General features: G+C 44.6%; 1 protein-coding gene and 2 pseudogenes across 1 annotated transcript; 2 read left to right on the forward strand and 1 right to left on the reverse strand.

Annotated features, from left to right (window-relative positions):
* Positions 1–8,926: 8,926 nt before the first annotated feature.
* Positions 8,927–32,636, reverse strand: LOC123485251 (annotated as a pseudogene).
* LOC121540829 (tripartite motif-containing protein 16-like) lies at positions 14,069–24,551 on the forward strand. The gene is made up of 6 exons (XM_045216186.1): positions 14,069–14,724; positions 15,137–15,232; positions 23,059–23,292; positions 23,459–23,618; positions 23,744–23,803; positions 24,040–24,551. The coding sequence occupies exons 1-6, from the start codon at positions 14,143–14,145 to the stop codon at positions 24,549–24,551; spliced, it is 1,644 nt and encodes a 547-aa protein (XP_045072121.1). The 5' UTR covers positions 14,069–14,142.
* A 6,020-nt stretch (positions 32,637–38,656) lies between the features above and the next one.
* On the forward strand, positions 38,657–57,137 carry LOC121547131 (annotated as a pseudogene).
* The last annotated feature ends 5,131 nt before the right edge of the window (positions 57,138–62,268 follow it).

Here is a 62,268-nt window from a genome sequence, read left to right on the forward strand (position 1 = left end):
AGAACAGCCTTACCGTCCTCTGTAGACTCCCCTGTTCAGTCTCAGAGGAACGTGCATAATAGGGTTTTAACAAATTTACATGGCACAGTTGGTGTGCTTTCCTCCGTTCTGGAGTGGCAACTAGATAATTTTGCTCAGTGTACTGGCGCACCACTGTATATGAACCTTGAAACTTGGCTTGAAAAGGAGAACCAACAATTGGCAGCAGAGCCAGAACCTGATCACCTGGACTAAAGTGATGAGGCTCAGCTCGGCGATCATATATGCTCTTCATCCTGTCCTGTGAAGATGATAGCTCCTCTTTAGCCATTTCACCAGCGGCATACAAGCGTCGCCGAAAATCACCCACATATGATAACAGGGACTGAGGAGGCTCGGGAGACTTCCAGTCATCCTGGAGAACAGATAAAAGCCCACGCACCCGATGTCCAAACACTAGGTCATTTGGGCTAAAACCCGTGCTCTCCTGTGAAACCTCCCTAGCAGCTAACAGTAACCAAGGCAACCCCTCCTCCCAATCCTTATCCATCTCAGTACAATAAGCTCTCAACAAAGACTTAAGTGTTTGATGGAAACGTTCCAGTGCTCCTTGACTTTGGGCATGATAAGCGCTAGACAAGTTGTGTTTAATATGGAGTTGTTGGAGAACCTGTCCAAAGAGATTAGAGGTGAAATTAGATCCTTGATCACTTTGAATGACCTTAGGGATTCCAAACAGTGAGAGAAACTGAGTCAAAGCTTTTAACACAGCCTTAGTCGTGATAGACCGGAGAGGGTAGGCAACAGGAAACCTAGTGGTCTGACACATCACAGTCAACAAATAATTACTACCCTTTCTAGAACGAGGCAGAGGACCAACACAGTCAATAATCAAATACTCAAAAGGTTTACTGAGTACAGGAATAGGGAACAGTGGTACCGGCTTAATAGCTTGATTAGGTTTACCAGTTAATTGACAGATGTGACAAGTTTTGATGAAATCAGAAACATCCCTCTTTAATCTTGGCCAAAAAAAATGTCGTAATATGCGATTGTAGGTTTTTCTCACACCCATATGCCCAGCAACGTCGTTGTGAGAAGTTGTCAGCACCAACTCACGAAGCCTAACTGGTACCACAACCTGACTAATCGCCTCCCCCAGAAAACAACTACCATGAGACATCCACTTCCTCATCAGGACCTCCTCTTGGAGAAAATAGCCCTGTGCGACATCTCCCAACTGTTCTACAGGCACAATCTGGTCCCGCAACTCTTCTAATGTAGGGTCAGCCCGTTGCGCCTCGATTAAATCGGAGCGGGATACGGATAACGGGATAACAGGGAAAACAGTAACAGACTTCTTTATGGTATTCTCGTTAGCCAGTTCCGTGACCAAGTCATCAGGGATCATAGAACGCGTCACTGCACACGCAGAAAACACCTCTGGGAAATTCTGCGCACTCTCATCAGGAATCCCTACAATTGAAGGCTTAGTAGAAACCGCTAAAGATGGAAACACGATAGGCCACACACGCTCCCCAGCCAAGTTATTTCCAAGGATCACGTCAACACCCTCAATAGGCAATGAAGGACGCACCCCCACAACAACCTCACCTTTCACCAGTCCACAATCCAACATCAGTTTATGCAATGGAACTGACAGAGTGTTCAAACCTATTCCCCTAATTAGAACACTATTCCCCGAATCAGTCTCCGCAGAGAAGGGTAACACAGATTCCAACACAAATGATTCAGAGGCACCTGTATCTCTTAGGATCTTTACTGGCACTAGGTTCTTACTTCCTACCATAGACACAAAACCCTCCGTAACAAAAGGTAAATAGTCGGGATCAATATAGCCCTTCACATGGCTCTGAGCATGAGACAATGCGTCAGGAGTGAACTGATGTGGAACAGGCGCTGCTAACGCTATAGGCCTCGATTTACCATAAGCACCTGTACTGAATTTACCCCTAGACCTAAGAATCGGACATTCATTTTTCCAATGACCTAATTCTCGACAGTAGTGACACTCTTGACCAAAGTCAGTTTTACCACGGGTATCAGGCTCAACCCCAGTTGAATGAAACTCTGCCCGGGAACCGAAGTATCTCGGCGAGCGAGGCCCAAATCTCTGCAAACACCCCCACTCACTCCGAATACGGGGTTCTGCAAAAAAAATGTGTGTGAGTCAACACATATTCATCTGCCAAAACCGCAGCTTCAGCGACAGTCTTTATTTTTCGTTCATTAATGTACGTCGCTATACGATCAGGGATTGTGTCCTTAAATTGTTCTAACATAATCAGATCACACAGCCCTTGGAAAGTCATAACTGCAGAGGCAGAACACCAGCGATTGAACTGTGAAGATAATATTCGCGCAAACTCAACATGAGTCTGCTGATCATCCCTTTTAAAGTTCTAAATCGTTGGCGGTAAGCCTCAGGGACCAATTCGTAACTCTGTAACACAGCCGTTTTAACCTTCTCATAACTAACACTGTCTGCTACGCTAAGAGCTGAATATGCTTCTTGCGCTTTACCAGTCAGCACACACTGCAACATCAAAGTGCGATCAGAATCAGGCCAACTCCTAGCGTCAGCAACACGCTCAAACAACGAAAAGAATGTTTCCGGGTCCTTTTCATTAAACTGGGGCAACAACCGTAAATTCCCTACAACATCAAATGTCTCTGGATTACGACCAAAAGAGGAACGACCCCTAGGTAACTCTGGGTCACCTTCCCAGAGCAAACTCTCCCCCTGAGAGCTTTCCTTCCCTAACCAACTCTAGTCGCTCTTGTTGCAGCTTGATTTTAGCACGCTCCATATCCTGTTTAAATTCCAATTCCCTTTCATATTTTACACGATCATGCTCCATTTTAGCTCTTTGTTCATTTCCGTTCATGCTCCATTTTAGCTTGTTCATACTCCATTTTAGATCTTTGTCCATGCTCTAGCTGTAACAGAAGCAGTTCTTTCTGCTGTTCAAAAAGAAGACTACTATGACTAACCGATGGAACGGTCATTGTAACATATCGGGGAGACAACGTGTCCTCAGCAGAGGCTGCCCCAGTGGTAACATCCAGAATACCACTCTCCATCAAATTGGCCTTCAATATTAACCTAATAGAATTTTTTTAGACGTTTATCACTAATTTCAACCTTGTAGTGTTCAGCAACCTTCAACAGCTGTTCTTTAGTACATAATTCTAACAGTTCTTCTGATGGAAAGCGAATGAACTCGTCTACATTAGACGCCATAATCAGGGGAAAAAAAATTAAATATATATAGATCATAATAATCTTGCTCAACCCCTCTGCTGAGCACACCAGACACAAGAGAAATACAATCACACCGAGCACCACAGAAAAGAGCTGGGATATGGAGCTTCCCCAAAACCTACAATAACTCAACCCTAGTCTTCGTGCAGATTTGCGGTGGGCAATTACGCACTGTAGCCCGCTGGCAAGGAATTAAACCCCCCAGCACGCTGGTAGATTTCCCCAAGCCACGGATGTGCCCCCGAGACAACTGCTCAGTCCACTGACACCACACAAAAATAACAAACATTTAACCATGCCCAACGTATCCCAAAACAAAACACGTCACTCAGCCTATCAGGGGAAAAAGCTATAGCTCCGGGTAGCAAATGTCACTACCCTACCCAATCTCCCACTGAGGTACACAGCCGATTGTACTCACCTCCTCAGACCGATGTCCCAACAGCGAGTAGAGCAAGAGTTTCCAGGCTGGGCAGGGACTGGAAACTAACCAATGTACTCTCTCCAACGCAGTACAAAACCCAAAGGCAACCAATACTGGCCTATCAACCTCAAACAAACTAACAAAATTTACAACGAAAGACCCTACAGAATTGGACATTAACTCCACGTTCTCCCAAACACAACCAGTTCAAAATCCCAGACGAGCCCCCACTTGTCACGAACCGGCTCAAGTTCGTAACAAAAGGGAGACACGTGGAGACAAGGAGTACTCAAAGTATATATTTATTAATTAAAGTAACTAACTGAAATAACAATGGGGTGTGTAATCAGTAATCAGTAGTGTAAGTGAGTGTTTGCTTGCATAAATGTAATATAGAAAAGTGTTGATCAGTGCCAAAGCAAACAACCCAGAAGGGCCACAAAAATATCACAACCAAAATCAAAGTATCTGCCTGGAGAGAGTCTTCCTAATGAATGTGGAAGAGGTCCATTTATCCTGGGACACACCCGGCCCAGGTGTTTCCCATGTAGCTGACGACCCTCCCAACTCCGCCCACCGGCATCCTAACAAGGAAACAAGAACAAAGAGAGAATACGGCAGACAGAGTGGGAGGGTCGTCACAGAGTTGTGAAATTTTACCACACACTTGTGAAAATAGTACCAAGACAACACTGGGGAACAGGTTGTCTTGAATCCAGTAACAGTGGAAATTGACCCCCTCCTCTCTCTCTGTGAGTTATCAGTGCTCTGTACAGGCAGAAGTTAGTAAGTATGAGACAATCTTTACTGAACTGATCGGGTCCATTGAGAGAATACTCACTGAGGTGAAAAGGTTGATTAGAGGCCAGGAGAAGACTGCAGTGAGACGGGTTAAAGGACTCCTGGAGCAACTGGAGCAGGAGATAGCTGAGCTGAGGAAGAGAAGCACTGAGCTGGAGCAGCTCTCACACACAGAGGATCACATCCATTTCCTCCAGGTAACTCAACTGCCTTGATACATGTGATATGAAGTTGCATTTCATAATAGTGACAGAATTCGAAATGTCTCCTTAGCTGAAGACCAAAGAAGAGTTGTCCCTCTGTAAGTGATATTCAAACACCCTCTCAAAGACAACATACATGTTCTTTCTTTTCCTTATTGGGTTTTGTTGTTCATCAGTCAGACGTCCTCCAGCTGACATTGGATCTGAATACAGCTCATCCAGAACTCAGCCTGCCTGAGGGAAACTGGAAGGTGACAGCCACTGATAAAGCTCAGCCCTATCCTGACTACTGGAGACAGCTGCTGTGTAGAGAGGGCCTGTCTGGAGTCTGCTACTGGGAGGTAGAGTGGAGCGGTGGATGGGTTGAAATAGCAGTGTCATATGGAGGGATCATCAGGAAAGGAAAGGTCCCAGAGTCTACATTTCTAGGTAACAGTCAGTCCTGGACTTTGGAGTGCTATCCCCCCCATTGTAGGGTTTGGCCCAATGCTAATAAAACATAAATATCTGTCCCCTGGTCCTCCAGAGTAGGAGTGGACCTGGATCACAGGGCAGGAACTCTGTCCTTCTACAGTGTCTCTGACACAATGACCCTCCTCCACAGAGTTCAGACCACATTCACTCAGCCCCTCTATCCTGGGTTTGGGATTGGTACAAAATCATATCTCAATAATTACCAGTAAGTACAGATGATTTCAACCATTTCAGACATATTGATGGAGAGCTTCTGGGTTATTAACAGTCTTCCAGTAGGCCTATGATCTGGTTCAATTCCCCTTTTTTAACGTTATTGTAAAAAAATTAAAAATAAATAATTAGACATAGCACATTCTTTGTAGCCTGGTCCCAGATCTGTTAGTGGTCTTGCTTAACAGATGGCATGATGGTACATACAGACTGACACTCAGGCTTCAGACTTTTACTGTCTACCTGATCACCTCTTGGCTGTTGCAATCCTCTGTAAATGTGTCTCTTTTTCTCTTGATGTAAACTGTAGTACTGGCAAACCAGTCAAATCAGAAACTGGGATCATTGTTGATCCATTTATGATCAGATGAGAATAGTTAAATCACCTGTGTCCATGTATGAATCCAAACAATTCAGTTGTCTGAATCACTTACTGAATCAATGTGGTCTTTCAAAATAAAAGTCATCATCATGACATTGGAATTGCTCTACTATTGAATTGATTGACACAATGAATCAGCTATTTCCAGTAATCTATGTACCAATATATATTTAGACAAATAGACGACACATAATACACCCACACATTATATTGGAGCAGGAAGGAACACAAAGGTTGAAGTCTATGACCGTCTAAACCAGTGGTATTCAAAGTCGGGGTCGCGACTCCTAGTGGGGTCACGGGGGAAACAAAAAATGAAGAGTACAGATTATTGTATGGGACAATATACAAACGTTTTGGAGAAAGATCATTATTGAGTAAATGTATTTATTCTGATGAATACCGCTGATCTAAACTGACTGTCTAAAACTGACTGTTGAATACCACTGATCTAAACTGACTGTTTAAAACTGACTGTTGAATACCGCTGATCTAAACTTACCGTCTAAAACTGACTGTTGAATACCGCTGATCTAAACTGACTGTTTAAAACTGACTGTTGAATACCACTGATCTGAACTGACTGTTTAAAACTGACTGTTGAATACCGCTGATCTAAACTGACTGTCTAAAACTGACTGTCAATTAAATGAATACACAGTACATACAATATATATATACAAAAGTATGTGGACACCCCTTCAAATTAGTGGATTTGGCTATTTCAGCCACACCCGTTGCTGACAGGTGTATAAAATCGAGCACACAGCCATGCAATCCCCATAGACTTGATTTGATTTATTAGGATCCCCATTAGCCGACGCCAATGGCAACAGCTAGTCTTACTGGGGTCCGACATATAACAAAAAATATATTACAGACAAAATACTTTACAATTTACATACATTTAAAAACATGAACATGTAGTGTGTGTGTGTGCATCTATCAGTTACACATACATGTCAGTACATACACACAACAAGTAGGTCACATGGGGGAGAGGCGTTGTGCCGTGAGGTGTTGCTTTATTTGTTTTTTATATAATATAATATGCCATTTAGCAGACGCTTTTATCCAAAGCGACTTACAGTCATTTATGCATACATTTTTACGTATGGGTGGTCCCGGGGATCGAACCCACCACCCTGGCGTTACAAGCGCCGTGCTCTACCAATTGAGCTACAGAGGACCACAGTTTGCTGTTCACTTGCACTATATAAGATGGAAGGGAGTTCCATGCTATCATGGGTGGCTCTGTATCCTGTAATACTGCACGTTTCCTTGAATTTGTCATGGACCTGGGGACTGTGAAAAGACCCCTGGTGGCATGTCTGGTGGGATAAGTGTGTGTCTGTATCCTGTAATACTGTACGTTTCCTTGAATTTGTCATGGACCTGGGGACTGTGAAAAGACCCCTGGTGGCATGTCTGGTGGGATAAGTGTGTGTGTCAGTGAAGTGTGTGTGTGTCACTGAATTTCCAACACATTAATGTTTCTTATAAAAACAAGGTGACATAGTCAGTCTTTACTCAACTCTTAGCCAAGAGAGACTGGGATGGATACTATTAATATCAGCTCTCTGATTACAATGAAGAGCAAGACGTGCTGCTCTGTTCTGGGCCAGCTGCAGCTTAACTAGGTCTTTCTTTGCAGCACTTGACCATTATGACTGGACAATAATCAAGATAAGACAAAACTAGAGCCTGCAGGACTTGCTTTGTGGAGTGTGGTGTCAAAAAAGCAGAGCATCTCTTTATTACGGACAGACCTGTCCCAATCTTTACAACCATTGAATCTATATGTTTTGACCATGACCGTTTACAATCTAAGGTAACGCCAAGTAATTTAGTCTCCTCAACCTGTTGAACAGCCACACCATTCATTATCAGATTCAGCTGAGGTCTAGAACTTAGGGAATGATTTGTACCAAATACAATGCTCTTAGTTTTAGATGTTCAGGACCAGTTTATTACTGGCCACCCATTCCAAAACAGACTGCAACTCTTTGTTAAGGGTTTCAGTGACTTCATTAGCTGTGGTTTCTGATGTGTATATGGTTGAGTCATCAGCATACATGGACACACATGCTTTGTGTAATGCCAGTGGAAGGTCACTGGTAAAAATTGAAAAGAGTACAGGGCCATGAGACAAACATTGGCAGTAGAATGGCCTTACTAAAATGCTCAATGACTTTCAACGTGGCACCGTCATAGGATGCCACCTTTCTAACAAGTCAGTTTGTCAAATTTCTGCCCTGCTTGAGCTGCCCCGGTCAACTGTAAGTGCTGTTATTCTGAAGTGGAAACGTCTAGGAGCAACAACGGCTCAGCCGCAAAGTGGTAGGCCACACAAGCTCACACAACGGGACCACTGAGTGCTGAAGCGCGTAGCAATTAAAAATCGTCTGTCCTCGGTTGCAACACTCACTACTGAGTTCCAAACTACCTCTGGAAGCAGTGTCAGCACAAGAACTGTTCGTCAGGAGCTTCATGAAATGGGATCTGTGGACGAGCAGCCGCACACAAGCCTAAGATCACCATGCGCAATGCCAAGCTTCGGCTGGTAGTGTAAAGCTCGCCGCTATTGGTCTCTGGAGCAGTGGAAACGTGTGATGAATCACACTTCACCATCTGGCAGGCCGACTGACGAATCTGGATTTGGCGGATGCAAGGAAAACCTACTTGCCCCAATGCATAGTGCTAACTATTACGTTTTGTGGAGGAGGAATAATGGTCTGGGGCTGTTTTTCATGGTTTGGGCTAGACTCCTTAGTTCCAGTGAAGGGAAATCTTAACGCTACAGCATACAATGACATTCTAGATGATTCTGTGCTTCCAACTTTGTGGCAACAGTTTGGGGATGGCCTTATTTGTTTCAACATGACAATGCCCCCATGCATAAAGCGAGGTCCATAGAGAAATGGTTTGCCGAGATCGGTGTGGAAGAACTTGACTGGCCTGTACAGAGCCCTGACCTCAACCCCATCGAACACCTTTGTGATGAATATGAACGCCAACTGCGAGCCAGGCCTGATCGCCCAACATCAGTGCCCGACCTCACTAATGCTCTTGTGGCTGAATGGAAGCATGTCCCTGCAGCAATGTTCCAACATCTAGTGGAAAGCCTTCCTAGAAGAGTGGAGGCTGTTATAGCAGCAAAGGGGGGACAAACTCCATATTAATGCCCATGATTTTGGAATGAGATGTTCGATGATTAGGTGTCCACATGCATTTGTCCAGCGCTACAGGGGACTAAGGTAGTGTAGAGGTCACAACACTGTTTCTATGGAGACTGTTGTGGAGGAGCGTTCCATGGTGTCGTAGAATCACAGGCAGGTCTTGTACTGCAGGAGTTTCTCTGCCAGAAGGGTGCTTCCTACTCCTCTACTCTGCACTACACTCAGGTCTAGGTTCCTGGGACACAGGGGAGGAGAGACTGCTAGGGTGGATCTGTCTCAATACTGTCACCTGCCTCAATACTGTCGCCTGTCTCAATACTGTCACCTGTCTCAAAACTGTCACCTGTCTCAAAACTGTCACCTGTCTCAATACTGTCACCTGTCTCAAAACTGTCACCTGTCTCAATATTGTCACCTGTCTCAATACTGTCACCTGTCTCAATACTGTCACCTGTCTAAATATTGTCACCTGTCTCAATACTGTCACCTGTCTCAATACTGTCACCTGTCTCAAAACTGTCACCTGCCTCAATACTGTCACCTGTCTCAATACTGTCACCTGTCTCAAAACTGTCACCTGTCTCAATACTGTCAGCTGTCTCAAATACTGTCACCTGTCTCAATACTGTCACCTGTCTCAAAACTGTCACCTGTCTCAATATTGTCACCTGTCTCAATACTGTCACCTGTCTCAATACTGTCACCTGTCTCAATATTGTCACCTGTCTCAATACTGTCACCTGTCTCAATACTGTCACCTGTCTCATCTGCACAGACTATATTAATACTTTGTTCAGGTCACCTCAAGGGGTCAAGGAAATTCTCAAATTTGTATCACTGAAAATCCTCATGTCCTTTGCCTCATCTACAGTGACTATATTGATACATGAGAGGTTCTCATACTGGACCTGGAAGATATCCACCAGAACACCCGAGTGTTTATGGTCATCAACATGGCTAAGAAGAAGAAGAAATGCTCCAGATTCCCTTCATGCAGTGTGTTTGGGTAGAAGTTACCTGTAGTTGGACAGGAGAACAGTACTATCAGTGGCCATAGGACTGAATCACCATAATGCAGACAGAACCCCATCAACCATTCCAACATGAATGTATGTTCCTCTTCAGTTTCTATGGTTACGATGATGCATCTGTTAGTGAAGCCTTTACCTCCAGAGAGTAGGTAGACCAGCTGGATGATGAGGGCTCCCAGGAAACAGCTCCCTCTGTAGGACAGGGGGAGGAAGTGCAGGGAGATGCCTCTGATATGACTGGGTGTCAGGTGGAAGGAGATCACAGAGCCTGGAACAGAGAAGAGAGGAAGGCTGGGAAGAGAAAGAAGCATTCATTTGGTTCAAACGTCTCTTGTCTGTCTCTAATACACCAGTAGGGGGCATCCTAACCCTAGCTTCCAGAGTTCAGAATACTATCCTCCGTGTTGGCAGTTGGTTCCAAAACTCCACATTCTAACTTCATCCTAACTACATATGGTGGTCCTCTGTAGCTCAGCTGGTAGAGCACGGCGCTTGTAACGCCAAGGTAGTGGGTTCGAACCCCGGGACCACCCATACACAAAAAAATGTATGCACGCACAACTGTAAGTCGCTTTGGATAAAAGCGTCTGCTAAATGGCATATTATTATTATTATTATTATATGGTGTCCATTGACATTCGAAATCTCAAACCCAGTTTGTCTCTGTGTACGAACAATGTAGCAGCAATAGGTGTGTCAGAAATACGTGCTCAGCCAGCCCCAGTAGGATGTACTGGGGGAGCCAGCTGGAAGCAGGCCATGGAGGACACCTGGAGCACCTTCCCTGACAGGGCCTGCTCCGTCAGAGGATAGCCCTTCCTGTGGACCTCAGACAGGCCCGCTACCAGGACAGACTGGGCCGCACACGCATGACCCAGCACTGAGAGAGGAGAGGAGGGAGGGGACAGGGAGAGAAACAGAGAGAGAGAGAGGGAGAGAGAGAGAGAGAGACATTAACATTGACTGGCTCATTGATGTGGATGGTATTTGTGTGTGTGTCTGTGTGTGTGTGTGTCTGTGTGTGTGTGTGTGTCGTGTATGTGTCTGTGTCTGTGTGTGTCTGTGCGTGTGTGTGTCTCTGTCTGTGTGTGTGTTTGTGTCTGTTTGTCTGTTTGTCTGTCTGTCTGTCCGTGTGTGTGCCGTGTGTGTGCTTACTGATGACTCTGTCGGGGGAGAAGGGTGTTGTGATCTCCACATGAATCTAGGTAGCCATAACCAAATCAGCTAGTCACTGAGAGACGATATATCAACACAGAGATGGGCAAAATATACTGTACATCAAAAATGGATCTTGTTAAAAATACCAGATACTCTAAAGACTAATGTATCAAACTTAAATACAAAATACGTTTGTAGTTGTATGTAGATAAAATACAAATACATACAGGTAAATACATTTGCTAGTATACACCTTCACTACAACAACATTCTCAGTGACGGAAGAAAACAGCTTTTAACTTTCTATGACTGTGATATGAGATTGTTCATCTACCTTAGTTGAATGTACTGATGGTAAGTCTCTCTGGATATGAGTCTCTGCTAAATGACTAAAATGACAATGTAAAAATGAACAATTGCAAAGCACACTGGGTATTATTATTGGCCTTCTTTTGGGTGCAGAGCCCATTATTTTAATACCCAGCATATTTTTCAAGTGTTCTTTTTTACATGTATATTTAGTTCATTTAGCAGACGCTCTTATCACACCATAGTGCTATCAGACTTCTGATACCAATGCAGGGTGAAAGGGGGGCCACAAGATGTGAATCGCTATTTAAAAAATGGTATAGAAAAGTATTTTGTATTTTCAAAATACATTGGAGTGTAGTTCATCCCAGCATAATTCAAATGACTAAATACTCAGAAGTAATTAATATATGTATTTCAAATGCATGTAACATAAATACAAACTATCTCTGCCGACTACCAAAAAATCTGTCACACTTCCTTATCAAAGAAACCACACCCCCTCTACATACAGAGTACACATTTTTGTCATTTACTAGTCACTTTATCAAACCATAGTGCCATCAGACTTCTGATACCAATGCAGGATGAAAGGGGAACACAAAATGTCCAACCCCTATAAAGAATGGGATAGAAAAATATGTTGTATTTTACAACAACAAAATGTTTTTACAAATTACAGGTCTCAAAAGTATCTTGTTCCAAATACATAGGATTGTAGTTCAGGCCAGTGCAATACAAATGACAAAATAGTCAAAAGTCATTGAAATATGTATTTCAAATACGTATTAACAGAGATACTGCCCATCTCTGTCTCCACATTATCTTCTGTAACATGTTGAAGGGAATGCCTGCTGTTGGAAGCGTACTCCACCCTAAAGCCACTCTCCAATTAGGGCCACATCCTAGTTAAGCAGTACACCTTGCTGCAGTCAACTCTCTATGCCCATTTGGTGAGCCACCATGCGGCTGGTGGGTCTCCAACCCAGCCACTATCTCAAAGACTATGGACCTCTTGATGAACTCTTTTGATATCGTTTTGATTGGTATGGTGGCCAAAGACATTTCAGTTATAGTTTTGACTTAAAGGGATACTTCAGGATGTTGTCAATGAAGCCCTATATTTATTTCCCCAGTCAGATGAACTTGTGGATAACATTTGTGGTGACAGAAATTGACTTAGGTACAAGGTAATTAAGTAAGATGACATACAGTTAGTCTTAAAGGTACTAAACGTAGTTATTGTGTGAAGAAGATATAATGAAGAAAACCTTCTGCCAGTAAAACTTCATTAGAACAGTGTGTCGCACAAGTTCCTCTTTCTGGTCCTCTGTCTAAACCAACTGTTCTAGGCGAAGTGCCAAAACAGCTTCTGGGTGAGGGGCAGCATCCTGTTGTTGAGATAGAATTCACAACAGCTCAGCATTAGGGTTGAAAACTGAGATGTGTCAGTTCTCAGAACCCTGTTCCGAGAACTGAAACAACACCCTGATCTCTTGAGTTTGTAAGTGATTGCCCAGTAATTATGCTCTGAGGAGAGATAGGTATTTTATTTTGCCTTTTCAATGCCTTTTCAAAGTGATTTGTGAAACATTTATTTTTAATAAAACTCCAGGACATTTTCCTGTTTAAACCGGTCCTTTGCCTCCAGTGTCCTGGTCCTAAAAAAACCCTGCAGACAGAGTATTCTACTACCACGGATGGGTAGAAATTACTACATACAATTACAAAATACAGATACAAAATACCATCAAGATCAATGTATCAAAATAAACTACTAAATACTTGTATTTTGTAATGTATTTCATTCAATGTAATGTATTCATTTTAAATACAAAAACACATTTGCAAGTAACCGATCCGAACACCAACAACATTCTCAGAAACAGTGACAAAACCTTTTTTCTTGCTATGACAGTGATACTGTATTTTGCTATCTACCTTAGTTGAGCAAGTCACTCTGGATAAGCTAAATGACTCAAATGTAAATGTATATGTGAAAATTAACATAAGAAATTAACTGCAAAGCACACTGGGTATTATTTTTGGCCTTGTTTCGGGGCGGAGCTCTTTAGAATAATACTCAGCATGCTTTGCAATTATTCATTTTTACATTTACATTTTAGTCATTTAGCAGGGCGAATTTCAATTAGTGCCTTCATCTTAAGACAGCCAGGTGAGACAACAATATATTACAATCGTATCAAGTACATTTTCCCTCAAAAAAGTTTTTATCAACATTTTCCCATATACATTTATATGTAATTCATTTAGCAGATGTTATTATCACACCATAGTGCTATCAGACTTCTGATACCATTGCAGGGTGAAAGGGGGGGCCACAAGATGTGAACCGCTATAAAAAATTGCATAGAAAACGATTTAGTATTCTGAAAGTACAAAATACAAAATGCATTGGAGTGTAGTTAAGCCCAGTGTAATTCAAATGACAAAATATTCAGAAGTATTAAAATATGTATTTCAAACATAAATACTAACCATCTCTGCCTACTACCCAACACTCTGTCACACTTCCTTATCGATGAAACCACACCCCCTCTACATACAGAGTACACAGTCAAGTAGGAAGCCACTTCCTGTCCTCTGGTGTAGAGGTCCATGAAACAGAAAGTCATCTTTGACACTGAACAGAAAGTCATCTTTGACACTGCCATTGCTTAACCTACGGGAGAGAGCACCAAAATGGCAGAGAATCAGGAACTGTTCTGTTGCTCCATCTGTCTGGATCCACTGAAGGATCCGGTGACTACTGCCTGTGGACACAGCTACTGTATGGGCTGTATTAAAGAAAGCTGGGATCAGGATGATCTGAAATGTGTCTACAGCTGTCCACAGTGCAGACAGACCTTTACCCCAAGGCCTGTTCTGAAGAGAAACATCGTGCTGGCTGAAGTGGTGGAGAAACTGAAGAAGACAGGACTCCAGGCTGCTCCCCCTCCTGCTCTGTGCTATGCTGGACCTGGAGATGTGGCGTGTGATGTCTGCACTGGGACCAGAAAGCAGAAAGCCCTCATGTCCTGTCTGGCGTGTCTGGCCTCTTACTGTGAGACTCACCTCCAATCTCACAATGAATCTTCTGCTTTGAAGAAGCACAAGCTGGTCAAAGCCACCGCACAACTACAGGAGAAGATCTGCTCTCATCATGGCAAACTGCTGGAGGTTTACTGTCGTACCGATCAGCAGTGTATCTGTTATCAGTGTACAATGGATGAACATAAAGGCCATGATACAGTGTCAGCTGCAGCAGAGAGGACTGAGAAACAGGTAAGACCAGAACAACTTGTTGGTGACTGTCTGATAAACAAATAATTAAACATACAGTAGGAACTAAGGCTGTTTGAATATGAGATCATTAAATGATATCGATCCAGGGCAGAACAAAAATGAACACAAACCTTGATTATATAGATGTGTTAACCCAGAGTCTCCAAATGTATCACCATTTTCTAAAGTCAAACACCATTGTAATTTGTTATCAAACACCCAATCAGCTCCCCTGTTTTGTGCACTGTTAAAACTATAATCATTCACATAACAATATAATAATATAATTTCACACAGACACTTCCTCAACATATTAATCCCTATCTTCTATGTGCCCTATGTCCCATTACTATACTATTGATCTACTGGACAAATAAAGCTTGATAGCTCGTTGAAGAGTGATTCTCCACAGAGGCAGCTGGGGATGAGTCAGCAGAAGGTCCAGCAGAGATTCCAGGAGAGAGAGAAGGAGCTGAAGGAGCTCCAACAGGCTGTGGAGTCTCTCAAGGTGAGTATTGTTGACCAGAGGAGAGGCATCATTTCACTTCTCTCCTCCAGTCAGAGAGAGAGAGAGAGGGAGAGAGGCCCCTCTCCAATCCCACTGACCCACTGTTGGAAACAGGCTGTTTGGACCCATTTCAGAGAATATACTGCTTAATGTCACTGGTGAGATATGAACCCAGGTCAACCACAGGAGAAACCAACATCTTGACCGTTTCACCAAGAGGGCATTCCTTATCGGGCCAAAGGCCGACACAGATTTTGAAGTTGCAGGCGGGGCTACCTCATCACAAAACCTTGAGTAACCATGACTGACTCATGTCCCCTATACATTAACATGGAGCTCTCTCTCTCTCTCAATTCAAATCAATTCAAAGGGATTTATTGGCATGGGAAACATATGTTTACATTGCCAAAGCAAGTGAAATAGATAATAAACAAAAGTGAAATAAACAATCAGAAATGAACAGTAAACATTACACTCACAAAAGTTTCAAAGGAATAAAAACTTTCAAATGTTATAACTCAAGTGCAAACAGAGTGAGCCATTCGCCAGACTGAGTTCTGGAGGTGAAATGGAAATGAATGAGGGAAAGTTAAGTGAGGTAGAAGGTGTGGTGAAGAGCTCGGAACCTGGCATCAATGGACATGATAAAGAAGAATCTGGTGCAGTAGGAGATACATTGTAGGAGAACGTGGATCCATACCTTTTGGCAGATCCATTTGTAGTTTCAGGGTGGGTGGGAAAGGAGTTGGGTGCAGTTGAATCAGTGAAGGTAACCTGTAGTGGACTTGTGATATTTGTTTGTGTTTCTTCTGACCAGAGGGAGTGGGCGCTCCGTGTCACGCAACTTGGGTCAAGATCTGTTTCTTGCTTTGCTCTTAGGAACAGGGCACCATTGAAAGGAGTGATTTCTGGGGTAGCATTAATTGTGGAGGTGGAGCAATTCAAGTTTAAGCTTCCTGGTGTTTGTGATGCCCGCCGTTTGGTGCAACACAGACCCGGTGGTGAGCGTGGTGAAACAGAGTAGTCACTGTCAGTCCTTTTGAGTTTTGAGTCTTTACCCGACAAAGTCATGGTAGGATATATCTTTTATCCTGTTAGAGCTTTTGTGGCGAATCCACTGTGCTGATTCAGGTGCAACGTTTATGGTTATGTTGCAGCAGTTTGTAGGAGGGAGATTCCAAGATGTGGGAAGTGTGCAGGAGGGCATGGGATAGAGGATTGTGTAGTTTTGGTGGATAAAGTTGTGTGTGTCAACTGTTGGGATGCCCATGTTGCTGGGGATCTGAAGTGTCTGGTGCGAGAGAGGCAGGTTGAGGTGGCTAGAGTCAGAGTAGTGCAGAAGGTGTCGTATGCTGAGGCAGTGAAGGAAGTAGAGGAGGATGGGTCAAGGGTGAGAGATCCTGAGAGGATCCCTGTGAGTAGTAGATCTGTGCCAGCACAGAGGGATAGGCCAACGAGTGATATATGCTTTAGTAAAGTTAGCTTCTTAGCGTTCATAGCAATGGTTATCAACTGTACCGCAGAAATGGAACGTAAATCACCGAAAATAGATATTGTGGTGGCAGCTGCAGAGAAGTATTTGGGCATACAAGATTAGACTTCAGAAGAGTTACAGGGTGTGTTGAGTGGTGGTGTCCCGTCCTCCCAGGCCGTTGGCATGGTGCAGGAGCAGATAGGGTCAAAGTAGTGGAATGGGGTAATGGGTATTTAATGAGTGTAGGGTTAGTTGGAAGGGTGTTTTTTGTATTATTATAATTTCCCCTTTTCCCATTTTGTATCACAAAGTATAATGGATTTATATTATAGTCCAGTTGGGGGAAATGTCGGTGGACCAAGATTCAAAGGTCAGATTAGGAAGGAAGAGGTGGTGTTTTCTCGATTGTGCTTAGGACATTGTACATTGAACTCGTCATTACATCTGGTTGGCAAGCATGTGAATGGTTTGTGTCTGGAGGGTACGTCGATGAAACGGTGGAGCATGTGTTGTTATATTGTTGTAAGTATGTTGAAGAGAGGGAAAGATTGAAGTGTAGGGTCATTGAGGTTGGACAGGGTTGGGGGGGGGGGGGGTTGGAAGGGATTTTGGGGATGGGGGGAGGGTCTATTAGAAGTTAGTAGGGCTCTTCTTTATCTTCTCAGAAGTACTGAGGTAGGTAGGAGGATTTAGAAATGTTGGAAACCGTGATTGACCACACACTCCAGCACAGTAAGTGGCGGCATGCACCTTTAACGTTGGTTTGTGGACCGCCATTATATCATAGAAGAAGAAGTTGGTTGCGTGAGAGTTTTGTGGTTCGTGAGGAGGGCTACTATTCTTTTTTCTTTTGGTTCTTGCGTATTTAATGAATTTATTTTCTCAAGGTGGAGGGTTTGTTTTTTTGTGTCCACTGTTTATCGTTTAGAGTTGAGGGGGGAGTAGGGGTAGTTTGTTAGGGCGGTGTGATGGCCTCATCCGAGTGGAGAAGAAACGCTGTCGCTTCGGGTGCGTTCCGGAGAAAGGTGTGGAGGAAGTTTTGCTCATGGTCGGCGAACAGGTTGGAGCAGAACATTTGCACTCTGCATCCAGAATGAACAAGGCGGTGGTTGTGTTAATGAAAAATGTTTGTCTTGTTGTGAGTGGGATTTTTGTGAGGGGTGTGTTGGTGCAGATTTCGCCTCTTTCGATAAGAGTGGTGGTGGCTAATCTGCCTCCGTTTATTATTTATGAACAGACCGCAAGTAGTTGGTTAGTTTTGGTAAATTTGCAAGTGGTTTTCGTGTGCTCTCGGCTGGGTGCCAAGCGGAATCTGTTAAACATGTCTCTTTTCGTAGACAAGTGTTTGTTTCTTAACAAACCTCAAGGTTACACAGGGGAGGGGTGGAACACAGGGTTTGCTAGCACAGATAGTTTTCGGTGTTTCTAGTGTGGGGATCATCAGTTATAGGCTACAAGCAGCAATATGATTGATAGGTAGGACAGGTATTGAACCCCGGCCAAATAATCCCTACTCAGATGCGCTAACCTCAACCCTAGTAAACATGCATTATAAAAACCTTCTACATAAAATTATCTCATATTGGGAGTAAATAGCCTCTGAATAGAAAAGAAAAAACACTGCATCTTCCAGCCCACCAATAAATTACATAATGCAAACGTCGCGGTTAGCATATTTACCTCAACATGCCCCTCGCTTGCGTGAGAAGGCGGAGTGCTCGATGCTGGTTGATGAATTTGACAATTAATGTACTAGGAAAATAAGTTTTTGTCGACCAGAGGTGACTGAATTAATGTTCAGGGTTATTGATAATCATTATAGTAATGAAGTATAATTTCAAAACATGACCATAAAAAAAGGTAATAATAAACATTAATCATCATTATATTACTTCACAGTAATGTGTTAAATGCTTTTTCAGTCCTTCCTCTTGCGTTAGCAGTGTGGAAAGGGACAGTAAAAAGCTCAGGCAGGAGGAGTTTTCCTGTGAGGTGGAGTGGTGGTGTATCCAGGGAGAGAACTAAACTAATCTTCTGAAATGTCATTCATGGTCTCATGCTTCCATCTATTGGAATTATTAAGCAACTGCAGTAGTACTGAATAAAGTGTTTTTCCTTACTAATCTGTACTAAAATAGTGATTACTCAGAATTGCAAAAAAATGGCAGGGGTACCAGGAGGGAGGAGAATACATTTTTTACATTTTAGTCATTTAGCAGATGCTCTTATCCAGAGCGACTTACAGTTAGTGAGTGCATACATTTTCATACTGTCCCCCCATGGGAAACGAACCCACAACCCTGGCGTTGCAAGCCCCATGCTCTACCAACTGAGCTACATGGTAGTAGTGCATGGCCAAGTGGTGGTGCGCAGGCCGTGGAGAAAGCGGTGGTGGGGAGGGTTGCAGCTGGGCTACATGAGCTGAGGCAGGTTTCTGTAGTAACAGAGACTCCGGTGGGCGAAGGCTTGGTGGGCTCATCCCAGGAAATATTGCCTGTCATTGGGGAAGAGGCTCTGATCAGGGGGAAGTGCAGGGGGGCAGAGACTGGGGAGGAGGAGGACGGTACCGTGCCAATGGAGGAAGAGGAAGAGGGGGGAGGTGAGTCTGCGGGAGCGGAGGACAAGGCGTCTCGTTTTCAGACGGCTCATTGGATCCAGAGCTGACAGCCAGTCAGGCTGAGGGCCCAGTATATACGGTGAGAGAACTTTCTAGGTTCCTGATGGAGACTAAAGGGGAAAAATAAGGTTCTGCTGGAGTCTTATTTGATTGATCCTGGAAGGTTTGTAAGATCAGTACAACACGTGATGAAGAATGAGGGGTTTAGTGTCCTCTCACCCAGGAAGCGGTATAGGCTGAGAAAATGGCTCATGGGTTCTTAAGGGCATGTCTTCAGAATCTGCTTAAATGGATGTTTTTTTCTGGCATGGTGGCTTTATGGGCTTCTCTACTGGTTTCTGATTGTGGTGATTTCCCTCCCACCTCTTATGGAGATTTCACGGTTAGACTTCCTTAACATGAACGGCGGCAGAGACTGGGGGAATATGTAAACCAAAAACATTTAAATGCCATGGCAGAAATCTTAGTGCAGGGGTAGCAAAAGAGGTGTGTAAGGGTAGGTTGTTAGTGTTTAGAGCCCAAATAATGACCTTGTCTTTGCTTTCATAAATGTGTCTGCACCTGGTCCTCTGTAGCTCAGCTGGTAGAGCACTGCGCTTGTAACGCCAGGGTAGTGGGTTCGATCCCCGGGACCACCCATACACAAAAAGAGAAAAAGCTCGTATATTATATATAGTACAGGCAGTTCTCTGTTTCACAGGAAAACAAGGAAACCAAGAAAATCCCTTGTTTTACGTTTGTCTGATGGGCGGGTAACTTCTGTTGTGGGGAGATGAGGGAGCCTGATGGGTGGGTAACTTCTGTTGTGGGGAGATGAGGGAGCCTGATGGGTTGGTAACTTCTGTTGTGGGGAGATGAGGGAGCCTGATGGGTGGGTAACTTCTGTTGTGGGGAGATGAGGGAGCCTGATGGGTGGGTAACTTCTGTTGTGGGGAGATGAGGGAGCCTGATGGGTGGGTAACTTCTGTTGTGGGGAGAGGAGGGAGCCTGATGGGTGGGTAACTTCTGTTGTGGGGAGATGAGGGAGCCTGATGGGTGGGTAACTTCTGTTGTGGGGGAGATGAGGGAGCCTGATGGGTGGGTAACTTCTGTTGTGGGGGAGATGAGGGAGCCTGATGGGTGGGTAACTTCTGTTGTGGGGAGATGAGGGAGCCTGATGGGTGGGTAACTTCTGTTGTGGGGAGATGAGGGAGCCTGATGGGTGGGTAACTTCTGTTGTGGGGAGATGAGGGAGCCTGATGGGTGGGTAACTTCTGTTGTGGGGAGATGAGGGAGCCTGATGGGTGGGTAACTTCTGTTGTGGGGGAGATGAGGGAGCCTGATGGGTGGGTAACTTCTGTTGTGAGGAGATGAGGCTGTGGAGTTGTACTCTGATTTATAGAGGGCAGAACTCTGTGGTCCTCTGTAGAGCATGGCCCTTGTAATGCCAGGGTAGTGGGTTCGATCCCCGGGACCACCCATATGTAAAAATGTATGCACATGACTGTAAGTCGCTTTGGATAAAAGCGTCTGTTAAATGGCATATTGTTATTATTATTATTATTATTATTATCCTGGGTGTTCTCAGGTTCTGCTCACAGACCTTTCCAAACTCTCTCAGTCACAGAGAAATCAAATAGACCTTTCCCTGGCCTTACACAAACTCTCAGCTGCTGTCTCTCAGACGGTCTGCCTGTGGATTTTTATAAAAAGTTCTGGGGAATTATTGGACAGAACGTGTGTTGCGTGAGTGCGTCGGGGTGGGGGAGCTGCTGCTAAGCTGTAGACCACCGGCTTTGACTCTCCTGCCCAAAATAGGGATTTGAGCGACATAAAGAACTGGAGGCCTGTGGCATTGCTCTGTGTGGACTATAAGGTCTTTACCAAGGTCCTCGCTAACTGACTCAAGTCCCACCTGGACTCTATTGTACACAAGGACCAAACGTACTGTGTACCAGGACGCTCAAACACAGACAATCGGTTCATAATCAGGAGAAAGCCTTTGATAGGGTGGACCATGAATATCTGTTCAATGTGTTGTTTTGGTTGTGGGGAGAATTTTGTGGCCTGTGATCAAATGTTAAATAAATAAATATAAATAATATGCCATTTAGCAGACGCTTTTATCCAAAGCGACTTACAGTCATGCGTACATACATTTTTGTGTATGGGTGGTCCCGGGGATCGAACCCAATACCCTGGCGTTACAAGCGCCGTGCTCTACCAGCTGAGCTACAGAGGACCACGTAATGTCGCGGTCGTATGCTGGGGCTTCATGTATGGTCAAGGTGTGGGGAGGGCTCAGTAGGCCAGTCTGGGTAGGGAGGGGCATTCACCAGGGATGCCCTCTGTCAGGGCAGCTATACACTCTTGTTATTGAGCCCTTTCTGGGCCTGCTACGCAGGAGGCTACAGGGAGTGTGGGAGCCAGGCATAGGGTTGTGGACAGGCATAGCAGGGTCAGCATACGCTGATGACGTCTGTGTTGGTTAGGGATGAGCAGAACCTACAGGCCCTGGAGAATAGTTTGAGGGTGTACGAGGGGGCGTCTTCTGCTTAGGTAAACTGGGGCAAGAGTGAGGCTCTGTTATGTGGGGCATGGAGGGACAGGGCACCTCCGCAGCTTCCAGGGGGGTTGCAGTGGGCTGTGAGTGGCTCAAGATGCTTGGGGTGTATCTGGGCTCGGAGGGTTGGGATAGGAAGAACTGGGAAGGAGTGTCACAAGCGGTGGTGTCGAGGCTGACGAAGTGGAGGTGGCTCATCTCCCAAGTGGCATACAGAGGACGGTGCTGATCATCAACAACTTGGTGGCATCCTCTCTATGGCTTAAATTGGCCATTCTCAACGCCCCCGGTGGTCTGCTTGTGGACCTGCAGCGCAAGTTAGTGAATCTTTTCTGGTCAGGGTGGCAGCGTTCTGACTCAGCAGCACAGAGGCTACTGTACCGTACGGAGGTGGGCTGGAGGGAACCAGCAAGTGCTCTGTTGAGGAGGGCTGGTGGTTTGGGGCTGGATCAGCAGCTCTTCATCATGCGGCAGGAGAGACTCAATACAGCAGGGGTCTCTGATTTCTATGCTGCAGTACTGAGGGCTGGAGCAGCCTGAGGAGGGGCCACCACCGTTTCCACCACTGCAAGTGACAGCAGAGACTGGGGACTGGCAGGAGAGTCTGGAGGACTTACTGACTTTTAACACTCTGAGCTTAGTGGGAGTGAAGGGGCATCAGTGGCAGGGGGTTGTGGGGGCTGAGAGCATGGCAGGGTATAGGTGGAGGGTGCTCTATAAGCTCCCAGTGCTGGAAAGGTCAGGGGTCGTCCAGTGGAGGGTATTACATGGAGCCCTGGACACCAATAGCTGGTTGGCTCGGGTTGACCTGGGAGTTGGGGAGGGGTGTCCGTTTTCTGCAATGACAGACTGTTCATCATGTTTTTTCTGTGTTGCCAGGGTAATGCCATTACTGTTGACGCCTTAGGGTTGAGTTTGAGTTGTACAAAATGATCAACAGTGTGGAGATGTTTCAGGAGGTATGGGGGCTCAGGGGGGCTGTCTGTACGGCTGGAGAGGAGGGGTTGGATGGACGGTTGGAATGTGGTGCTGGATGGTGTATTGTACTGTGGTGTTGGGTACTGTATAATGTGATTGTATGGAGGTTGTGGTGGCACGCAATGTGCTTTTAGGAATGGGGGTGTTCGTGTAATGAGCATGGCTCATTAAAGTAAGACAAGTCAGTCTCTCTCTCTCTCTCTCTCTCTTAACAGCGCTCTGCACAGGCAGCAGTGGAGGACAGTGATAAGATCTTTACTGAGCTGATCCGCACCATTGAGAGAAGGCGCTCTGAGGTGAAGGAGCTGATCAGAGCCCAAGAGAAGGCTCAAGTGAGTCAAGCTGAAGGACTCCTGGAGCAACTGGAGCAGGAGATAGCTGAGCTGAGGAAGAGAAGCACTGAGCTGGAGCAGCTCTCACACACAGAGGATCACATCCATTTCCTCCAGGTAACTCAACTGCCTTGATACATGTGATATGAAATTAAAACTCTCAATCATTTAGTTCTGCTCCCTCTCTCTCTCTCTCTCTCGCTCTCTCCCTCTCTCTCTCTCTCTCTCTCTCACTCTCTCTCTCTCTCTCTCTCTCTCCCTCTCTTTCTCTCTCTCTCTCCAGAGTTATCAGTCTCTCTCCGGTACCAGTGTATCTTCAGACTTACCCAGCATCGTTGTCCGTCCTCTTCAGTACTTTGGAGATGTGAGTAAGACTGTGTCTGAACTGAGAGAGAAACTAGAAGACGTCCTTAAAGGAGAATGGACCAAGATCCCCACTACAGGTGTGTTAAAAATAATAAGAACATCAACTTTAAACCATTGAAAGTTCCCTACTAGTCATATACATGTGGAATATGGTATGATAATAACATTCCCTCTCTCTGTGAATGTGTTTGTGTGTCTGTAGTGAATATAGTGGATGTTGTACTGCCTCCAGAGCCCAAGACCAGAGAACAGTTCTTACAATGTGAGTCTCTTTATTCTGAAGTAACTAACAGTCTCTTTTTACTGACACTCCTAACAATCCCTCTAGAAATATATAGCAATAGTAGATCTAATCAAAGACTGGGTATCTATCTGACTCCTCATATTTTTCTGATTTGATCTCTGCTGTGCTCTAATCAAAGACAGGGTAGATACAGTATCTGACTTCACTTATTGTTCTAACTCCCCTCATTGGTCCCTGCTCTGCTCTTCTCCCAGATTCCTGTCAGCTCACACTGGACCCAAACACAGCACACACACTCCTCTCTCTGTCTGAAGGGAACAGAAAGGTGACCTATACAGGCCAAGTCCAACCATATCCTCTTCATCCAGACAGATTCACCAACCACTACCAGGTTCTGTGTAGAGAGGGTCTGTCTGGACGCTGTTACTGGGAGGTGGAGTGGAGTGGGTGGTGTGATACAGCAGTCTCATATAAAGACATCAGCAGAACAGGGACAAATGGTGCATTTGGATACAATAACAAGTCCTGGAGTTTACAGTGTCGTAGAGGTAGTTATTGTTTCAGACACAATAATGTTGAGACTAAAGTATCAGGCCCTCAGTCCTCCAGAGTAGGAGTGTACCTGGATCACAAGGCAGGTACTCTGTCCTTCTACAGTGTCTCTGACACAATGACCCTCCTCCACAGAGTCCAGACCACATTCACTCAGCCCCTCTATCCTGGGTTTTGGCTCTATGATAGTACTGCTGAGCTGGTTAAACTGTAGTAGGGTCCACATAGATACTAGTCATGCTGATGTAGTCTATAGCTGAGCTGGTTAAACTGTAGTAGGGTCCACATAGATACTAGTCATGCTGGTGGTGATGGTCCCCAGAAGGGGTGCGTCACTTGAGTGGGTTGAGTTACTGACGTGATCTTCCTGTCTGGGTTGGCGCCCCCCTTGGTTTGTGCTGTGGTGGAGACCTCTGTGGGCTATACTCGGCCTTGTCTCAGGATTGTAAGTTGGTGGTTGAGGATATCCCTCTAGTGGTGCGGGGGCTGTGCTTTGGCAGAGTGGGTGGGGTTATATCCTTCCTGTTTGGCCCTGTCCGGGGTTTCTTCGGATGGGGCCACAGTGTCTCGGACCGCTCCTGTCTCAGCCTCCAGTATTTATGCTGCAGTAGTTTATGTGTCGGGGGCTGGGGTTAGTTGGTTATACCTGGAGTACTTCTCCTGTCTTATCTAGTGTCCTGTGTGAATTTAAGTATGCTCTCTCTAATTCTCTCGTTCTCTCTTTCTCTCTGAGAACCTGAGCCCTAGGACCATACGTCAGGACTACCGGGCATGATGACACCTTGCTGTCCCCAGTCCGCCTGGCCTTGCTGCTATTCCAGTTTCAACTGTTCTGCCTGCGGTTATGGAACCCCTACCTGTCCCAGACCTGCTGTTTTCAACTCTTAATGATCGGCTATGAAAAGCCAACTGAGATTTATTCCTGATTATTATTTGACCATGCTTGTCACTTATGAACATTTTTGAACATCTTGGCATGGTTCTGTTATAATCTTCACCCGGCACAGCCAGAAGAGGACTGGCCACCCCTCATAGCCTGGTTCCTCTCTAGGTTTCTTCCTAGGTTTTCGCCTTTCTAGGGAGTTTTTCCTAGCCACCGTGCTTTTACACCTGCATTACTAGCTGTTTGGGGTTTTAGGCTGGGTTTCTGTACAGCACTTCGAGATATTAGCTGATGTAAGAAGGGCTATATAAAATAAAATTGATTGATTGATTGATGATTCATTCTGCTCTGTTTTTATGTACAATGATTTGATTGATTTGATCTTCAGAAGATGTTGTGAATTACAATTCAATGCATTCATATTTTTTTAAGTGCAATGTTTTAATCTTATATATTTACATTAATCATGATGTATGCTGTTAATGTATGTTGGTTGTCATTCAGAACCATTGAAATGTTTTCTCAATTGGTTCTCTGTCTCAATGTCATTTTCCTCAGTATCATGGAACAGGTAGTGTTACTTACTTGCTAATTGAACTATATGGGCCGGTTTCCCGGACACAGATGAAGCCTAGTCCTAGAATAAAAAGCATGTTCAATGGAGATGTCCGGGAAACCGGCCCTAAATTTGGCATCTTTTATTCTCCCGTACTGCTCAGTCAAGCAACATTAAACCTGTCCAGCAGGTGGTGCTATTAACCAAACAATAAAAACCCAGCAGATATCTTGACTTGCCACTCAGTATATCAGTAATGTTCAGAATTGTACTTTAATATCATTGGAGATTGATGGTCTTTTTAATCCACTATCTAGAGTCAGGAACAGATGAAGTTAGGTCTGCTACTGTTCAGTTATTAAATATGATTCATAGTGATGGGAATTAAAAAATCCATCTAGTAGTAGTTTTCCTTTGCTATTTATTCCAAGGTGTGTCTTTAACTTGTAAATGGATTGTGTTGAAGCTGGCATGTGGTGTGGATGATAGAATAGAGTGAATAGAGGAGAGAAGAGAGGAGGAGAGGAGAACATCATATAGAAGACAGATAAGATAGAGAGACAATTCATACCCAGGGGAGTTACTGACTCTGGCCCAAATGACACCCTGTTCCCTACGTAGTGCACTAGGTTACTTCTGACCAGATCTAAAGTAGTGCACTACATAGGGAATAGGGTGGAGATTGGAGGTTTGCTCACTGGCATTAGAATATTAGAATATCACACTGTAATGTTAGTGGTTGCCTCATTAGAATATCATACTGTAATGTTAGTGGTTGCCTCGTTAGAATATTATACTGTAATGTTAGTGGTTGCCTCATTAGAATATCATACTGTAATGTTAGTGGTTGCCTCATTAGAATATCATACTGTAATGTTAGTGTGTTGCCTCATTAGAATATCATACTGTAATGTTAGTGGTTGCCTCATTAGAATATTATACTGTAATGTTAGTGGTTGCCTCAGTAGAATATTATACTGGAATGTTACAGTGAGAGAAAAAAGTATTTGATCCCCTGCTGATTTTGTACGTTTGCAAACTGACAAAGAAATGATCAGTCTATAATTTTAATGGTAGGTTTATTTGAACAGTGAGAGACAGAATAACAACCAAAAAATTATAAATTGTTATAAATTGATTTGCATTTTAATGAGGGAAATAAGTATTTGACCCCTTTGCAAAACATGACGTAGTACTTGGTGGCAAAACCCTTGTTGGCAATCAAGAGGTCAGACGTTTCTTGTAGTTGGCCACCAGGTTTGCACACATCTCAGGAGGGATTTTTTCCCACTCCTCTTTGCAGATCTTCTCCAAGTCATTAAGGTTTCGAGGCTGACGTTTGGCAACTCGTACCTTCAGCTCCCTCCACAGATTTTCTATGGGATTAAGGTCTGGAGACTGGGTAGGCCACTCCAGGACCTTAATGAGGTTCTTCTTGAGCCACTCCTTTGTTGCCTTGGCCGTGTGTTTTGGGTCATTGTCATGCTGGAATACCCATCCACGACCCATTTTCAATGCCCTGACTGAGGGAAGGAGGTTCTCACCCAAGATTTGACGGTACATGGCCCCGTCCATCGTCACTTTGATGCGGTGAAGTTGTCCTGTCCCCTTAGCAGAAAAACACCCCCAAAGCATAATGTTTCCACCTCCATGTTTGACGGTGGGGATGGTGTTCTTGGGGTCATAGGCAGCATTCCTCCTCCTCCAAACACGCTGAGTTGAGTTGATGCCAAAGAGCTCCATTTTGGAGCACAACACTTTCACCCAGTTCTCCTCTGAATCATTCAGATGTTCATTGGCAAACTTCAGACGGGCATGTATATGTGCTTTCTTGAGCAGGGGGACCTTGCAGGCGCTGCAGGATTTCAATCCTTCACGGCGTAGTGTGTTACCAATAGTTTTCTTGGTGACTATGGTCCCAGCTGCCTTGAGATCATTGACAAGATCCTCCCGTGTAGTTCTGGGCTGATTCCTCACCGTTCTCATGTTCATTGCAACTCCACGAGGTGAGATCTTGCATGGAGCCCCAGGCCGAGACAGATTGACAGTTCTTTTGTGTTTCTTCTATTTGCGAATAATCGCACCAACTGTTGTCACCTTCTCACCAAGCTGCTTGTCGATGGTCTTGTAGCCCATTCCAGCCTTGTGTAGGTCTACAAACTTGTCCCTGACATCCTTGGAGAGCTCTTTGATCTTGGCCATGGTGGAGAGTTTGGAATCTGATTGATTGTTTGCTTCTGTGGACAGGTGTCTTTTACACAGGTAACAAGCTGAGATTAGGAGAACTCCCTTTAAGGGTGTGATCCTAATCTCAGCTCGTTACCTGTATAAAAGACACCTGGGAGCCAGAAATCCTTCTGATTTGAGAGGGGATCAAATACTTTTTTCCCTCACTGTAGTGGTTGCGTCCCCCTTTTTTCTTCTGTTGTTTTCCCTCAGTGTTCCTTATTGAAAATCAATTAACAATTCATCCCCGCCCAAAAAATCCTATTACGGTTTTGTTTTAATCACTTTGGTACTATTTTCACAAGCAGGTGGTACATTTTCACAACTCTTAGTATAAAACTCCAAGCTGGTCACGCTTGTAACCAGCCAGTCTTTCATTCAAAACCTGTCATTGTGCATTCATTTGGATTGGAAACATCTCTCACCACACAACCATTGATTCAAAATATAAATGTAATGAGAGCATTGGTTTAATAACCAAAACAACTTAAAACTACTCAATTGAAAATATATCATTAACTACCAGTTAATCCAATAGCAATCACTGCAAGATAATTGTTTCAAATAACCCTTAGAAGTGCTGAAATTAATATGCTACAGTACTGTAGATTACAGTTTACATTAGGCAATACACTTACATTACCCAACAACATTGACAATCTATCATTTCCATGATATCGATCCAATGTGTAATCAAAGGTGTGATCAATGATGACATCCTCTACAATCATTCATGGGGATTTTTTTTTATTTTTCTGATATAATTGCAACATACAGTACTGTCTGTAATTAGATGTAAGACATTTAAATGAAACATTACATGAATGAAAATAAAATAATGTTTAGCACGCATTAATTAGCATCAAGCCCTATCTAGAGCATTTGGCCATAAATTCTCATCCACATCAGTAAATGTCCTCATTGTTCATGCACCACTGGAGAAACCTTTCGGCATGTTGAATCAAAGCTTGACATTGGTCTGCATTGATGTCATCACATGCCTCTTCCATGGCCAGAAGGAGGGTGGCACGCTCATGGGGATGGCGATCGTACACCTTCCACCTCCATGATGAAAAAAATAATTTAATAAGGTTGAGGAAGGAGAGTACCGGGGCTGGTATAGGGTCACGAATCAGGGAGGGACCTGAAACCATGCCTGAACCACCTCTGAATGGTGGAACCTGACATTGTCCCACACAATGACATAGGTGACCCCTTCACCTTGACAGGCCTGCTCAATTTCATTGAGAAACACAATGAGGTGTGCAGCGTGGTAGGATCCAAGTAATGGTCTATGTCCTACCACACCATCTTCAGAGATAGCTGCTGCTCTTGGAAATGTTTCCCCCGCGTTGTCCAGGCACTTGGACGGACGCCCGTTGGCAGATGAGGTTCCGCCCACGGCGCCAAGTTTTGGCCCAGGTTGAAGCCCGCTTCATCAACAAAGATATACTAGTGATGGTTCACAGCAGCATCAAGCACCATCACCGTCTAAAAATATATTTTGGGTAGTTATTTTTACAGTATAGTTCCATTATGATATTGTGAAGTAGCATGTGCATTAATAGCAACAGTAATACAGTGTATTTATATAGTGCTGTACCTGAACATACTCGGCCCGCAGTTGTTTCTCTCAGAAGGCTCCAGGTCAATGTGTTCCATAGATACCTGGTGCCTCTTCAAAAGGCGGGTGATTGTTGGTAGGCTGATGGATGCCACATTGGCAAAGGTGTCATCATTCTCCTCAATGGCCTGCTTTATTTCAGACAGACGTATGTCATTCCTGGCCCTCACCATTTCCACCACTGCCCACTCCTGCTGGTCGGTCAGCACACGACCACCACCATGGGGGTCTTCTGTCAATTCTGAGGGTAGAACAAGAGTATACTGTCAGTAGATCATACTGGAAGAATACTGGAACAAGTTATGTGAATTCACATGCATTACAACATGTAATTTATTGTAAATGTAATGGTAAAGCATAGCGCATATCCAGCAGACTTACCGGTTTTCTTGGAGAAAATGTTCTTATGATTTAATTGACAGTTGATCTTTTCAGATTGGGGTGAACTTATCTGGCAGCCTCTGCCATGGTAAGGCCTCTGTTTACCACATGGTCAACAACGATGGCCCCCAGACTTCATTAGACACAACAGTTCCTTGCCGTCTGCTGTTGTAGAAATATATATGACTCATGAAGTAGTCAACTCAAACATATCTCACAAGAAACTGGAGCCTGTGAATCCAAGAATTAGACTTTTATTATCTAATAACGAAAGCCGAGCAGTTCCATGAAACGGCTGTCTCTCTCTGGCTTAGACATCCCTTTTATAAACCAAATGCACAAACATGCAGACATGGCATATACAGTTACCCCCGGTTAAGTGATTAACCATTAAGCGCAGTTAGACTAAGTTATGGTCAAATGTATTTAAACAAATGAGAAGAGAATCATATGAAAAGTATTGTGAGCATTGCATTGTGAAAGGCATTTACTTTATATGAAAGTTATTTCTAGATGAAACACTGATTTAGGTTTTGGTGAAAATGTTACTGTGTGGTATTGTGTTTTGTACTTAGTCAATTGAAAATGTGCTTCAAGTTTTGAAGAAAAAAGTAACAGCCTTTTTGACGATCTGTGATGAGTTTTGTTCTAAGAGTTGTGAAATTTTACCACACACTTGTGAAAATAGTACCAAGACAACACTGGGGAACAGGTTGTCTGGAATCCAGTAACAGTGGAAATTGACCCCCTCCTCTCTCTCTGTGAGTTATCAGTGCTCTGTACAGGCAGAAGTTAGTAAGTATGAGACAATCTTTACTGAGCTGATCCGCTCCATTGAGAGAAGGCGCTCTGAGGTGAAGGAGCTGATCAGAGCCCAAGAGAAGGCTCAAGTGATTCAAGCTGAAGGACTCCTGGAGCAACTGCAGCAGGAGATAGCTGAGCTGAGGAAGAGAAGCACTGAGCTGGAGCAGCTCTCACACACAGAGGATCACATCCATTTCCTCCAGGTAACTCAACTGCCTTGATACATGTGATATGAAGTTGCATTTTTTAATAGTGACAGAATTCGAAATGTCTCCTTAGCTGAAGACCAAAGAAGAGTTGTCCCTCTGTAAGTGATATTCAAACACCCTCTCAAAGACAACATACATGTTCTTTCTTTTACTTATTGGGTTTTGTTCTTCATCAGTCAGACGTCCTCCAGCTGACATTGGATCTGAATACAGCTCATCCAGAACTCAGGCTGTCTGAGGTAAACAGGAAGGTGACAGCCACTGATAAAGCTCAGCCCTATCCTGACTACTGGAGACAGCTGCTGTGTAGAGAGGGCCTGTCTGGAGTCTGCTACTGGGAGGTAGAGTGGAGCGGTGGATGGGTTGAAATAGTAGTGTCATATAAAGGGATCATCAGGAAAGGAAAGGTCCCAGAGTCTACATTTCTAGGTAACAGTCAGTCCTGGACTTTGGAGTGCTATCCCCCCATTGTAGGTTTTGGAACAATGCTAATCAAACAGAAATATCTGTCCCCTGCTCCTCCAGAGTAGGAGTGGACCTGGACCACAGGGCAGGAACTCTGTCCTTCTACAGCGTCTCTGACACAATGACCCTCCTCCACAGAGTCCAGACCACATTCACTCAGCCCCTCTATCCTGGGTTTGGGATTGGTACAAAATCATATCTCAATAATTACCAGTAGGTACAGATGATTTCAACCATTTCAGACATATTGATGGAGAGCTTCTGGGTTATTAACAGTCTTCCAGTAGGCCTCTGATCTGGTTCAATTCCCCTTTTTTAAAGTTATTGTAAAAATAAAAATAAAAGCCTGGTCCCAGATCTGTTAGTGGTCTTGCTAAACAGATGGCATGATGGCACATACAGACTGACACTCAGGCTTCAGACTTTTACTGTCTACCTGATCACCTCTTGGCTGTTGCAATCCTCTGTAAATGTGTCTCTTTTTCTATTGATGTAAACTGTAGTACTGGCAAACCAGTCAAATCAGAAACTGGGATCATTGTTGATCCATTTATGATCAGATGAGAATATTTAAATCACCCATGTACATGTATGAATCCAAACAATTCTGTATTCTGAATCAATGTGATCTTTCAATATAAAAGTCAAAATCATGACATTGGAATTGCTCTGTTATTGAATTGATTGACCCAATGAATCAGCTATTTCCAGTCATCTATGTAGCAGTAATTCCACAGGGGGAGGAAGTGCAGGGAGATGCCTCTGATATGACTGGGTGTCAGGTGGAAGGAGATCACAGAGCCTGGAACAGAGAAGAGAGGAAGACTGGGAAGAGAAAGAAGCATTCATTTCGTTCAAACGTCTCTTGTCTGTCTCTAATAGACCAGTAGGGGGCAGGTACACCAGTAGGGTGTGTGTGTGTCTTTCTCTGTGTGTGTGTGTGTGTGCTTACTGATGACTCTGGCGTGGGAGAAGGGTGTTTTCTCCATGGACAGGTAGCAGGAGGTGACACACTCCATGAGAGGGGCCAGCAGCAGCAGAGGTAGGATGCTGATGACGTTCATGGCACCGATGGGCAGGAGGAAGCTGTTCAGGTGCAGGTTAGAGGTCATGGTCTGAATGTAGTAACCTGATGGAATCTGTGGGAGAGGTCAGGGTAACAACAGATTCTAGGACAACTTTATGGAGCATAAATAAACATTATAGCTTTGCCAGTTTTACCCCCAACATCTGAAAAATAATGTATTTGGACTTTCCACTGAAAACAAACAATGACCTGAAAATGTTCTAAAAATCAATGAATGAATGGAACCATATATTTGTCTCTACATTTTGAAGGAAGTTTCTAACTAGCATTAGCGCTATGAAGTCTATAGTAACTGCTAGCATGCCATAGACTTCCAGTCATTGTGCTAACGCTAGTTGGCATTGGCTCCCAAAACTACTACAAACTTCCTTCATACAGGATGCAGAGACATTAAAATGGTGTCCATGAGTTCATCTGTGTCAAGGATGTAGTAGGTGGGTGTGGTGGTGGAATCAGGCGCAGGACGCAGAAGTATATTCCAAAGACTTTAGTGAAAATACTCACAGTACAAACACTAAATAGCCCGAAGGCGAAACTCTGCACGCAGGCAAAACAAAATACGCGCGCACAAACAGGTGCGACGAAAACACTCCAAAATATGGAGGAACAGCTCAACCGAGCAAAATGCACAATGCGTCTGGCAACAACCAAGACAGTGGAAACAATAACACACAACACTAGGCAAAACACAACGAGAACTTATAGGACACTAATTACACTAAACGAGAAACAGGTGTACAACAATCAGACAAAAGCAAACGAACACAGAAACATTCAACGGTGGCAGCTAGTATTTCGGAGACGACGAACGCCGAAGCCTGCCCGAGCAAGGAAGAGAGGCAGCCAAGGCCGAAACCGTGACAGTACCCCCCCCTTGACGCGCGGCTCCAGACGTGCGCCGACTCCGGCCTCGGGGACGACCAGGAGGACGCGGAGCAGGGCGCGTCGGGTGCCCACGATGGAATTCCGTCAGGAGAGACGGGTCCAAAACGTCTCTCCTCGGCACCGGACCGTACCCCTCCCACTCCACTAGATACTGGAGACCCCCCATCCGACGTCTCGAATCCAAGATGGACTTCACGGAGTACGCCGGTGCCCCCTCGATGTCCAATGGGGGCGGAGGAGTCTCCCTGATCTCACTTTCCTGGAGTGGGCCAGCTACCACCGGCCTGAGAAGAGACACATGGAACGAGGGGTTAATACTTTTATTTTCAACGGGTAGTTGTAATTTGTAACACACCTCGTTCAACCTTCTCAGGACTTTAAATGGCCCTACAAACCGCCGACCCAGTTTCCGACAGGGCAGGCGGAGGGGCAGGTTTCTGGTAGAGAGCCAGACTCGATCACCAGGTGCGTACACCGGTCCCTCACTGCGGTGGAGATCGGCGCTCGCCTTCTGACGTCGGAGGGCCCGCTGCAGGTGGACGTGTGCAGCGTTCCATGTCTCCTCCGAGCGCCGCGCCCACTCATCCACCGCAGGAGCCTCGATCTGGCTCTGCTGCCAAGGTGCCAGAACCCGCTGGTAACCTAGCACACATTGAAAAGGGGTTAGGTTAGTGGAGGAATGGCGTAGGGAATTCTGGGCCATCTCGGCCCAGGGAACGTACCTTGCCCACTCCTCCGGCCGGTCCTGGCAGTATGTTCTAAGAAACCTACCCACATCCTGGTTCACGCGTTCCACCTGCCCATTACTCTCCGGGTGGTAACCCGAGGTGAGGCTCACCGAGACCCCCAACCGCTCCATAAAGGCTCTCCAGACCCTGGAGGTAAATTGGGGACCCCGATCAGACACAATATCCTCGGGTACCCCGTAGTGCCGGAACACATGGGTGAATAGTGCTTGGCGGTTTGCAGGGCAGTAGGAAGGCCCGGCATGGGGAGCAAACGACAGGCCTTAGAAAACCGGTCCACAACGACCAGTATAGTGGTGTTACCCTGTGAAGGAGGAAGGTCAGTAAGGAAATCCACCGAGAGGTGAGACCATGGTCGTTGTGGAACGGGCAGGGGTAGTAACTTACCCCTAGGCAGATGTCTAGGCGCCTTACACTGGGCGCACACCGAGCAGGAGGAAACATAAACCCTCACATCCTTCGCCAACGTGGGCCACCAGTACTTGGCACTAAGACAGTGCACTGTCCGGCCGATACCAGGATGTCCAGAGGAGGGTGACGTGTGAGCCCAATAGATCAATCGATCCCGAACCTCGAGCGGAACGTACTTCCGACCCTCAGGGCATTGCGGTGGACTAGGGTCGGTGCGTAACGCCCGCTCGAGTTCAGCATCGACCTCCCACACTACCGGTGCCACCAGACACGACTCCGGCAGTATGGGAGTGGGCTCCACGGACCTCTCCTCCGTGTCATACCGCCGAGACAGCGCATCTGCCTTACCGTTCTGTGACCCAGGGATGTACGTGATCTTAAATGTAAACCTGGTCAAGAACATATCTCATCTTGCCTGGCGAGGGTTCAGCCTCCTCGCTGCCCGGATGTACTCCAGGTTACGGTGGTCCGTCAAAATGAGGAAAGGGTGTTGAGCCCCCTCAAGCCAGTGCCTCCACACCTTTAGGGCCTGTACCACGGCTAACAGCTCCCTGTCCCCTACGTCATAGTTCCGCTCCTCCGGACTGAGCTTCTTAGAATAAAAAGCACAGGGGCGGAGTTTAGGTGGCGCGCCAGACCGTTGTGAAAGCACGGCTCCTAGACCGGCCTCTGACGCGTCCACCTCTACCTGGAATGGCAAAGAGGGATCCGGATGCGCCAGCACCGGGGCCGAGGTAAACAGGTCCTTCAGCCTCCCAAACGCCCTGTCCGCCTCGGCCGACCACTGCAGACACACCGGACCCCCCTTCAAAAGAGACGTGATGGGAGCTGCCACCTGTCCAAAACCCCGGATGAACCTCCGGTAGTAATTCGCAAACCCCAAAAACTGCTGCACCTCCTTCACAGTGGTTGGAGTTTGCCAATTACGCACGGCCGACACCCGGTCTACCTCCATCTTCACCCCTGACGCAGACAACTGATACCCCAAAAAGGAGACCGACTCCTGGAAAAACAGACACTTCTCTGCCTTAACATACAGGTCGTGCTCCACCAGCCTCCGCAACACTCTGCGCACCAGGGCCACATGCTCGACACGGGTAGGCGAGTACACGAGAATGTCATCTATGTACACAACCACCCCCTGCCCCTGCATGTCCCTGAAGATCTCATCCACGAATGATTGGAAAACTGACGGAGCGTTCATCAACCCGTATGGCATGACCATTTACTCGTAATGGCCCGAGGTGGTACTAAAGGCTGTCTTCCATTCATCGCCCTCCCTGATGCGTACCAAGTTGTACGCGCTCCTGAGATCTAATTTAGTGAAGAAACGCGCCCCATGCAATGACTCAGTCATGGTCGCAATCAGCGGGAGTGGATAACTGTACTTCACCGTAATCTGATTGAGACCACGATAATCGATGCACGGGCGTAAACCACCATCCTTTTTCTTCACAAAAAAGAAACTCGAGGACGCAGGGGAAGTGGAAGGCCGTATGTATCCTTGTCTCAGAGATTCGTCTATGTAAGTCTCCATAGCTTTCTTCTCCTCCTGAGACAGAGGATACACATGGCTCCGTGGGAGCGCAGCTCCTGCCTGGAGGTCTATCGCACAATCTCCCTGCCTATGGGGCGGCAACCGCGTCGCCCTCGACTTACTAAATGCAATAGCCAAATCCCCATACTCAGGAGGAACGTGCAATGCGGGCACCTGGTTTGGACTCTCCACCGAGGTAGCCCCTACGGAAACGCCCAAACATCGACCCACACACTGGGCAGACCACTCCATCAGAGCTCTCTCCCGCCACGAAATAAATGGGTTGTGGGTACTTAACCAGGGCATGCCCAGCACCACCGGATAACCAGGCGAGTCGATTAGAAATAACTGAATCATCTCCTGATGACCCCCCTGCGCACAACATCCTAAGTGGCGCAGTGACCTCCCTGATCAAGCCCGCACCCAACGGACGGCTATATAGGGCATGAATGGGGAAAGGGACATCAACAGGGAGAAGGGGAATCCCTAAGGCTAAACAAAACTTCTTATCAACAAAGTTCCCAGCTGCGCCTGAATCTACCAGCGCCTTATGCTGGGAATGAGGTGCTACCTGTGGAAAACGCACAGGTATACAGAAATGTGCAACAGAGAGCTCTGGGTGAGTGGGGCGCCTACTCACCTGGAAGGAATCCCCAGTGCGGGACCTGTCGTTGTCTCCCCTAGGAGGCCATCCCCAGCACCTAGCCGCGGTGTGTCCTCCCCGACCACAGTTGGTGCAGGAGATGGACCCCCCTTGTAAGCCGACCCCTCCTCTCTCTAGCGCCAGCGCCCCGAGCTCCATGGGGCACGGCTCGGAGGCGCTGGAGGGTGAAATGGACGGACCCCCTCGGAACGTCCGCGGGTAGCTAGTAGGTTATCCAGCCTGATGGACATGTCGACCAACTGGTCGAACGAGAGGCTGGTGTCCCTACAGGCCAGCTCCCGACGGACGTCCTCGCGAAGACTACATCGGTAGTGATCGATGAGAGCCCGCTCATTCCACCCTGCATCCGCCGCTAGAGTGCGGAATTCAAGGGCGAACTCCTGGGCACTCCTCCTCCCCTGCCGGAGGAAGACCAGACGCTCCCCCGCCGCTTTCCCCTCCGGAGGATGGTCAAACACCGCCCTGAAGCGGCGGGAGAACTCGTCGTAGGTGATGGTGTCCGCGTCGATCCTCCTCCACTCCGCGTTGGCCCATTCCAACGCCTTCCCGGAAAGGCAGGAGATCAGGGCGGACACGCTCTCATGTCCCGAGGGCGCCGGGTGCACGGTGGCCAGGTACAGCTCCACCTGGCGAAGGAATCCCTGACACCCGGCCGCGGTCCCGTCGTAGGCTCTCGGGAGCGAGAGTCGAACTCCCCTGGGTTCCGGAGCGGGAACGGGCTGACTGGCCGATGGTGCTGGCAGAGAGGATGGCGGTGGAGGCGTTCCCCAACCTCGGATGGTGGTGATCACCTCCTGCAGGGCGGACCCCATCTGCAGGATCTGGTCACTCTGTTCCCGGACCTTTTCCTCCAGCGTCGCCTGGGCTGCTGCGGCTCCTGCTGATTCCATACTTGAAAGTGTGTTATTCTGTCAAGGATGTAGTAGGTGGGTGTGGTGGTGGAATCAGGCACAGGACGCAGAAGTATATTCCAAAGACTTTAGTGAAAATACTCACAGTACAAACACTAAATAGCCCGAAGGCGAAACTCCGCACGCAGGCGAAACAAAATACGCGCGCACAAACAGGTGCGACGAAAACACTCCAAAATATGGAGGAACAGCTCAACCGAGCAAAATGCACAATGCGTCTGGCAACAACCAAGACAGTGGAAACAATAACACACAACACTAGGCAAAACACAACGAGAACTTATAGGACACTAATTACACTAAACGAGAAACAGGTGTACAACAATCAGACAAAAGCAAACGAACACAGAAACATTCAACGGTGGCAGCTAGTATTCCGGAGACGATGAACGCCGAAGCCTGCCCGAGCAAGGAAGAGAGGCAGCCTCGGCCGAAACCGTGACATCTGACTCTGGGGAAATAGATAAAGGGCTTCATTGCCTAAATCCCAAAGAATCCCTTTAAATTGAGTTTTTCAGTGATTGCAATTATTAATTTTTGCATTTACATTTACATTGTAATCATTTAGCAGACACTCTTATCCAGAGCGAATTTCAATTATTGCAAAATGTGAATCACAATAAAAAAAAAATGGTATAGAAAAGTATTTAGTATTTTGAAATGTTTAGTTCAGCCCAGTGTGATTCAAATGACAAAATACTCAGAAGTAATTAAAATACGTATTTCAAATAGATGTAAGAGAAATACTGAACATCTCTGGCTACTACCCAACACTCTGTCACACTTCCTTATCAAAGAAAACACACCCCCTCTACATACAGAGTACACAGTCAAGAGGAAGCCACTCCCTGTCCTCTGGTGTAGAGTTCCTTGAAACAGAAAGTAATCTTTGACACTGCCATTGCTTAACCTACGGGAGAGAGCACCAAAATGGCAGAGAATCAGGAACTGTCCTGTTGCTCCATCTGTCTGGATCCACTGAAGGATCCGGTGACTACTGCCTGTGGACACAGCTACTGTATGGGCTGTATTAAAGAAAGCTGGGATCAGGATGATCTGAAAGGTGTCTATAGCTGTCCTCAGTGCAGAGAGACCTTCACTCCAAGGCCTAATCTGAAGAAAAATAACATGTTGGCTGAGTTGGTGGAGAAACTGAAGAAGACAGGACTCCAGGCTGCTTCCCCTCCTAGTCTGTGCTACGCTGGACCTGGAGATGTGGCGTGTGATGTCTGCACTGGGACCAGAAAGCAGAAAGCCCTCATGTCCTGTCTGGTGTGTCTGGCCTCTTACTGTGAGACTCACCTCCAACCTCACTATGAATTTCCTGCTTTCAAGAAGCACAAGCTGGTCAAAGCCACCGCACAACTACAGGAGAAGATCTGCTCTCATCATGACAAACTGCTGGAGGTTTACTGTCGTACCAATCAGCAGTGTATCTGTTATCAGTGTGTAATGGATGAACATTAAGGCCATGATACAGTGTCAGCTGCAGCAGAGAGGACTGAGAAACAGGTAAGACCAGAACTACTTGTTGGTGACTGTCTGATAAACAAAGAATTAAAGATACAGTAGGAACTAAGGCTGTTTGAATATGAGATCATTCAAATTAAATCAATCCTCTGCAGAATAAATATGAACACAAACCTTGAGTATATTGATTTTGATCCAAATGTATCACCATTTTCTAAAGTCAAACACTATTATCATTCTGAATGCCCTTTTATAAGTCCAAAGTTCAGCCTTAACCCTTTGATACGTGTACGCCTACCATAAAAAATATCATCTTTCACATAGCAAGATAAACAAATATAATATTGGAAAGTGACTTCCTCAAGATTATAGACCTTCCTCTCTATGTGCCCTATGTCACATTACTATACTATTGATCTAGTGGACAAATAAAGCTTGATAGCTCATTGAAGAGTGATTCTCCACAGAGGCAGCTGGGGATGAGTCAGCAGAAGGTCCAGCAGAGATTCCAGGAGAGAGAGAAGAAGCTGAAGGAGCTCAAACAGGCTGTGGAGTCTCTCAAGGTTAGTATTGTTGACCAGAGGAGAGGCATCATTTCACTTCTCTCCTCCAGTCAGAGAGAGAGAGATGCCCCTATCCAATCCCACTGTTGGGAACAGGCTGTCTGGACCCCTTTCAGAGAATAGACTGATTAATGTAACTGACGGGTTATGAACCCGGGTCTACTGTGGGAGAAACCATCATCTTGACAAAAAGGACATTCCCTATTGTTCTGACTGATTTAAAGTCGCAAGCGGCTCTACCTCTTCACATAACCATGAGTAACCATGAGCGACTCATGTCTGCTATACATTAACAGGGAGCTCTCTCTCTCGATTCAATAAAATGAATTTATTGGCATTGGAAACATATGTAACATTACCAAAGCAAGTGAAATAAATAATAAACAAATCAGAAATTAACAGTAAACATTACACTCACAAAAGTTTCAAAGTAATAGAGACATTTCAAATGTTATAACTCAAGTGCAAACAGAGTGAGCCGTGCACCAGACCGAGTTCTGGAGGTGAAATAGAAATGAATGAGGGAGAGTTAAGTGAGGTAGAAGGTGTGGTGAAGAGCTCGGAACCAGAGCCTGGCATCAATGGACATGATAAAGAAGAATCTGGTGCAGTAGGAGTTACATTGTAGGACAAAGTGGATCCATACCTTTTGGCAGATCCATTTGTGGTTTCAGGGTGGGTGGGAAAGGAGTTGGGTGCAGTTGAATCAGTGAAGGTAACCTGTAGTGGACTTGTGATATTTGTTTGTGTTTCTTCTGACCAGAGGGAGTGGGCGCTCCGTGTTACGCAACTTGGGTCAAGATCTGTTTCTTGCTTTGCTCTTAGGAACAGGGCACCATTGAAAGGAGTGATTTCTGGGGTAGCGTTAAGTGTAGAAGTGGAGCAATTAAGGTTGAAGACTGCTGGTGTTTGTGATTCCCGCCGTTTGGTGCAACACAGACCCGGTGGTGAGCGTGGTGAAACAGAGGAGTCAGTCCTTTTGAGTTATGAGTCTTTAACCGACAAAGTCATGTTAGGATATATCAGTTATCCTGTTAGAGCTTTTGTGGCGAATCCACTGCTTTGTTTCAGGTGCAACGTTTAAGGTCATGTTGCAGCAGTTTGTAGGAGGGAGATTCCAAGATGTGGGAAGTGTGCAGGAGGGCATGGGATAGAGGATTGTGTAGTTTTGGTGGATAAAGTTGTGTGTGTCAACTGTTGGGATGCCCATGTTGCTGGGGATCTGAAGTGTCTGGTGCGAGAGAGGCAGGTTGAGGTGGCTAGAGTCAGAGTAGTGCAGAAGGTGTCGTATGCTGAGGCAGTGAAGGAAGTAGAGGAGGATGGGTCAAGGGTGAGAGATCCTGAGAGGATCCCTGTGAGTAGTAGATCTGTGCCAGCACAGAGGGATAGGCCAACGAGTGATATATGCTTTAGTAAAGTTAGCTTCTTAGCGTTCATAGCAATGGTTATCAACTGTACTGCAGAAATGGAACGTAAATCACAGAAAATAGATGTTGTGGTGGCAGCTGCAGAGAAGTATTTGGGCATACAAGATTAGACTTCAGAAGAGTTACAGGGTGTGTTGAGTGGTGGTGTCCCGTCCTCCCAGGCCGTTGGCATGGTGCAGGAGCAGATAGGGTCAAAGTAGTGGAATAGGGTAGTGGGTATTTAATGAGTGTTTGGTTAGTTGGAAGGTTTTTTATTAAATGTTCCTTTCCCCTTTTCCCATTTTGTATCACAAAGTAAAATAGATTCATATTATAGTCCAGTTGGGGACGTTAATGCAACATATTGGATGCCAACCGCCGTTAAACTCCAAAGAAGAAGAAACTTTATATTATGGCAATGTACAGTGTTGTAACGATGTCTCTGCCTCTCTCATTCCATCACTTTTGCAGTAGTTGGTTGTGTGGGTCTCTGTCACCACCCCATTCATAACCAATCGTTGATGGATATTTATAGAGCTCTGATCAGGACGACAATTGATTACGGGTGTATAGTTTATCGAACAAGGCAAAACTTGGCTTCAGAAGCTGGACAGAATCCAGTATATAGCTTTAAGGATATGTATTGGTGCATTTAAATCAACATCTGTATGTGCCTTACTGGTGGAGGCAGGAGAGATGCCTTTGGATATACAGCGTAAAAAATGGTCATTATCTTATTGGGTTGAAAGGCTGTGAGGTTGAGCATCCCACTGCTACTGTTCTAGATGACTGTTGGGAATATACTAGTAGAGAAGGCAGTGGTTTTGGTTGGACAGTTGGAAAGCTTGCTGATGAGAGTGGTTTGAGGGAGTTGGAGGTTGGCCCTTCTGTGGTGATAGGGGATGTTCCTCCATGGTTACTCCCAGACCCTGTTGTTGATCTAACCTTGGTAGAGAAAAGGAAAGATTGGTCAGAAGTCAGTGATATAGAGAAACTGGTTGACAATTACATTGGTAAAAGTTTTTATGCTTTTTTAATGCTTTTCACAGATGGATCCAAGGAGCCAGATAGTGGGCTCACAGGAGCAGGCGTTTACGTTCCTGAATTTGATGTGCAGATATGTAGAAGACATACTGTCAGTATACTCAGGTGAACTGTTGGTGATAATAGTTGCCCTCCAGTGGGTGGAGGACGTACAACCTGTTAGAATTATAGTATGGTCAGATTCTCTGTCTGTATTGAATAGTTTATCATCTGGTAAATCTAATAGGAGTGACCTACTATTGGAGGTATTAATGTTATTATGGAGAATTTAGAGAACGGGTTTAGTAGTGAGATTCTGCTGCGACCCAGCACATTCGGGTGTGGAAGGGAATGAAATTGTAGACCAGTTAGCTAAAAGAGCTTTGAAACGAGATATAATTTATATTAATGTTCCACTGGGTAGAGGTGAGGCCAAATGTAAGATCAGAGCCATTTTGATAGATGTGTGACAGAAGAGATGGTACTCTGAGCACAAGGGCCGGCATTTATATGAATAGTTTACAGTTTTACAGAAAGGTCGATGGACCAAGATTCAAAGGTCAGATTAGGAAGGAAGAGGTGGTGTTTACTCGATTGTGCTTAGGACATTGTACATTGAACTCGTCATTATATCTGGTTGGCAAGCATGGGAATGGTTTGTGTCTGGAGGGTACGGTCGATGAAACGGTGGAACATGTGTTGTTATATTGTTGTAAGTATGTTGAAGAGAGGGAAAGATTGAAGTGTAGGGTCATTGAGGTTGGACGGGGTTGGGGGGGTTTGGAAGGGATTTTGGGGATGGGGGAGGGTCTATTAGAAGTTAGTAGGGCTCTTCTTTATTTTCTCAGAAGTACTGAGTTAGGTAGGAGGATTTAGAAATGTTGTAAACCGTGATTGACCACACACTCCAGCACAGTAGCTGGCGGCATGCACCTTTAACGTTGGTTTGTGGACCGCCATTATATCATAGAAGAAGAAGTAGGTTGTGTGAGAGATTTGTGGTTCTTGAGGAGGGCTACTATTCTTTTGGTTCTTGCGTTTTTTCAAAATATATTTTCTGATGGTGGAGGGTTTGTTTATTGGTTTCCACTGTTTATCGTTTAGAGTTGAGGGGGGAGTAAGGGTAGTTTGTTAGGGCGACGTGATGGCCTCTACCGAGTGGAGAAGAAATGCTGTCGCTTCGGGTGCGTTCCGAAGAAAGGTGTGGAGGAAGTTTTGCTCATGGTCGGCGAACAGGTTGGAGCGGAACATCTGCACTCTGCATCCAGAATGAACAAGGCGGTGGTTGTGTTAATGAAAAAGGTTTGTCTTGTTGCGAGTGGGATTTTTGTGAGGGGTGTGTTGGTGCAGATTTCGCCTCTTTCGATAAGAGTTGTGGTGGCTAATCTGCCTCCGTTTATTACTTACGAACAGACCGCAAGTAGTTGGTTAGTTTTGGTAAATTTGAAAGTGGTTTTCGTGTGCTCTCGGCTGGTTGCCAAGCGGAATCCGTTAAACATGTCTCTTTTCGTAGACAAGTGTTTGTTTCTTAACAAACTTCAAGGTTACGCAGGGGAGGGGTGGAACGCAGGGTTTGCTAGCACAGATAGTTTTGGGTGTTTCTAGTGTGGGGATGTAGGGCATAATGTTAGTGCAGACAAGCGCGACCAGCCGGCAGCGGGGGCTAGGACTAGGCTGGACACAATACATTTTGAACACCTTTTTCTGATAAAACTACTTAATTGCATCCGCCATGGAGCCCAGTTTCATAATATTACCATATGTCCCAGATGCTTGCCGTAGGTTAGAAATAATAGGGCATGTTTCACCCTGCCAGCTCCTATTAGTTGTATTGAACTCTGTGGCACCAACTCGCCTAATGAAAGTTATATTCCCAGCCCATTGTTCTGGGTCACAATGCCAGCTTCACTATGGTTGGTAATGAGACCAGCCCGTATTAACATTGTAGCTTTACCTCAGGTAACTTATTATTAACAAGGTTATGACTACTTGGTGAGCAAACTCACTGTTCACCTGGTTACACCTTGTGGTGACCTACAGTGCTACATATGGTTGGCACATAGCAATCAAACAATTAACATTTTCTGGTCACAGTTAATCATATTTTCTTTCAGAAAAAGGTGTATAACCTAAACAAAACGCATGTCCGTCCTCTTTTTCTAGATGTGGCCGATTTAAACAGCCAGAATAAATTTTTTCAATTAAGAAATAACCTTTTAAATTTTTTTTTTACATTTATTGTTTCTATATTACTGCTGGGTAATTTGATATGCGTCGAAATCTGTAAGTTCGTAGGCATTGAATTGAGCGAATTGTCACGCTCTGGCTCCGGGACTGTGTATTTTGAGCCAGGGTGTGTTCATTTGGTTGTGTTTGGGATTGGTTGTGTTGTATTTGGTTGTGTTTCCTTGTTTGGTCGTGTGACTCCCAATCAGTGGTAACGAGTGTCAGCTGTCGGCTCGTTATCTCTGATTGGGAGCCATATATAAACTGTCAGTGTTCACCTTAGTGTTGTGGGTTTTTGTTCCTTGTCAGTCTTTGTAACTGAGGACTTCACGATTCGTCATTGTTTGTTGTTTTTGTAGTGAGTACTTTAATTTAAGAAAGTCATGTTCGCTCAACGCGCTGCGCTTTGGTCTCCCTCATTAGACGATCGTGACAGAAAAACCCACCTTAACCAGATCAAGCAGCATGAAGAAGAGAGAGGATGGACTTGGGAGCAGTTGAGTAGGAGTCTCGACTGGGCCAAGCCAAGAGAAGAGGAGAGAGGTTGGACTTTGGAGCAGTGGGGTGATAGTCTGGCGAGAACGATGGAGGCCTGGTCCACGAAGAGGAGAGAACCCCAGAAAATTTTTAGGGGGGGCTCACGACGTCGGACCAGCAGGAGGCCGCGATAGAGCGGTCCCGTGGGTTGCCGGAGGAGGCCGTCGGGTTACGGGGGCCACTGGTCGAAGAGGGGATGGAGGAAGTAGAGGCATGGCGAGAGGTACTGGCGTGTGTTGCCAGTCCGGTCCGGCCCGTTCCAGATCCCGGTGTAGGGCCAGTGGTGTGTGTCCCCAGTACAGTCCGGCCCATCCAAGCTCCCCGCACCAAGCCAGTGGTGTGCGTCGTCAGCCCTGTCCGGCCCGTTCCTGCTCTCCGCACCAAGTCTATGGTGCGTTTCGTCAGCCCTGTCCGGCCCGTTCCTGCTCTCCGCACCAGGTCTGTGGTGCGCGTCGCCAGCCCAGTCCGGCCCATCCAAGCTCCCCGCACCAGGTCAGTGGTGCGCGTCGCCAGCCCTGTCCGGCCCGTGCCTGCTCTCCGCACCAAGTCTATGGTGCGTTTCGTCAGCCCTGTCCGGCCTGTTCCTGCCACTCGCACCAAGTCAAGGGTGCGAGTCGTCAGCCGGATTCAGCCCATTCCTGCTACTCGCACCAAGCCAAGGGTGCGAGTCATCAAAAGGATTCAGCCCATTCCTGCTACTCGCACCAAGCCAAGGGTGCGAGTCGTCAGCCGGATTCAGCCCATTCCTGCTACTCGCACCAAGCCTGGGATGCGAGTCTTCAGCCTGGTGAGGCCTGTTCCGGCTCCACGCACCATGCAAAGGGTGCGTATCGTCTGCCAGGTCCGGTCCATTCCTGCCTCACGCGCCAAGCCAGGGGTGCGCGTCGGCAGTCCTGATCCAGCTAACTGGGTCAGATCGGACTGGGGGCACTACGGGGGGATTGTAGTAGGGTGGTGGTCAAGCCCGGAGCCGGAGCCGCCTCCGAGGAGCAATACCCACCCAGCCCTTCCCTATTTGGGGTGTAGGCGCGGTCGGAGTCCGCGCCTTTAGGGGGGGGTACTGTCACGCTCTGGCTCCGGGACTGTGTATTTTGAGCCAGGGTGTGTTCATTTGGTTGTGTTTGGGATTGGTTGTGTTGTATTTGGTTGTGTTTCCTTGTTTGGTCGTGTGACTCCCAATCAGTGGTAACGAGTGTCAGCTGTCGGCTCGTTATCTCTGATTGGGAGCCATATTTAAACTGTCAGTGTTCACCTTAGTGTTGTGGGTTTTTGTTCCTTGTCAGTCTTTGTAACTGAGGACTTCACGATTCGTCATTGTTTGTTGTTTTTGTAGTGAGTACTTTAATTTAATAAAGTCATGTTCGCTCAACGCGCTGCGCTTTGGTCTCCCTCATTAGACGATCGTGACACGAATGCTGCGCAGGTTCACTGAGTTGTAAACTAAATGGATAGGTGTAGTGTCGTATCGGGTGAATGGTGGCAATTATTGCTGTCAACAAAGAGTCCGCTTAGGCTGCACCGTGTTTTAGAGGCTTTTATTAATATCCCACGGTTACAGCATAAGTGACAGATGTCATGACATCCGGAGAGCGACGCCTCAGAATGGCCGCTCTGCCCTCTCCTTCGTTTTTCCCCCAGTATATATAATCTCCCCAAGATGTGGGTGGCTCCCTCTACTGTCCAATCCCCTGTCTACAACACACTTCCTGTCTGTTGTATGTGGCGTTACACTAAAACATTCCCTCTTGATACTAAAATCAACATTCTTTCAGTTCCACTTAAAAACATTTAACAAAGGCATAATCCCAATACACGACATATCCCCCCTTCGAGACGAACTAAAAGTCTCGAAAACAAACAGAATAGGATTATGACAAGTAACAATTTATCTTATTGAGTATCTTTAACATTAAACCTAAAAACATTCTCCTCTAGAGTGTAAATACCTTTCTATGAAATATGAACAACTGTTTATGAATGTGAATACATTACTATGAAATATGAACAAATCTTTATGGAGTGTAAGAGCGAAAAACTGTCCGGCAGCCATCTTTTCAGATATCCATCCATCAATCAAGACAGTAAAATTCTCTCACGGTCCCTCTGCCCCAGGAAACCACCACGGTACTCCAGATAAACTCATAAACAATGTAAATGCATTTGAAACTATGATGCAATTAAATACATTTTACATTTACATTTTAGTCATTTAGCAGACGCTCTTATCCAGAGCGACTTACAGTTAGTTAGTCAAATACACATGTAAGCCCCTTCAAACAAAATCCTATCCAAAAAATATCCACTCTAAGGCTGGTCAACCCATTGGACCCTATAGTGGACCTCTCCCTGCCTAGACTCCCTGTCCCTAAGCATTCACGAAATAAACAAAAACATCTAAGTTCCTCACATGTATTCAATAACATCAAACATCATTCTACAAAAATCAATACCTAAGAATATGACACAATTATGTATTACACATGCAAATATGTCTATATTTCATTGCAGACACTGGAATGTAGTCCACTACACTTCATCTCCCCGTAGTCTCCTCTTCCAATGGACTGTTGATGATGGAATCGGAATCTTTCCACACCCTCCTTGTTCCATCTCCTCCAGTCATTCTCCTTTCATATTGTCCTTTCACATTGTCCTTGTTTGAGTATTTCAATCTCCACATGTCCCCCAAATGCTTCTGGAAGAAAAGGAAAGACCAAACAGTATCTTTTGCAAAACAAACACTTTCAAATTAAACATCAATATCAACTAAGAATATAAAAATGATATATAAATGATGTATGAATCACATTAACTGATAGAATAATGAACTAGGATAATTATTCATTCATACACTTCCCCCCTTTGATTCATAAAATCATACCAACATCACCCTAATATTTAAAAAAAAAATTTGAAAAATTATCAAATTATCAAAAATGATATTTATCTATTCAGTTCTACTTGTCCATCTTCATCCAGATCAGGAACAGTCAACACCGGCATCTGAGTGTTGTCTCCAGGCATCACTCTCCAACCTATCTCAATATCATAGCTTTCTCAAAGGTCAGTAACAAATTACAAACCTCACACACAGTGCTATCAAAGCTGCAATTAAAATGTAACCCATCACTGCCCCTACTGGCCTACCTGATCTTGCAACCAAGTCTTCGCTGACTTCCAGCTCCTTCAGATATACCAAATGCATCCCTTATATTCTTTAATGCATATATAACCCTAGTGATAATATCTGAACTATCTGGACTCAAAGTATAACTAACATTATCAATAGGATCTTCCCAAATGTTACACCATACCATGGAAAAAGTCCCCCCTTCTCCCTTAGATTTATCCTTCAATGATAGGCTTGAAGACTATGACATGTCTCCATGTCTCTTTTCATCCTATTTCCAACCCTAGATTTATCTGTGTCCGGTGGTACCCCTCTTTTAATGGTAAAAACCTCATATGGAAGCTTCAACGTTGACATGTAACAACATCCTGTCCATCAATAGGGTAAGAATATATATGCTTTATCACCACAAACCCTCTAAATATCTTTAACATTCCCAATAGTCACATTGTCAGGCAAAAGCTAATCTTTTAACCATCAAAGTCCTGCTGTTCCTACTACCTGGTACATAAAAAGTAACATATTTCTCATTACTACCATTAAGGTCATGCATACCCAAAGTTATCATATAACATCACAATCTGATATTCCCATAAACATACCCCTTACCTCATATGTTTTATTATAACCAAACAACTTTTAGCCCTCAATGGTTACACCTCCAATGTTTCAGGGCTCGCTGTTACCTGATTTTTCTTCCCATCTAACAAATGCATACAAGTTAATTCACTTAACCCAATACCACCTAACCTTAGGCTTAAACAAATGTTTTGACAACGACATTATTTTATCTGTTACTGATTGTTGTTGCTGATACAACAGTCATGACAAAACATAAGATTGACACATACTTGATAGAGGTCGAGCGACTGTCTCTAACATGTTTGTCTGGAATTCTCAACAGACATGGACCCTCAAGATTCCTCACTGATCTTACAGAATGAGCTGCTGGAACCAAAGATTCCTACCTGCCATCTATCTCTAATTTTCACAACAGAAGAATCAAACCCATCCATTTAGTTTCTCTCTTCCCTAACGAGCGATACTGCAGATACCTCTCCTTGTCTGTCATTAAAATCAAAGACCTCATCCTGTACCTCTATGATGAATCTATATTCTCTCTACTACTATCTGCTTTCCTATTTTAACCCTATTCGGACCCCTGAGTCCTTCTTGCTACCCCTTTAATTTCAGAAAAGTTGTTGTCGGTGTCATACTTCCTACATTTGCTATTGCCATCGTATCATTAATCCCTTCCAAAGTTACCATTAAAGTAGTTGATTTAGTTGATGTATCAACCTTAATTACTTCTAGTGCGAAAGTTCCCGTTATCCTCTGTGTATTATCTACTGTTGGAGTGGCTACTGTAATCTACTCCTCCTGAACTCCCTCAATGACTGTGGAGGCTACAACAGACCTCAACTCTTCCATTATAAGCGTTACTTTATGAATTACATAGCCTTTTAACCAATATTCTTAACCGGAACAAATTTTAATGCTTGCACTAGATAAGTACACATATTCTCCCTAATCTTCTCTTATCATTACGCAACATAAGTGAACAGTCACTCATAACCCTCTTCCAAACTATACCTCCTTTGATTAGGTGCAACAGCTTCTACTCTTGGTCCTGATAACAATACTTCTTCTCCATAATTATCTCTCCATGTGGGAGGAACGTCCCCATCCTAACCCCAATAAGTATTTTCCCTAAAATTGGTGAACTCTTTGCTTGTACTTCCATCTATCACCACTAGTGTCAAATGACGTAAATGTAACTTACATTCACTCTCTCTTCCTACTCTAAACACTAACTTTCAAACTTTTGATTATAAAAAATACACCTACAATTACCTTGATCTTCCTACTCTAAAGTGTCCTTCACCATTGTTCTCTCTCTTACTACTAACTTTGAAACTTAGCTTACTGTCTTAGAGTTCCTTCAACCTAGTTCTCCTAACTTATTTTAATCTAATCTTTTCTCCTAACCTTTAAAAACCTTTTCCCACTGATTTATTCACAAAATCCCTTTACCACCAATTTTTAGGATATGTGATTGGGAAAGTCCCCCTGCTTCTGACTTCTTTACACACAGACTTGGCAAACGACTAAACACCTTTTAGCCTAGCCTGAAATCTCTTGGTGTAAGAATGTAACCCAGAATAACAGTCACCCCTTTTAACGTTATTTTTCAGACAGATTGTCTAATAGGCAGTCTAATAGATTATCATCCTTCCGATGATATTATCTTTTTAAGCAAATATGATTCCCAAAAACCCTACTTTTTAAAATATTTTACCAGACAGCCATTTAGTGTACATCTTATTGTACAATTCAATTCAAACAATGCATCTCTTCCCAACACTGCAATAGGTATATGTTATAATATTAGTATGTCTATTTTAATTTCTCCTTGATTTTTTATAGCATAGCTCAATTGGTTCCCTAAGAGTAATTAACTGTTTTACTACGTCAAATCCCTATCCTAATTAGTTAATTTTACATAGTGAGATGTTTAACCTCTTTAGGCTGAACACAGATAAGTTTTTCCACTATTCACTATCACTTCTCATAGTCCTGTTTTTACTTCAATTGTTAGATATTTTCTCTTCTTCTCTAATCGGTGCTATCAGCTGACACCCCCCTTCGTATCTTCTAGGCACTCTAGAATCTTTAGGGTTCACCTGGAGAACAGGTGATCTTGACTGGCCCCTGTATCTTCCTTAAAAATGTTCTCTGTTGTTTCCTCCTGACTTGTTGCACTCACAGGTAAAGTGACCAATCTGTCCATAATTATAACAGTCTTCTGAAAGTTGCTGGAAGTGTAGCTGAAATCTTCCTCCTCCTTCTAAGCCTTCTCGTCCTCTTCCTCTCCAATTCTGTGTCTGTCCAGAAACTGGCTGTGGATATGGAACATCTGGTACCCCCCTTGGTGGCTGGTACAATTGCATTTGATATTGTTCAGTTGAAGCTGTAACAGTGATTGTTGATTTGGTTCACTCTGATTCTTCATAACCAAAGCTTCTCTTCTCCTTCTTCTTCTCCAATTCTTGGGATCCTTTTCTCAGCAGTTTCTCCTCTTCTGTATCTTTAGCTGTGTTACTTCTTCTAAACTATTTGCTTTATCCAGGCATGATAAACATCGGTCTGTATCTCCTTCTATTTCTTCTGTGCCAGTCCTTGTAGGATAAACTCCTTTTGAATACACAGCACCTTCAGTCTCCTCTTTCTCGCTGTCTTCATCTGAACTCGAATCTCTTGTATCCTTCTTCCCTCTCTTGCCAACTTCCTTCTGATCACAGAGTCATGTCCACCCATGATCTCTTCTCAATCACTCTGATCATCATCGTCCTCATCCAGTTCCATCCTACTTAACCTCACTCTTCTCTTTCAGACATCTCATTTTCTTCCTTCTGGAGTTCTGGATTCATCTTCATTGTCGTTTCTGCTTGTCCTCTATCTATTATTCATCTTCATCTCTGATGCAACAATCACCCTCCTGGATGATCCCTGGAAGCTGAGGATAAACATCCCTAAGCTTTACTTCCTTCTCATAAGGTGGGTGTCTTTTTGCTGAATCCGTATGTGAGAAAGGTGTACTAACTTCTGCCATTAGTTTTCCTATCGCCTTTCCTTCCTTTAGCATTTTCTCTATACCTCTGTTTATCTTATCGCTGGACTATTTTATCAGTTTTTGTTTGAGAATGAAGGGCAACTTTTGTTTCATTTGCCGGATAACCTAGCAATACTTTAGTTAAAGGATTACCATTTTGTATTATATCAACCGGTGTAATGACTTTTTATAGCCTTGATGTCGTTTTTCCCCATTGTAACAACCCTTTTATATTCCTTTATCGTGAATTATTTTATTTTAGACTATATAGCCTATGGCTTCCCCCCTTCAATTATTAATATAACCCAAACAACCCAAAAAAAAATATATATATACATATTTTGGAACTTATCGTTCCTCTCATATGACAGAAGAACAGAGACACAGGAAAATATTTTAGTAGTTAATGCAATCACTGAGTTATCTCAACCATATTCAACATTCCTTCGTTCACCCATTATTCACTCTAAGACTAAACTCAGAACTAAATAGATCGCTCAAAAACATTTTTATTTTATTTTAATCCGTCATTTAATTTAATTCATTATACTCCGTCAACATATATTTACTGTATAAATTCACTACATCTCAACAAATAGTTTCATGTTCAAACACCAGCCGCTTTAAAACTATAAGATTTGTGTTAAAATCTCTCCTCTTTGTGGCTATTTCTCCCCCTGCAGGGTAACCCCACAGACCTATGACCCTTACCCACAATGCCGTGTTTGTAGTTTTAGCACATAACCGCATGTCGTAGTTTTAGCGCCGTAAAATCAAGCGCATGCGCACATCCACTTAACCCATGATTGCCACACCATAGAACGCCAGCGTTCTACCTCCGTTCTCTATTTTACACTTATAGTCAGACAATTACACATAACAGAACTCACATTTGCGTAGAACTCTGATTCCACCCACATACAAACAAGTTTAAGAGGCTTATCCTATCGCAATAGGACCTCTAAGGATATCCGTTAGCATGTAGCACGCAACACAATTAGCATTTAGCCTTAGCATTTAGCATTAGCCGCTATGTATAATATAGCCTGACCCACACTCCAGCATTTAGCATTAACATTAGCCTTAGCCTTTAGCTAACTGCGGCCTACCACACAAATAAACATCCTGCACTGCCCTTATTCCTTTTAACATATTTCCCTACCATTTTGTGCTACCGTGGACTTAATGACAATTCACCGAGAAATTACACCCATGCAAACCCCCCGTCGGACGAAAGTCAAGCAATAATCACAATCAGATACATTTCATTAATCCGAGTTTTCCTTTAAAAAACCCACCGTCTTGCACATTCTATCGTGTAAGCGGATTTGTCGGCCCATTATCTAAAATGGCCCCCCTGGGGTCTTTAAGCGGTACAGTGCCCTAATGAATGCGCATATCTGTTTTAATTGTACACCTTCAATACTTAATTCCTACCGTTTTATGCTCTAAACTTCCAATTACCTGCCGTTTCCAATGGAATAACATTTTAGGCAGCCTCCCAGTCGACAGCAATAACGCCACATGAGGCACATTTCGGTCGTATGGTACACCCCTCCAGTGTACAATCACATAGCATCCAAACTAAGCTGTGAGGAACACTCACCCTTGTCTGGTCATGACTCCAGACCGAGTTAGCTTGAGTTAGCCTGGCGGCTACGAATGAGCAAAGGAGAGATGCAGACCAGCCCCACGTTGGGCGCCATTTGTCGTATCGGGTGAATGGTGGCAATTATTGCTGTCAACAAAGAGTCCGCTTAGGCTGCACCGTGTTTTAGAGGCTTTTATCAATATCCCACGGTTACAGCATAAGTGACAGATGTCATGACATCCGGAGAGCGACGCCTCAGAATGGCCGCTCTGCCCTCTCCTTCGTTTTTCCCCCAGTATATATAATCTCCCCAAGATGTGGGTGGCTCCCTCTACTGTCCAATCCCCTGTCTACAACACACTTCCTGTCTGTTGTATGTGGCATTACACTAAAACATTCCCTCTTGATACTAAAATCAACATTCTTTCAGTTCCACTTAAAAACATTTAACAAAGGCATAATCCCAATACACGACAGTAGCTCATTGATTTATAGATCTGACACAGTTGCTACCTCAGATAATGAGCCTAGCAAGTGTCGTGAATGAGGTATGTAGTACCCACAGAAGGCCACAGGGAGGAGCAAGAGAGCTATAAACCTATTCATTTTCTTTGCTTTAAATACCCTAAACCTAACAATCAATCAATCAAATGTGTTTATAAAGTCAATTTTACATCAGCAGATGTCACAAAGTGCTATACAGAAATTCTAACCCTACTTATAACCTATTTTAGCCTTAACTCTAACCCCTAACCCTAATTCTAGGGTAGGGTAGCCTAGAACACGTTTAGAAACTATTTTAGTAATAATTTTATGTTAGTAAATACCATTATAGTACTAAATAGCATTTATTGTTATTTTTTAAATAAAACCTATGTAACCTTTATTAGTCATTTTATTACAGGTATTATTGCAAGTCAGAACACTTGATAAACAACACATTTGTTTTATTTTTTAAATGTGGTTTGAACTGGGTGTGACCTAGTAACCTCTATGTGAAAGTCCAGCAATTGGCATGTCATAGGTGGGGCAGGTTTGAGACTGATCTCCAGAATTAATAAGAAAAATACACGTTATTTCTCAGCTGCCTCACCAATGTCTTTACGTGAATTAATAACTTTTAATTGCTAAATATTTCCAATAGATGGCTGCATAAGACCACAAAGCATCAGTTATAGGTTACAAGCATAAAATAGCATGCAACCAAAGACTATGTCCTATGATTTTCTAAAAAGGTCACTCATTACTTTACAGTTAGCTATATATCTCGTATTAGGCCTGTGTTGCTTTTGGGAGAGCAACAAAATATTAACTCTAGCAGGTATTGAACACCGGCCAAATAATCACTAGTCAGATGTGCTAACCTCAACCCTAGTAAACATGCATTATGACATCATCTTAATATCTCATATATTCCAGCCCACCAATAAATCATGCAACCATCGCGGTTAGAAAATGTACCTCAACATGCCCCTTGCTTGTGCTAGAAGGCAGAGTGCTCGCTGCCGCTGACGGCACAAGCTTTTTGCGGGGCTTGTTGAGTTGGCTACTTGTTCGAGAAGGCAGAGTGGCTCTGTGCTGGTTGATGAATTTGACAATTAATTTAACTAGAAAAATACATTTTTGTCGACCAGAGGTGACTGAATTGCTGCTGGAAAGAGTCATGGGGGAGGTCCAGGAGGCTCTGCCTGACCCAGTGAGGAGGGGGCTGGAGCAGCCTGAGGAGGGGCCACCACCGTTTCCACCACTGCAAGTGACAGCAGAGACTGGGGACTGGCAGGAGAGTCCGGAGGACTTACTGACTTTTAACACTCTGAGCCTGGGGGAGTTTGAGGAGGTGGGGGGTAAGGTGCTGTACACCCTCAGTGTCAAGGTTAGACACATCAGGAGCTTAGCGGGAGTGAAGGGGCATCAGTGGCAGGGGGTTGTGGGGGCTGAGAGCATGGCAGGGTATAGGTGGAGGGTGCTCTATAAGCTCCCAGTGCTGGAAAGGTCAGGGGTCCTCCAGTGTAGGGTATTACATGGAGCCCTGGACACAAATAGCTGGTTGGCTCGGGTTGACCTGGGAGTTGGGGAGGGTTGTCCGTGTTCTGCAATGACAGACTGTTCATCATGTTTTTTCTGTGTTGCCAGGGTAATGCCATTACTGTTGACGCCTTAGGCTTGAGTTTGAGTTGTACAAAATGATCAACAGTGTGGAGATGTTTCAGGAGGTATGGGGGCTCAGGGGGGCTGTCTGTACGGCTGGAGAGGAGGGGTTGGATGGACGGTTGGAATGTGGTGCTGGATTGTGTATTGTACTGTGGTGTTGGGTACTGGATAATGTGATTGTGTGGAGGTTGTGGTGGCACGCAATGTGCTTTTAGGAGGGGGTGTTAGTGTAATGAGGATGGCTCATTAAAGTAAGACAAGTCAGTCTCTCTCTCTCTCTCTCTCTCTCTCAACAGCGCTCTGCACAGGCAGCAGTGGAGGACAGTGATAAGATCTTTACTGAGCTGATCCGCTCCATTGAGAGAAGGCGCTCTGAGGTGAAGGAGCTGATCAGAGCCCAAGAGAAGGCTCAAGTGAGTCAAGCTGAAGGACTCCTGGAGCAACTGGAGCAGGAGATAGCTGAGCTGAGGAAGAGAAGCACTGAGCTGGAGCAGCTCTCACACACAGAGGATCACATCCATTTCCTCCAGGTAAATAAATTGCCTTGTTACATGTGATATGAAATTAAAACTCTCAATCATTTGGTTCTGCTCTCTCTCTCTCTCCAGAGTCATCAGTCTCTCTCCGGTACCAGTGTATCTTCAGACTTACCCAGCATCGTTGTCCGTCCTCTTCAGTACTTTGGAGATGTGAGTAAGACTGTGTCTGAACTGAGAGAGAAACTAGAAGACTTCCTTAAAGGAGAATGGACCAAGATCTCCACTACAGGTGTGTTGAAAATAATAAGAACATCAACTTTAGACCATTGAAAGTTCCCTACTAGTCATATACATGTGGAATATGGTGTGATGATAACATTCCCTCTCTCTGTGAATGTGTTTGTGTGTCTGTAGTGAATATAGTGGATGTTGTACTGCCTCCAGAGCCCAAGACCAGAGAACAGTTCTTACAATGTGAGTCTCTTTATTCTGAAGTAACTAACAGTCTCTTTTTACTGACACTCCTAACAATCCCTCTAGAAATATATAGCAATAGTAGATCTAATCAAAGACTGGGTATCTATCTGACTCCTCATATTTCTCTGATTTGATCTCTGCTGTGCTCTAATCAAAGACAGGGTAGATACAGTATCTGACTTAACTTATTGTTCTAACTCCCCTCATTGGTCTCTGCTCTGCTCTTCTCCCAGATTCCTGTCAGCTCACACTGGACCCAAACACAGCAGGCAAACACCTCTCTCTGTCTGAAGGGAACAGAAAGGTGACACGTACAGACCAAGTCCAACCATATCCTGTTCATCCAGACAGATTCACAAACTACAGTATGGTTCTGTGTAGAGAGGGTCTGTCTGGACGCTGTTACTGGGAGGTGGAGTGGAGTGGGGGGTGGGTTTATACAGCAGTCTCATATAAAGACATCAGCAGAACAGGGATAGGTGGTGAATTTGGATACAATAACAAGTCCTGGAGTTTAGAGTACTATATGGGTGGTTATTGTTTCAGACACAATAATGTTGGGACTAAAGTATCAGGCCCTCAGTCCTCCAGAGTAGGAGTGTACCTGGATCACAAGGCAGGTACTCTGTCCTTCTACAGTGTCTCTGACACAATGACCCTCCTCCACAGAGTCCAGACCATATTCACTCAGCCCCTCTATCCTGGATTTAGGCTCTCTGGTGCTGCTGAGCTGGTTAAACTGTAGTAGGGTCCACATAGATACTAGTCATACTGGTGTAGTCTATAGCCGAGCTGGTTAAACTGTAGTAAGGTCCACATAGATACTAGTCATGCTGGTGTAGTCTATAGCTGAGCTGGTTAAACTGTAGTAGGGTCCACATAGATACTAGTCATGCTGGTGGTGATGGTCCCCAGATGTGATGATTCATTCTGCTCTGTTTTTATGTACAATGATTTGATTGATTTGATCTTCAGAAGATGTTATGAATTACAATTCAATGCATTCAAGTGCAACGTTTTAATCTTATATATTCACATTAATCATGATGTATGCTGTTAATGTATGTTGGTTGTCATTCAGAACCATTGAAATGTTTTCTCAATTGGTTCTCTGTCTCAATGTCATTTTCCTCAGTATCATGTAACATGTAGTTTTACTTACTTGCTAATTGAACTATATGGGCCGGTTTCCCGGACACAGATGAAGCCTAGTCCTAGACTAAAAAGCATGTTCAATGGAGATGTCCGGGAAACCGGCCCTAAGTTTGGCATGTTTTATTCTCCCATACTGCTCAGTCAAGCAACATTAAACCTGTCCAGCAGGTGGTGCTGTTAACCAAACAATAAAAACCCAGCACATATCTTGACTTGCCACTCAGTATATCAGTAATGTTCAGAATTGTACTTTAATATCATTGGAGATTGATGGTCTTTTTAATCAACTATCCAGAGTCAGGAACAGATGAAGTTAGGTCTTTTACTGTTCAGTTATTAAATATGATTCATGGTGATGGGAAATAAAAAATACATCTAGTAGTAGTTTTCCTTTGCTATTTATTCCAAGGTGTGTCTTTAACTTGTAAATGGATTGTGTTGAAGCTGGCATGTGGTGTGGATGATAGAATAGAGTGAATAGAGGAGAGAAGAGAGGAGGAGAGGAGAACATAATATAGAAGACAGATAAGATAGAGAGAGAATTCATACCCAGGGGAGTTACTGACTCTGGCCCAAATGACACCCTGTTCCCTACGTAGTGCACTAGGCTACTTCTGACCAGATCTAAAGTAGTTTTCTAGATTTTACATGTTTTCTCCCTGTCATTAGAAAATGACAATATGGTAATGACTTTAGTGGTTCCCTCCCCCTTTGTTTTTATTGGTTGTGTGTTATGTGTGTTGTTGTGTTAGGTTTTCCCTCTGTGTTCCTAATGGAAAATCCATTAACAATGAATCACAAACAAATTATATTCCAGTTGTGTTTAGACAACTTCATGGCTGACATCCCCCAGAACTTTACCTGATGTTCTCTCTCTCAAACCATACACATTTACGTCATTTAGCAGACGCTCTTATCCAGAGCAACTTACCGTTAGTGCATATATATATGACTAAGTCGCTTTGGATAAAAGCGTCCGCTAAATGGCATATTATTATTATATATTTTTTTCATACTGGCCCCCATGGGAATCGAAACCACAACCCTGGCATTGCAAACACCATGCTCTACCAACTGACCTACATCCCTGCCGGCCATTCCCTCCCCTACCCTGGACCAATTGTGCGCCGCCCGGTCGCTGACGGCTAAGACAGAGCCTGGATTTGAACCAAGATCTCTAGTGGCACAGCTATCACTGTGATGCAGTGCCTTAGACCACTGCGCCACTCGGGAGACTATAGAAAGCAGACAACCTCAATATGGTTTCATTCCTGTAGTTATCAGGACACATGGGGTGTGGAACTATTATCTCCTTTCTAAGTTTGAACTTGTCCACTTCCCTTCATGGATTTAAAAGGAAATGACTGGTATATGTAAACTCCCTCTACCCCAATGCCAACACCAATCCAATGCTGTACAATTAATTCCATAGCTTAACATGGGAAATGCTCACTGCCTCCCATAAGAGTCATTGAAGCATTGGATGAGAAAAGCCCCTGCCTTCACCAGGGGATATTTGTTGGACCCGTCACAACAGGTGAGGAGGGCCTCATCCTCCAGCTGCACAAAGCCAGTGACTGCCTTGTGCTCCAGTCTCCAGCAGGAGGCAGCAAAACCCTATAGACCTGAAAGGGAAAGTGAGGAGTAAACATCTAAGGTGAATTTACATTGATGTTTCCATAGAGACCTGAGTCGTATTCACTAGGCACCAAACTGAAGATAATTAGCTGAAAGTCATCATTAACACTGTACTGAGTGTAGCCTATGGATATAATATATTATCATATAATATAATACAATGATCTTTGACATCGTTCAGTAATTGAGTCATGTAGGGGATGGATGATCTTTGACATCGTTCAGTAATTGAGTCATGTAGGGGATGGATGATCTTGGACATCGTTCAGTAATTGAGTCATTTAGGGGATGGATGATCTTTGACATCGTTCAGTAATTGAGTCATGTAGGGGATGGATGATCTTTGACATCGTTCAGTAATTGAGTCATGTAGGGGATGGATGATCTTGGACATCGTTCAGTAATTGAGTCATGTAGGGAATGGATGATCTTGGACATCGTTCAGTTCTTGCTCTGACGGGTCTGAGTTTGTGTGAGGGGCGTGTTTTTCTTTCAGAGGTTGTGATGATTGGTTGTGGTAGGAAGTTCCTGTTGTCAGACTGGAGGAGATGATGGTCAAACTGGAGGCAGACTGTTGGGTTCTTCTCTCAATCAGAGGTCAGAGGTTGAGGGTTCAGTGTGCTGATGCATAGCTGCTGTATCATGTGTGACTTTATACATCTCAATTTGATTGAAATTCCAGCTTGTAAACTCAGTGTCATTTCCCCCTTAATGGCCCCATACAGACTCAGGTTGTACCACTGATATACAAAGCATTTGACACAACGGTTGGGTCAATATTTTGTTCCAAACAACTGTTGTGTTAAATGCGTTGTACAACCTGAGAGGGTATGTGGACAATATGTGTTTGTTTTCAGGTTGAAGTTGCCCTCCATCCAGCCACCCTCAAGAGTAGGAGTGAGGAGAATTATATCAACTCATGTGTTTACAGACATGTTACTTCAGTATGATCCTATGAACCAATCGGAAGTCAGATGTGTCTTCTACATAAAACATTACATTTCATTGATAGGACCATGGGAAAGGTGTGTCCCCATAAACCATGTTATAAACTGATTGTCCTCATAAACCATATTAACAAGTATCTGTGTGTCTGTGTGTGTGTGTGTGTGTGTGTGTGAGAGAACAGTTAATGTACTATATGAAAAAGTACCTGATTAAATAAAAACACATTTTATGAAACCCTTGACTAAGACTGTTGAATCCCTCCCTGATAGTCAAAATATCATGAGAGAAACATATTGTTCCTTCATAGACCGACTGCTTTGTGAGGTTCAACCAACCTTTTGTTGGTGTCTTCATATTCACAGAAAGGGGGACATTGGTGAATCTGAATAGATAAGGCCTGAAAAAATACTAACTCTATATGCTGTGGTCTACATCCTGGGGTTTACCCAGGACATGCTCCAGTATTACTACCATCACCACAGCAGCCAGATAACTGTGGTCTACATCCTGGGGTTTTACCCAGGACATCCTCCAGTATTACTACCATCACCACAGCAGCTAGATAACTGTGGTCTACATCCTGGGGTTTACCCAGGACATCCTCCAGTATTACTACCATCACCACAGCAGCCAGATAACTGTGGTCTACATCCTGGGGTTTACCCAGGACATCCTCCAGTATTACTACCATCACCACAGCAGCTAGATAACTGTGGTCTACATCCTGGGGTTTACCCAGGACATCCTCCAGTATTACTACCATCACCACAGCAGCTAGATAACTATGGTCTACATCCTGGGGTTTACCCAGGACATCCTCCAGTATTACTACCATCACCACAGCAGCTAGATAACTGTGGTATACATCCTGGGGTTTACCCAGGACATCCTCCAGTATTACTACCATCACCACAGCAGCTAGATAACTGTGGTCTACATCCTGGGGTTTACCCAGGACATCCTCCAGTATTACTACCATCACCACAGCAGCTAGATAACTGTGGTCTACATCCTGCGGTTTACCCAGGATATCCTCCAGTATTACTACCATCACCACAGCAGCCAGATAACTGTGGTCTACATCCTGGGGTTTACCCAGGACATCCTCCAGTATTACTACCATCACCACAGCAGCTAGATAACTGTGGTCTACATCCTGGGGTTTACCCAGGACATCCTCCAGTATTACTACCCTCACCACAGCAGCTAGATAACTGTGGTCTACATCCTGGGGTTTACCCAGGACATCCTCCAGTATTACTACCATCACCACAGCAGCTAGATAACTGTGGTCTACATCCTGGGGTTTACCCAGGACATCCTCCAGTATTACTACCATCACCACAGCAGCTAGATAACTGTGGTCTACATCCTGGGGTTTACCCAGGACATCCTCCAGTATTACTACCATCACCACAGCAGCCAGATAACTGCCTATGCAAGACTCTAAGCCAAACATACTGCAAGCCAAACATGTTGAATAGCAGGTTTATTCATAGGGTCACAGTCATCATGTGACTCCCTAATGGATTACAATGAAAACCTTGTAGTCTGATGTAGGACACTTTTATCCAAAGGTGAATGTCTTTAAACTGCATTTTTCTCATGATGTATAGCATGTGTCAAAGAAGTCAAGTTGGGAACCACTATGTCAAATTCTCCAAACATGTTTAATCCATCATGTGACACCTGCAGTGGTGATTTTTAGCATGTTAATCTTGGTGGGGCAAATAAATAATAAAGTGGGATGCATGCCAGCAAAGCCACTACACAACACAACACTAAACAATACATTCATTGCACTATAACGCTGACAAACGGTGCCCACAAACTGCTAGAGCCTCCATAAAGCAGTCCCAACAGCAGTCCCAACAGCAGTCTCAATACCTTACCACTGCTACACCTGGCTATCAGTGGAGCCTTGTCTGGCAGCGAAACAGTTCATTTTGCCTAATTTGCTGCCTTTTAAAAAAATATAGCTGATATGGCTGACTTGCTTAAACAAATGTGGTTTCTACTGACAATTGAGATGTACAAACTACGGCATAAGGGGACGACGAGCGGATAAGAGGCAATCCGTAATTTCGATTAAGACATTAACGAGCGATCTAGGACGGAGGTAGTCAATATAACTA

The sequence above is a fragment of the Coregonus clupeaformis genome, unplaced genomic scaffold, assembly GCF_020615455.1.
Source record: "Coregonus clupeaformis isolate EN_2021a unplaced genomic scaffold, ASM2061545v1 scaf0632, whole genome shotgun sequence".
Classification (NCBI taxonomy): Eukaryota; Metazoa; Chordata; class Actinopteri; order Salmoniformes; family Salmonidae; genus Coregonus; species Coregonus clupeaformis.

What these genes read in the sequence shown, in the direction of transcription:
- LOC121540829 (XM_045216186.1), top strand. Translation starts at nt 14,143, where the DNA reads ATGGCAGAGAATCAGGAACTGTTCTGTTGCTCCATCTGTCTGGATCCA. An exon ending in AGGCTGTGGAGTCTCTCAAG is followed by an intron (nt 15,233 to 23,058) that starts GTGAGTATTGTT and finishes CTCTCTTAACAG; the next exon opens with CGCTCTGCACAGGCAGCAGT. An exon ending in CAGAGAACAGTTCTTACAAT is followed by an intron (nt 23,804 to 24,039) that starts GTGAGTCTCTTT and finishes CTCTTCTCCCAG; the next exon opens with ATTCCTGTCAGCTCACACTG.